General features: G+C 54.5%; 2 protein-coding genes across 3 annotated transcripts; both read left to right on the top strand.

Annotated features, from left to right (window-relative positions):
- Nucleotides 1-12,874: 12,874 nt before the first annotated feature.
- Nucleotides 12,875-52,497, top strand: MAN2B2 (mannosidase alpha class 2B member 2). Its single transcript, XM_075992945.1, has 19 exons — nucleotides 12,875-13,071; nucleotides 16,220-16,366; nucleotides 17,518-17,623; nucleotides 26,192-26,364; nucleotides 27,331-27,446; nucleotides 29,739-29,916; nucleotides 30,794-30,992; nucleotides 33,191-33,381; nucleotides 34,408-34,573; nucleotides 36,006-36,139; nucleotides 39,424-39,698; nucleotides 42,984-43,175; nucleotides 43,667-43,919; nucleotides 44,429-44,539; nucleotides 44,635-44,827; nucleotides 47,026-47,163; nucleotides 49,322-49,434; nucleotides 51,065-51,182; nucleotides 52,204-52,497. Exons 1-19 carry the CDS (start codon nucleotides 12,934-12,936, stop codon nucleotides 52,299-52,301), a joined length of 3,039 nt encoding a protein of 1,012 aa, XP_075849060.1. The 5' UTR covers nucleotides 12,875-12,933; the 3' UTR covers nucleotides 52,302-52,497.
- Nucleotides 52,498-54,024: 1,527 nt separating this feature from the next.
- Nucleotides 54,025-56,176, top strand: MRFAP1 (Morf4 family associated protein 1). 2 transcript variants are annotated; one of them, XM_012747697.3, is made up of 3 exons: nucleotides 54,025-54,138; nucleotides 54,254-54,686; nucleotides 55,160-56,176. In XM_012747697.3, the coding sequence occupies exon 2, from the start codon at nucleotides 54,290-54,292 to the stop codon at nucleotides 54,671-54,673; it is 384 nt and encodes a 127-aa protein (XP_012603151.1). In that variant the 5' UTR covers nucleotides 54,025-54,138; nucleotides 54,254-54,289; the 3' UTR covers nucleotides 54,674-54,686; nucleotides 55,160-56,176. The 2 variants fall into 2 exon arrangements, with proteins under 2 accessions (XP_012603151.1, XP_075849059.1); XM_075992944.1 differs by having other exon boundaries at nucleotides 54,089-54,138; nucleotides 54,257-54,686.
- Nucleotides 56,177-69,683: the final 13,507 nt, after the last annotated feature.

The raw sequence follows: 69,683 nt of genomic DNA, 5'->3' as shown, positions 1-69,683 counted from the left end.
TCCCTGACCAGTTCTCAGTTGCCTGGCCCTTGGCCCCGGTCCCCTGGCCCCCACCCTTCCTCCTCTTTGCCCCTTGTCCCCATGTCCCTGCCACCCTCTGCCCCTGGGGAGGGTCCGGGGTGGGTCCTGGCAGGGACCACAGTGCTCTGGGCTGGCGACACCCCCTCGGGTTCAGTGCACAGCTCAGCAGGGAGACGCAGGCACCACGCGTGTCTCAGCACAGACGCTGAGATTAAATAGCAAATAATGATGGCAGGGGGAGGGTAAGAGCACAGAAGAAAGTGAGTACTTCTAACTGCATTTTCCCTACTTTTTGAAGAAAGGGCCCTGAATTTGACTTTTGCGCTGAGTCCCACAAATGATGTAGCTGGCCCTGGGATGGAGGCAGCTGGGAAAGGACTAGCCTCTTTTACGCCAATTGTTTCCATGTTGGTTAGTGTTTTTCCAAGAAGCATGTGATCATGTATCCATTTTATAATTTTTTAATCCCAAAAAGAGTTTAATGGCCATGCAAGCACACACAGAGGCACAAACACTTACACAGACACACCCATACAGATACACAGACACACTTGGATACACACACAGGTATAGAGGTACACACACACACACACTGGGGCTTGGAATGCAGGGTCTGACTCCCAGGCCGATGATCTTCCATGACCTCTCGCTGGAGCAGGGCAGGCTCCGGGGAGCTCTAAGCATGTGGTGGACAAGGGCCTAAAGCTAGCCTGTCTACACCTTTATTGGAAAGCAGAGAAAGACCATGTGGCATTCATTCATTCATTCACTCACTCATGTACCCATTTATCAATATTCAGTCAACAATTCCATACTGAGGCGTCACCGTGCTCGAAACAGTGGCCGGGTCCTGTAGACATGACTGGACAGTCCCTGCCCTCGAGAGGAGCATCAAGGAGGATTCTGAGGGGTGAGGACAACCGAGGCAGAGAAGGTGTCCCAAGCGGGAGGAAACCCACAGGCCACAACAGAGAGCGAGGAAAAGGACAGACACTTTCAGGGCCCTGGAGGCCATTCAACGTGGGTAGGTGATGAGGGCATGGGGCATCTGTGGGGACAACGGGGAGGGGAAGGAGGCTGCAGGGGATCGAGGGGCTGAGAGCCAGCCCAAGGAGCTCGCCCATGGGCATGGGCGCCCCGCCCTGCCACCACCTCTGCCCTCTGCTTTGCTGTCAGTGCAGCACAGGCAGGCGGGACCACCCTGGGTGGAGAACAGACTCTGGAGCTCTGCCACGTCCAGCTGTGTGGCCTTGGGCAAGTTCCTTAACTTCTCTGTGCCTGGGTGTCCTTATCCATATAATAGGGGTGATGTGGCAAAGCTTCAACGGGTGTGTTTGAAAGCACTTCAAACCCAGCACATTTGTTACATGAAGTGATGGAGGCCACAACTCTGTCCATGTCCACTAGCCCTCAACTTTAGGTGACCCACCCCACCTGACCCTCTGAAGGGAGGAAGAAAGAGAAAAGCAAAAACTAAGATTCCAGGCACTTACCATGTGCCTGGCAGGTGTCTCCTTCCTCTGCCACAACGCTGCTAGTGAGGCAATACCATCCCCATTTTACAGAAGGGAAACCGAGGCCCTGAGAGAATAAATGACTTGCTCGAGGCCACCAGGCCAGAGTGAAGCCAGGAGTCAATGCAGGCAGGGCCCGCCCAGGCCACGTGCCGCCCCTGTTCCAGCCAGAAAGAAACCCCTCAGCCTCTCAGGCCGCAGAGTGGCCCCTGGCCCAGACGACTTCAGCAGAAAAACCAGCCGTGCACCGCCTGCCCTGATCACCTGCCAGGAGGTGCGAGTCCAGGTGTCCATCCCCCTGACGCCCGCCCAGCCCCTCTGGGCACAGGCCTGCCAAGAGGCTGTCACTGCCAGCAAAAGCTCCTCCGAACAGCGGCAGCAGCGCAGGCCTGACTCAGCACCCCCGGCAGCGCTGGCCGAGGACGGGGTAGCCCCGCAGGACTAATAAACTCGTCCGCAGGTCTTACCCCTGACTCGGGCCAGACCCCGCCCGCATGTCCAGCCTCGCGCGCAGCGAGGTGGGCGCGATCGTCCGTTCTCAGAACTGGAGCATTTGCCCAGGTGCGCACAGCGGGCAAGGGCTGGAGACGGTGTTCCAATCCGGCTCTGTCGGGCCCCCTCGCGCCCTCGAGAGTGCAGGCTCTGGAGTGGCCCGGACACTCTGACCCCAGCAGAGCCGGCCCTGCCGTGTGGCTGCGCTGGGTCAGTGTCGGAGCTCTCAAGTCCCGCTCCGGCCGGCGTAGACGCGCGCTCTCTCGCGGTCGCGGGATCCCTACACCGAGGGCAGCGTCCGGGGCAGGGAGGGGCGGACCAGGGCGGCCCCGAGGGCGTGGGGCCCCGGGGCTGGGCGGGGTGGGGATGGCGGAGGCTCCAGGGGCGGCCGGGGCGGGCGCGCCCTCGAGCCCGCGCTTACCTTCGGAAACGTCGAGGTCGGCGGCCCCATTGAGCTGGCACAGGCACCAGGAGCCCTGGTCGGCGGCGGGCGCGGCGGGGGCGCGGCCAGCTGGCAAAACAGCAAGGGCGCGGGTGAGCGCGGGCCGGGCCCGGGGGCGGGGGGCGGGGGCGCGTGGCGAGGCTAACCCGGCTGCTGCGACATCAGGCGGCGGCTCCGCGGGCTGCGACCGCTCGGGCGTCCTCGGGGGGCTGCGGGGGGCCGGGCGTGGCAGCCGCTCCTCCTCCGCCTCCTCGGGCTCAGCTCCCTGCGCGGCCGGGCGGGCGGGCGGCGCACCCAGAGGCTCCGCCCGAGCGCGGGGTGCGGGGCGCGGGATGCGGGGCGCGGGGCGAAGAGTGCGGCCGCCGAGTGTGCGCAGGGTGTTGCGGGGAGAAGGCTGCGGGCGCGGGGCGTGGGGCATGGGGCGCGGGGCGCGGGCTGGGCGCGGAGCGGGGCGAGCGGAGCGGAGCGCTGGGGCTGGAGCTGCGGCCGCAGCGCCCCTTGCTGCCCCGCCCACCGGCCCCCGGCGGCCGCCCCTGCGAGCAGTCACGGCGCTAGGGCGCCTGCCTTAAGGCGATGCTCATTTTACCGAGGAGAAACTGAGGTAGGGAGAGGGGCCGGGACTCAGCCAGAGCGAGCGGCTGGGGCGGAACTCAGACTCCAGACCGGCCGATTCTGGGCTGGACTCTGTGCGTCCCGCCATTCCCCAAGCGGGCCCTCCTGGGGCCCAGGGTCTCTGTTGGCCCGCTCAGCCCCCACCCCAATGTCCAGGAGTGTGGGTGTCCCGCAGGGACGCGCAGGGTGCAGAGAAGCCAGTGCCAAGGCGGAAGGAGAGAGCGCTCCCAGGAGGGATGCTGAGGCACAGTGGCAGGCTGCCCCTCTTGGCACCCAGCTGCCGCATCCTAATGAGCACAGTACCCCACCAGGCAACAGCAATAAACATTCATTCCTCTCCCCAACACACGCCTCCCTCCCCTCCCCCCAAGGAAGGGAAGGAAGAGGGGACCACTAGGGAAGCCTAGCCAGGGAGTGTGGGAAGCGAAGAGGGGGAGGGCAGAGGGAAAGGGGCCGCTCCAGACTTCGAGGGCAGGCCGCCCACCTTGCCCCCAGCTCTAGGCCCCACACTGCACCCTGAGCTGCACCCTGGCCCGTTCACACACCACCTAGCACCCTGGATCACTCAATAGCGTGATTCTCTCCCTCTAAGCCCCTGCCCCTCCTGGCCTTGGAGGCCCAGCGTCTTCACCCTGTCCTCCAGAAGGCCTCCCAGGTCCTCCCGGGAGACTTCAAAGCCCCAGAGCCGCTTCTCCTCTGGGCGGGGGCGTCCTCCACCACAAGGCCGTCCGGGGGCCGCACCCTCTCCTGTGTTCGCAGCTCCCACCACCGAGCTGACGCTGGATCGGTCCTCAGTGGGTATTTCCTGATAAATGTGGGTCCCAGAGGCAAACTTATAGCCTGGGGTGGGGTAGAGGTGGGCCTGGCACTGGATGATCACTTGACATCGCCCAAACAGTTTCGTATTTACAACAACTCCTATACATAGACAGAAATAGCCCTATTTTAAGAATCAGGACCCCAGGCTCTGGCTCAGGCTGCCAGGAGTCGCACAGCACATTGGCCTGCTCCTGGGTTGAGAGACTTGCTCACACAGCAGGTGAAAGGTAGAGTTGGGATGACCACCTTGCCTAAGCTTTGCACACTGCACATGGGCAAGGCCCACTTCCCTGAGTGTGTAGAAGGGGAGATAGGCATGTATGTAACAATTATGTTATTATACTTTTTTAAATTTTACTTATTTATTTTTTTAGAGACAAGGTCTCACTCTGTTGCCCAGGCTAGAATGCAGTGGCACGATCACAGTGCGCCACAACCTTGAATTCCTGGGCTCAGGTGATCTCCCACATCAGCCTCTCGAGCAGCTAGGACTACAAGTGTGAGCCATCACACTCAGCTAATTCATTTTTTGTAGAGATGGAGTCTCACTATGTTGCCCAGGCTAGTCTTGAACCCCAGGGGTCAAGCAATCCTCCTGCCTGGGCTCACAAAGTGCTGAGATTACAGGTGTGCGCCACCGCACCAGGCCGATATGTGACGATTGAGTTCATTTGCCCTTTCAACAGTGAACGACACCCCTCTGTCCCAGGTGCTGAATACAGTGGTGAACAAAACAAAGCCTCGTGGAGCGTATATTCTGGTGGGTGAGGAAGATGTTACCCACACATGCAAATGCGTATTGAATTCTACACAGCAACAGATGCTAAGGAGGAGGTGGTGGGAAGTTCGTGGAAGGTCTCTCTGGCCCTCCATGTGCAAGACATGAAAGGAACAGCGATCAGCCACACAGAGGGGAGCATGGTGCAAAGGGCCTGAGGCAGAAAGGGCTTGCAGGATTGACCATACGGGGTGGTGGCAGGCTTATTTGGAACAGAGGAGACGCATAGCTGAGGGAAAGGGTGGTGAGGGTGGGGAGCAATGGGGCCTGGCTGCAGCCACTGGAAGGAATATAGTAGAAGGGCGTGGGAGGTAGGCGAGGAAGGCAAGTTGGGGTCAAATCCTGAATTGACTGAGATGTAGGCTGAGGATTGGGCTTCCTGAGCGGACACTGGGTAGCTCTACAAGGTTTGGGGACAAGAGCCTATTGGGGTCCACACTGCTGGTCAGGGAGACCATTCAGCATGGGGCATAGTCCCAGGTGGTTTGTCCTTCAAGGCAGGAGTGAGCCAGCAGACCGTCCCGCCTGCTCAAGAGGACGGGGAATGCTGGCGTTGAGAGGCCCAGACTGGACGGGAGGCAGCAGCGGGCCCACACTGCAGACTCACAGCCCAGGGAGAGGGCCGCTGGCGCTCCCTCTGTGTCACCAAGAGCAGGTCTGTTGAATAGGCAGCGAGCATGCTCTGCACTTTTCAGGTGTGGCCATGGCCCCCTTCAAGGAGTGGTCACAAGCCAGGGCACCATGTGGGCCTCTGGGCAGGCGTTTTCTTTGATCGCAATGGCAAGCGCACACACTGGGGAGGGAGAACACATTTGGCACCAGCTTTTTTTCTGACAACAATTTGCTACTAGTAACCAAAGTAACAGAACCCAAAACCTAAAATAGCCTCTTCGGGCTGGGCATACCAGAGCCTGTTCTTAGAAAGAAGCATTTCCGGGCTGTAGACTCTCCCTGCACCGACAAGCCGCCCCTGCCCCGCCCCAGGTGGAGAGAAGCTGAACTTTCATCTGACGCTGTCACAGAAGCTGCCAGATGCTTTTCCCCACCTGGGGACCGCCCCAGCCCCACCCTCAGCCACAGGGTGTGTCTGGAGCCCAAGACGGGCACTCCCTCACTCCCGTGCAGCCCAGGAAGCAGCTGAGGGGAGGGAAAACAAGCCAACCAACCTGGAACCAGCCATTAAGGGATGACAAAGGGGAGAAGAAATAAACACCGTGCGGCGACACCAGACCGCGCGCATTGTGTGCAGACCACACTGCCGTCCTCGACCCCGCCCCAGCAGCACGCACAGTCACTAGCAGGTTCCGCCTGCTCTTCCCTCTTCCCTCAAACACAGTCAAGTCTGACCGGGTGTCACCACCTCCACTGCTGTTCCCAGGTCCAAGCTGCCGTTGTCTCTCCAGACCATTGCAAGAGACTCCCACCTGGGTTCTCGACCCTCATCTCCTGTTGCTCCTCCCTGGCCCCCTCCATTCCAGCCACAGGGCAGCTCGAGCTGCCAGGCCCAGCCCTGCCTCAGGCCCTTTGCACTTGCCGTGTCTGCTGCCTGGAAGGCTCTCTCCAGATACCAAGACGGCTTCCTCCTGCACCTCCTCAAGCTCAGATGGCACTTTCTCAATGAGGCATTCTCTATTTAAAACTGCACCCTTTTGAATTGCTCCCAATTTAAAATCGTACCCCCTACCCTACCCTCCCTATCTTTTAAAGTTTTTAGCACTTACCATTACCCAACATAGTACATATATTTTGCTTATTTATGTTGCTTATTGTCTATCTCCCCAACCTGAATGTAAGCTCTACCTGAGAAGAGGCACTTTGTTTGCCTCTAGTACCTAGAACAGTCTTTAGCACATAGTAGGTGATCAGTAAATATTCTTCCTTTCTTGTCTGACAAATCAAGGCAGGCAACCCTGGAACACTGGGATGACTTTTCCCCTAAAACACCTGGTCAGACTTGACTGTGTTTGAGGGAAGAGCAGGTGGAACCTGCTGGTGACTGTGCGTGCTGCTCGGGGCGGGGGTCGAGGACCGCAGTGTGGTCTGCACACAATGTGCACAGTCTGGTGTCGATGTTTAGGTTTAATTCACCCTAACCCCAGAGATTACTGCCTTAGCCTTCTAAAACTCACTAAAATAATCAGATCTTTGTATAGTTTATTTATTATTGTTTGCTATTTTAATGTTATTGTGGGTATTTGTTATTTTTTCTTGCTAGAAAAGCATCTCCCCCTTACGGGGAAGCCTCCCCTTTCCCACTTTAACCGTGGGAGTGCCACCAATCCAAGTAAACCCTCCCCATAGTGCAGACATGAGAACCACAGGAATGAAATCCTCATTCCTCAGTGGCTGGGAGGTGTGGCAGCAGGCAGTGTGCCTCTGAGCCCTCTCCAGGACCCGTCCTCACCCAAAGCTACACCTGTACTTAGAAGAAATGTTTCCCTGGGACAGCCCACATCCAATGACTGCTCTTTGCAGGGGAATAAAAGCCAGGCTTATTTGCAACTGGGACAGTCCAGAAGCGCCATCCGAGAGCTCTCCTCGGGGTCAGCTGAGACTTGCGTTGTGACTGTCTTAAGAGTGCCACCTCCCCCACCCAACCCTGCCTCCCTCACTACCCAGCCCCAGGTACACCCAAGAGCCTCCCCACTAAACTCCCCACGGTCAAACACCCAGCCCACAGCCATGGCAGCTGGCCCAGGGTGCTCTGGAAGAGCCAGCTCTGGAGTGGGTTTGGAGTTGGACCATCCGCTGGTGGACTGGCCTCAAGGTCCCTCGAAGGTGGGAGGAGGAACACAGGCAGTCCTGGGACACAGAAGCGGTACGATTGCTGACTCTTCACCAGCGGGAAACTGGGATGCTGTGCTAGTGGAAGGGAACGTGCTGGCAGAAGCACTGTGTCTCTGGCTTTTGCAACAGAGGCAGAAGTATGACTTCAGAAGTCTATGGCTCTGGCTTGGAGCTGTCAGTGCTTCAGAGGAAGACAGGGAAACGCTGAGCGTGATCATCACCACGCCAGATATTCTGGCATGGAAGTCAGAATAATGGATCCCTTATATTCTTGGCAGCACATAAACTTTCATCTTCTGCAGCTAGAGGCAGAAAAAAGTGAGAAGTGGCCCAGGACTTAGTTATGAGGAGCAGAGCTGCAGGGAAGGCTGAGTCCTCAACCCAGGCAGGTCTACAAGGCCAAGCTTGGGGCTCTGAGAAAAGAGAGGTGAGATGTCTGGGTCAAGACACAATCACCAAATTGTGGTTCTCCAGGTGTCCCTGAACCCACAGGGCCTGTGATGTGCCCTGCTTCTCTCTTTAAATGACAGTATTCTCTTCTTGCCTGAAGATGACACCATGGCCTTCAACTTGGAGACCATATAGGCTGCCCTCAGAATCCACTCCACAAATCACGGGGACTACCAGATTAATCACTTGGGTTAAGTCACAACAATGCCCAGCTGGGGACATGCTGGGTCAGCAAGGGAGGACCAGGACCATACCCTGAAGGAGCTGTGGGCCTAGCCAGCACATAACAGCAGGATGCAGGAGCTCTTCCAACCACATCCAGTGTGGGATCCAGGTTGGATCAGCAATGGTTTACTGAAATGGGAGCCCTCTTCAGCTGTGCACTGAATTGTATCCCCCTAAAATTCATATATTGAAGCCTTAACCCCCAATGTGACCATATTTGGAGATAAGGCCTGTAAGGAAGTAATTAAAGTTAAATGAGGTTGGGCATGATGGTTCATGCCTATAGTTCCAGCACTTTGGGAGGCTGAGGCAGGAGAATCGTTTGAGGCCAGGAATTCAAGGCTGCAGTGAGATATGATCGCTCCACTGCACTCCAGCCTGGGCAACACAGCAAGACCCTGTCTCTAAAAAAATAATTATTTTTTTTAAAAAGGTTAAATGAGGTCATCCTAATCTGATAGGACTGAGGTCCTTATAAGAAGAGGAATAAACAACAGAGATTGATATCGCTCTCTCTGTCCACAGAGGAAAAGCCACGTGCCATGTGAGGACACAGGGAGGGACAGTCAACTACAAACCAAGGAGAGAGGCCTCACCAGAAACCAACCTGCTGGTACCTTGATCTTGAACTTCCAGCCTCCAGAACTGTGAGAAAGTCTGTTGTTGAGGCCACTCACTCCATGGTTTCTTATTACCGCAGCCCAAGCTAAGACATTAGTCATGCAGGATTTAACACCAGGAGACGGTGCTAACACTCTACTGAGACAGCTCTTGAAGCCTGGAGACACTGCTGACACACGCTAAGCAAAGAAGAGATGTCAGAAACCATGGCACATGGCAGAAGGGATCAAAACATTCAGAGATGCCTGGCGCAGTGGCTCATGCCTGTAATCCCAGAACTTTGGGAGGCCAGGAGTTCGAGACCAGCCTGAGCAAGAGCAAGACCCAGTCTCTACAAAAACTTAGCTGGTTATGATAGGGCATGCCTGGAGTCCCAGCTACTCAGGAGGCTGAGGCAGGAGGCTCCCTTGAGCCCAGGAGTTTGAGGCTGCAGTGAGCTATGATGATGCCACTGCACAGAGCAAGACTTCACCTCAAAAAAAAAAAAAATTCAGAGAAGTGGCCATGGGCTAGAGTGGCCAGAAAACCCACAACATGACAATGTTCCACAAGGGAGCCCAGAGAACATTGCACTGAACAAGCACCAACATCAGTGAGTAGCCCAGAGACGGAGCTGCCATCTGTAGGCAGGGCGGGTGGTGGGAGGTGCCATCACAGAGCTGGACTTCCTGACCACACTGGGAATCAGAGGAGTCAGAAATGAGGCCGGGAGCGTGCGCGTAGCCATCAGAAGCCAGGTCAGTGCAATCATCATAATGGGCTTCAAGACCGCAAGGGCAGCATGCTCCATGGTGAGGCACGGAGAGACATATTTTATCCCTACGGGCAAAATAGACAGATAGCTGACATGGGTGATACTCAGAAGAAACCAAGGATGGGGATGGGTTAGGAGGCTGAGGCAGCCACCCCACCAGGAAAGTCCTGGTCCCTTGCCCAGTCTCCAGACCTGAGCCAGTTTTCGAATCCAAAACCCATCACTTGAAGGAGAGACCATGCTCCTGGGAAGATGTTCTCTGCCCATGGTGAGGTCATGCGGCAATTCCCCCAGTGCTTCCCCAGCGTGACCCAGGATCATTTACTCAGGTCACAGACACTGGGGAAAGAATACCCAAGTATTGAGGAGTGTGGCTGAAAACAACAATAAACACATATTATCCTCATGGTGTCCACAGGGGAAGAATTCTCGAGAGGCTTAGCTGTGCGCTTGTGGCTCACGGTCCCTCATGAGGTTGCAGTCAAGATAGCTGCCCTGACGGCCGGGGCTGGGCTGGGGTATGTTTCCAGGGCGCTCAGTCCTGTGGCTAGCAAGGCAGTGCTGGCTGTTGGCTGGAGGCCTCAGTTCCTCTCTGTGTGGGCCCCTCCACAGACTGCTGGAGCATCCTTGTGACATAGCTGCTGGCTTCCTCCAGGGGGAGAGCCCCAAGAGAGGGTGTGACACCACATCCGGCCAAGGGATCCACTTCACGTCAAAGGATGAGCAACGGCAGGCACAGGACCATGGTGTCTACTGGTCGTGTTCTGTGCCATGCCACCCAGAGGCCACTGGCCCAAGGAGGAATGGGATGGCTGTTGAAGTCTCAGCTACAGAACCAGCTTGGAGGTGCCACCTGTGAGGCTGCAGCAATGCCCTCCAGGGTGCATATATACCCCAAGTCAACGACCAGTAGACGGTGCCCCCAGTGGGTAAAATGCATGGGTCTAAGAGCCAAGGGAGGGAAGCAGGAATAGCCTAATTTAGTACCACTTCCAGTGACTGACCTGGGGAATCTGTGCTTCCTGTCCACACAACTGCAGGCTCTGAAGGTTCAGAGGTTCTGGTTTCCAAAGGGGAAATGTGTCCACCAAGCAGCACCAGTCACATTGGGCTGCTCATGTCCAGACATCAGCAAGCAAGAAGAAGCGTCACCAATCTAGCAGGGGTAATTGGCTGGACCATCAGAAGAGGTAGGGCTGCTGTCACCCAATGGAAGCAGAGAAGACTCTGTTTGGCACCCACATGGGTGCCTCTCAGTACTCTTTGGCCTGATCTGGACTGTAAATAGTGAAGTGAGCAGCCATAGCTCAAGAACAGCATGGTAACCAGGGGCTCAGACCCACTGAGGATCTGAGGGTTCCCCACCAGGTGAGCTATCTAGTCCATCACAGGTACGAGCTGCGAGTGAAAGCTACTTGATCAGGTAATAGTGCTGGGGCTTATTAGTACCAGCTCCATCTCTGAGGCCAGCTCCAGCAAGAAGAGCTAGTGCAAAGGGCTTGAGGAAGGTACAAAGTGAAATATACATGGCCAGGATCTAGTGGGCTGGAGGGGAAATGCTGAGGTCTCACGCGTGGCTGTAGTCAGGTGGGGACTGGAGCTGCAACAGCCAGGGCTGTGTCTCTTCCTGTGCACTCACACTTCTCCATGTAGTCTGTCCCACGTGGGCTGCCTGGGCCTCCTCGCAGTGTGGCGGCCTCAGGCAGCCGAGCTGCTGACCTGGCGACTCAGAGATCCATAGATGAGTGCTCCAGTGGTGGCGAAAGCTGCCTCGCCCTTTCTGACTTAGCCTCCGAGTCATGGAAGTCATACAGTGCCACTTTCACCACATTCTCTGGCGACAAGTGAGTCACAAGCCCACCTAGTTTTAATCAGAGGAGATACAGACCCCATCTCTCAACGGGAGGAATGCCAAGATCACATCCTACGAGGAGCTTGTGGGGTGGGTGATGTGAAGGCCATCTTTGGCAGCTACAGTGTGTCTGCGGTCCCCAAGCCTCGGGCTGTGGGCCAGCACTGCGCAGCGGCCCGCCAGGAACCAGGCTGGACAGCAGGAGGCCAGTGGCCAGTGAGCCAGCGAAGCCCCACCTGCACCCATAGCCACTCCCCATTGCTCGCATCGCTGCCCGAGCTCGCCCCCCGGATCAGCAAGGGCCTCAGACCCGCCTAGGAGCACGACCCCACTGTGAGCTGCACATGCTAGGGACGCAGGCTGCGCGCTCCTTGCGAGAATCTCATGCCTGACAATCTGCGGTGGGGCCGCGGCAGCAACAGGCCCCGCGCCACTGTCGGTGGAAAAACTGTCTTCCACAAAACCCGTCCCTGGTGTAAAAAAGGTTGGAGGTCGCTGCAGTGTGACACTGCCCAGTCAAATAACACAGTGGCCTAACAGAGTGTCAGCTTATTTCTCATGTGGAGAAAATATTAACAAATCTGTGGAGCTCCTCCTGGTTCCATGTGGTCCTTCAGGGCCTCCATCGTGGCTCTGGCCTCTGTGAGGTCCTCAGCGTGCCCTCCACCGGGCGAGGAAGAGAGAGGAGTGCACCGTGGGAGGCTGCTCTGGCCAGCCTGGAGGCGGCAGCCCTGCCACGCCCACTGGCCAACACTGCAGGATGCAGCAGGGCTGGGGTTCTGGCTGTGACTCTGGAAGGCGGCGAGGACACAGGTGCTGGTGAGCGCTGTGCACGTCTGAGCCAGGGGCCTGCCGAGGGTGGGTAGACAGAGAACGTGTTCTCGCGTTCTGGGGCCCTGTGTGCGGAGTGAGTGGGTGAGGTGGCCGGCAAGGTAACCAGCTCAGAGCCACAGCTCCGCCCGCGAGCAACTGCCAGTCAGTGGCCCAGCCATTTGGTTCTCGGGCAGTAAACCCCAAACCAGGGACCTGGCCCTCTGGGGGAAGGGAGGTGACGGAACGCCCCAGGCCACACTCCCGCCCCACCAGGAGGCACCAATGTGACCGCCCCCAGCAGAGCCCGAGACCCCGTGCTCGTCCCCACTTTCCGTGCATTCGCTCAGCTAATTCACAGCTCCCTGCGTCCTGCCCATTTGGCGTGGGCTGAGTGAACGATCGTGCCCCGGGCACCGCCGGTGCCCAGAAAGCCCCGTCTCTTCCGCCAGCTGTGCGCCCCGTGGCGACACTGTCTCCGCCGGTCGGGCTCCTCCGCAGGGCGGCCGGCGGGCAGGGCGCGGAGCCCCGGAGGCGGAGCCCAGGCCGAGCGCGCCCCCCGGCCGGCGGCTCGGACCGGGCGCGCGGGCTCACGGGGCGGGGCGGGGCGCCGAGCGGCGGGCAGAACCCGCCCCGCCCCGCGCCGAGCCCGCGGCCAATGGGCGCGTCCGGCCCCGCCCCGCCCTGGGACCCGGAAGTCGCCCGGACGCGGCGTCGCCGTCGCACGCCCGGGGCGCAGTCCCGCCGGCCGCTGGGATGGGGCCGCCGCGCTGGCTGCCGCTGCTGCTGCGTGTGCTGCTGCTGCGACCGCCCGGGGCCCAGCCCGCGGGCCCCATTCGAGCCTTCGTGGTGCCCCATAGCCACATGGACGTGGGCTGGGTCTACACGGTGCAGGTGGGTGGCCGGCGACGCTCCACGCGCGCCCTCGGAGGCCGCAGCTTCCTTCTCCCCGCGGATCCGAGTGCGGCTTTGCCTCCCGGGCGGACCCAGCACAGAGGAGGGAGGGTCAGCCTGGATGGAAGACCGGACTCTGTTGAGGACTGGTTGAGCCTCTGACTTTGGGCTGCTCACTTCCTGACTCTGAACCTCAGTTTCCTCTTCGGTAGCAGTGCACTGATTGGATGGACCCCTGCATTCCAGGCTGGGGAGAAGTGGGGACTCCAGTGTGGGGGTTGACATTGCCAGGGTAAACCTGGAGCAAGAGGGGGACATCACGTGCCAGATGGGAGGCAGGCTGGTGTGGTCCCCTGTGTGGCAGGATATTGGAGGCCACTTCAGGGTCCTTCATAACCCTGAGGACAGGCTTTGGGGTTGGGCCTGTGGTCGCCTTGTGGTTCTGCTCAGGACCTTGGGCAGGAGCTTCGTTCCCTGAGCCTCAGTTTCCCCATCTGTAAAGTGAGGACAGTGATCCCTACCATATATCCAGGGTGCCTGGCACTCCCGAGTGGTAGATGTCAGAGTCCTAGCACAGCCTGGGGCTGCTGGGGTCCCGAGAACTGGTCTGATCTGGGCGCTGTTGCTGCCCAACCAGGTTCATTTGCCCACTGCCCCAAGAGGAAGCCATACGCCGAGACAGCAGGGTTTATGGTAGAGAACGTTTATTCTGCATAGTGCTAAGTGGGGAGACAGGAGACATTTCTCAAATTCGCCTCTCTGAGAATTTGGGAGACAGAGTTTTTAAAGACAGTTTGTTGTAGGCAGTTGAGTTTGCTAATTGGCTGGGTTCTGCGTGGAACTGTAGGGCTGTGGAAATTGTCTTCTTTGTTGACCAGGCTCTTAGGCCAGGGTCTCAAGACCAGTTCAGTCAGTTCCTTGGTATGGGCGGCTGGTCTGGGCGGGTCAGCCGTTCCATGGACTCCGGGGCCTAGCAGATGTCTGGGAAACCATCCTAGGTTTCAAAAGGTGATGTTATCTATGGAGAAAGCTAAGGAACTTTGCGGCCACCAGCTCTGCGGCTCCAGAGTGGCAGTTACAGAGAAGCAAATGGGGACAGTGGCTGATTATTATCTTATTTTTAGCTGGGCCTGGGCCTTATTTTTAGCCAGGCCCTCACCACAGTTCTCGCCTTGCACCCCATTATTGATTTGCGTAAAGGGTGAGTTCAGTGGTGGGCCGGGCCTCAGGGCAGTCCTGGAGTTCCCCAGGTGGCCAGAAGGTGGGCTCCAAGGCTGCATTCTGAGCCCTCTTCTGCCCTTTGAACGTGAGGGAAGGGAGGGACTCAAATTATTGTCATCTCTGTAAATGCTCAGTTGCCATCAGGCATGTGCGCTACACTGGCCAAGGCACATGGTGGGCAGTCAATCCCTACAGCTCAGAAGGATGCAGCATTACCCCCACCTAGCCTCATCCCTGCCAAGCCACGCAGGTCTCCCTGCTTTTCCACCAACACCTCCAAGACCACTCCTGCCTCAGGGCCTTTGCACTGGCTGTGCCCTGCCCAAAATGCTTTCCTCCTAGATATCTGCAGGGCTCAGTTTCTCCTTTCCTTCAGTTGTTACTTCAAAGTCACTTTCTTGGCGAGGCCTTCTCCCCATTACCTCCCCTCCCTTTAGGGTTTTATCCACAGCACTTGTCATCATCTAAGGGGCCCAATATTTTACTTGTTGGCTTGTTGATTGTGTCTTCCCACCAGAAGGTGAGCTCCACAGGGCTGGGGTTTCATCCATGTTGTTCACTGACCTGTCCTCGCCATGCCTGGCGAGTAAGTGTCCCTGGATGTTTACTGAGTGAATGGTAAGGGTGCAAAACGGAAAATGAGGGGAAAGCCTCGATTTCCTCTGGTTTCTGGAGCAGAAACAGCCTCCTTGAGCTCTTTTTTGGAATGAGGAAGGAAATACCTAAATAAATGAGCAAAAACCCCTCTGCGAGTATGGATGTAATGACTTTACAAAGGACATTACTGAATGAGTAGTGACATTTTAAAGAAGAGAGAGAGGCAGGAAGAGGGTTGATGGCGAGTGCTAAACCCAGTCCTGGGGTGCCTCTGGCAGGCTGGGGCAGGGTGTGGGGGAACGCCCTGCGGATGAAGACAGAGCAAGGGCATGGGAAAGGATGCCAGCCACAACCAGTCTCCAGAAAAGGAAACTGAGGCACAGAAAGGGTCAGTGCCCTGCCCACGGTCACTGAGGAATAACCCCCACACCTCCTGACTCCCTGCCCAGTGCTCTTGACCATACACTTAATGAGCACTGTCTGGGCACCACTGGGTGCTGGGCCTGAGTCTGCGGTGGAGGCTGCTGCACTCCAGCCCGCAGAGCGAGAGCCCAGAGAGCTGCTCCTCTCAGTGTCCGCTGCCCGTTCTTTCAGCCCAAGCAGGCCCCTTTGGGGGCCTGGAACACACCGACTTGCACCCCTGGAGCTTTCCTGTGCTGCCCCGCGTTGCGCCCTCAGGGCCGGGCCTGCTCACCCGCTCTGGAAGCTGTCCCTGACCCCTGGCCTGGCACATCCCTCTGCCCACACAGGGTGTCCTTGTCTGAAAGCACGATCTCATCCAAGCAGGGAGAGCCCACGCTGTCCTCTTAGTCCCAGCCCTCACCGTGCATCGGGTGCAGAGGGGCACCCTGTAGCCATTGTGCAGGTGAGCAGTGGGGTGCTGAGGGAAGGGCCCTCCGCCCCGTGCACATGCGCTCAGCCAGTGGCGGGGCCCCAGGGACACCTGGTCTCCCTAGAGTCTTCTCCTTGGGACCAAGCCCTGAGGCAGGCTGAGGCAGCAGGATCGCTTGAGCCCAGGAGTTTGAGGTTGCTGTGAGCTAGGCTGATGCCACAGCACTCACTCTAGCCTGGGCAACAAAGTGAGACCCTGTCTCAAAATAAAAAAAAAGTAAACCAAAAGTACAGTCTATAAAGAGCTGTTTGTATATACATACTGAAATTTATAGTCAGGGTACAATATGGCTAACTTATTTTAAGTGGTTTAGAAAAAATATAGTAAGTGCATAGAAAAAAGGAAAAGGTTAAGGCAAATAGGTCAAACATGTTAATGATGAGCGAATCCGTGGAAAGGAGCCGCACTGGGGCTGGCGTGATGGTGTCCCCTCCCCAGGAAAGCATGCGGGCATACGCAGCCAATGTCTACACCTCCGTGGTGGAGGAGCTTTCCCGCGGGCAGCAGCGCCGGTTCATCGCAGTGGAGCAGGAGTTTTTCCGCCTGTGGTGGGACGGCGTGGCCTCAGACCAGCAGAAACACCAGGTAACGTGGTCACCGGGTGACACAGCTGGCCAGGGTGGCCCAGTGAAGATCCTGGCAGGAAACTCAAGTGGGCAGTCTGGCCAGGGCCATGCCAGGATACTCCATGAGGCCCAGCCCCACTGGGCTGTTCACAGCACTAGTTTAGATCAGGGTTTGTGATCAACTTAGTTCCCTGGACACAGGGTTTTTGTCTTTGTTCACTGCTGAATTCCCAGTGCCCAGACATTGCCCAGCGTGTAATAGGTGCTCATTTAACGCTGGTGAGTGAATAACCTACGAATACAGTACCTTTAAAATTAAACCAAAAGGGCCGGGCGCGGTGGCTCACGCCTGTAATCCTAGCACTCTGGAAGGCCGAGGCGGGCGGATTGCTCGAGGTCAGGAGTTCGAAACCAGCCTGAGCAAGAGCAAGACCCCGTCTCTACTAAAAATAGAAAGAAATTTATTGGCCAACTAATATATATAGAAAAAATTAGCCGGGCATGGTGGTGCATGCCTGTAGTCCCAGCTACTCGGGAGGCTGAGGCAGGAGGATTGCTTGAGCCCAGGAGTTTGAGGTTGCTGTGAGCTGTGAGGTTGCTGTGAGGTTGCTGTGAGCTAGGCTGATGCCACAGCACTCACTCTAGCCTGGGCAACAAAGTGAGACCCTGTCTCAAAAAAAAAAAGTAAACCAAAAGTACAGTCTATAAAGAGCTGTTTGTATATACATACTGAAATTATAGTCAAGGTACAATATTGTTAACTTATTCTAAGTGGTTTAGAAAAAATATGGTAATTGCATAAAAAAAAGGAAAATGTTAAGGCAAATAGGTCAAAAATGTTAATGATGAGCGAATCCGTGGAAAGGAGCTCTTTGTGCTATTTCCTGCAACTTTTTTATAAGTTTTAAATTATTTCAAAAGCAAATAAATACACAGACAGTGTCCTGCTGTCTGTGTATGCATTTATAAAATATAATATATATTTTTTTATTTCACATGTCAGCTGTGGGCCACATGCGTTCTAGGTGGTGGGTACACAATGTGGACCAGAACAGACAGTGTCCTGCCTTTGCAAAGTAAACAGGGTGAGGAGTTTTAGTGGAGAGCATGTGAGGCACAGTAGGCTTGGCTTGCAACCTGGCTCTTTTCTCTCTGCCCACCTGTGCCAAGGTCCACCAGCTCCTGGACGAAGGACGCCTGGAGTTCGTCATTGGAGGTCAGGTCATGCATGACGAGGCTGTGACCCACTTTGATGACCAGATCCTACAGCTCACAGGTTTGGCCACCCTGCTGTGCACTCAGGGTCCCTTGGGACCTCCAATGGGCCTGGGACTGGGTGTCTGAGCCCTCGGGGTCTGAGCTCTGGCTGCCCCCCTAGCAGACCTGTTAGTCCATTTTGTGTTGCTGTAAAAAACAGAAACAAAAAATTAGCTAGGCGTGATGGCGAGCTCCTGTGGTCCAGCTACTCAGGAGGCTGAGGCAGGAGGATTGCTTGAGCTGAGGAGTCTGAGGTTGCTGTGAGCTAGGCTGACGCCACGGCACTCACTCTAGCCTGGGCAACAAAGTGAGAAGCCAGACTCTGTCTCAAAAAAAAAAGAGACCATTTTGTGCGGCTATAAAGGAATGCCTGAGACTGGGTGATTAATAAAGAAAAGAGGGATTTGGCTCACAGTTCCGCCACAGACTGTACAAGAACCATGACGCCAGCATCTGCTTCTTGCGAGGGCGTCTGGGAGCTTCCAGTCAAGGCCGAGGGCCAAGGGGAGCAGGTGTGTCACGTGGTGAGAGGAGCGGCCAGGCGGGAGGTGGTGCGAGGCTTGTTTGAACCAGCTCTGCGTGAACCCACAAAGCAAGAACTCAGTGCTGTGGGGGGCGCCCGCCATTCATGAGGGACCTGCCCGTGTGACCCAACACCTCCCACCAGGCCCCGCCTCCAACCCTGGGGATGGAATTTCAACCTGAGATTTTGGGGGGACAAGTATCCAGACTATCAGCAGGGACCTGGGCCAGTGAAAACAGTGACATGCTGGTACCATCTGCACGCCTGGCCAAGGAAGTGAACATAGGGGTTGGGAGCACGGACTCTAGAGTCAGATGGCCTGGGCACAGCCTGACTGCCAGTTCCCACCCCTGTGTCCCTGGGTGAGGAGCGTAACCTCAGTTTCCTCATCAATAAAATGGGTCTGATTGTAATGCCTATTGCAGGGGTTATTGTGAGGATTCAATTGAGATAATTTGGATAATCCCTTTAGTAGGGTGTGTGGTTCTCTAGTAAATGCTCAGTAAAAATGTTAGCTGCCTTCACCACTGCCGCCACCACCTCCAGCACTGCAGTGACCATTGTCACCAGCACGATCTCACAGTCACCACCATCATCACCATCACCACCTCCACCTCCACCACCGTAATCACCACCGTCTCCACCTCCAGCACTGCAGTGACCATCACCATTGTCACCAGCACGATCTCACAGTCACCTCCATCATCACCACCTCCACCTCCACCTCCGTAATCACCACCGTCTCCACCACCAGCACTGCAGTGACCATCACCATTGTCACCAGCACGATCTCACAGTCACCACCATCATCACCACCTCCACCTCCACCTCCACCACCGTAATCACCACTGCCGCCACCACCTCCAGCACTGCAGTGACCATTGTCACCAGCACGATCTCACAGTCACCACCATCATCACCATCACCACCTCCACCTCCACCACCGTAATCACCACTGCCGCCACCACCTCCAGCACTGCAGTGACCATCACCATTGTCACCAGCACAATCTCACAGTCACCACCATCACCACCTCCACCTCCACCACCGTAATCACCACCGTCTCCACCACCAGCACTGCAGTGACCATCACCATTGTCACCAGCACGATCTCACAGTCACCACCATCACCACCTCCACCTCCACCACCGTAATCACCACCGTCTCCACCTCCAGCACTGCAGTGACCAGCACCATTGTCACCAGCACGATCTCACAGTCACCTCCATCATCACCATCACCACCTCCACCTCCACCTCCGTAATCACCACCGTCTCCACCTCCAGCACTGCAGTGACCATCACCATTGTCACCAGCACGATCTCACAGTCACCACCATCACCACCTCCACCTCCACCACCGTAATCACCACTGCCGCCACCACCAGCACTGCAGTGACCATCACCATTGTCACCAGCACAATCTCACAGTCACCACCATCACCACCTCCACCTCCGTAATCACCACTGCCGCCACCACCAGCACTGCAGTGACCATCACCATTGTCACCAGCACGATCTCACAGTCACCACCATCACCACCTCCACCTCCACCACCGTAATCACCACTGCCGCCACCACCTCCAGCACTGCAGTGACCATCACCATTGTCACCAGCACGATCTCACAGTCACCACCATCATCACCATCACCACCTCCACCACCGTAATCACCACCGTCTCCACCACCACCACCGTCTTCCTCTCCAGCATCTCCACCATCCTCACCGCCACCGCGCCCAGAGGCAGTGGGCGCTCTACTTGCTATTTACCAAATGCTCTCCATGCACCACACCCCACCCCACCCTAATGCCAGACTGATGAGGAGGCACTGTGATTCTCAGTTCTATTGTGCAGATGTAGAAACTGAGACCCAAAGAAATGAAGTGACTCTCTCAAGGACAAATAACCACAACTTGAGTCCAGGCCTGGTGACTGAAGCTCCAAGTCATTTCTCGACAGCGTGGGCCTCAGTTTCCCTATGTGTAAACCATTGAGGCAGGGTGTGATGATGCTGTCTAAGGGTGTTTCTGGCACTCTTCTCTCCTTGTCTGTGGTCTGGAGTCTCCCCATCTCCATTGCTCGCTGCTCTGTGCTCACTCATCCCTGCTCAGTCCCTGCGCTTTGCCCCTCCATGCCGAGGCAGCTTTCAGACACGCCCCTTTCTGCCTGGCCCTGGCAACCTCATCTTCCACGGCCCTCCCTGTCCTGTGCCCTCCCTGCAGCCCCACACCCCAGGTGGCTCTTGTTGCCCCAGGTGACAGGTGAGGGAAGCAAAGCTTGGACAGGAGCGGCTTTGCCCACAGCCACCGTGCTGGGGTTCCCGGGCTCCAAAGCCCGGCTCTTCGTCACATTTCCGCCCTGAGCGCAGCATTCCCACAGGCCTCAGGGCCTGGCGCCCCTGGCGGCCCCGCCCTGCCCCATTCCTCACGCTGTGCTTTCCTTCGTTTGTGGTGTCGTCCCCCCCTCGCCACCACCCTACCCCCGCCCGCATCCTCAAGCTGCGGCTGAGTGCCTCCTCCGGGAAATGTCCTTTGGGGTCCCCACAGTACCTCATGGCCTCCCCACTTTGCACCTACAGGGACCCCTGTCCCCAGGGCTTGGCACAGGGCCTGGCCAGACAAGGCCCTGGGTGGGCAAGGCAGGGCTCGGGGAGGGCGCTGAGCTGCCCTGCCTCTGGGGTGCCCACAGCTGGGGCACCTCGCCTCTGCCCTCAGCCCGCCGTGCCCCTGCCCTGAACGCCCAAGTGCTGACCCCGCAGCCTGGCCTACAGCACGGCAGCAGGAAGCCCCAGCGAGTCAGGGTTTTGTTGCTCTGAGGCAGGAGGAGCCCTGGAGACACCGTAGAGCAAGTGGATTCTGTGAGGCTCCATTTCCAAAACTGCCAAACGCGTGGGGCCCTCGAGGACAGACCTTGGGTTTCTTGTGTGATGACCACCTTGCTCTAGGTACAAGACGTGCACTGATTTTTTTCAGCCCCCAGGGCAATCCTGTGGATGGATGACCTTCCAAATGCCCATTTGCAGAGGAGAAATTTGAGGTTCAAATGCTGTCAAAATGTGCCCGAGTCACACCACCTGCTACGTGATGGGTCCCAGATGTGACCTGAGCTGGACCTGGTCAGCAAGTTCCTTGTTAGCTAAGCCCCTTTCCCTGCTGTTGCCTCCTGGTTGCTGGGGACAGCCTGGTAGCAGGGTTACCGTTAACTGCCTGACTTTATAGGTGAGGAAACTAAAGCACAGAGGTGCGCAAGGATTTGGGTGCAGTAAGTAGGAGAGCTGGAGCTCAAAGCTAGGTCCGTCTGGCCCCTGCTCTCTCTCCCGTCCAAGTACTAACCAGGCCTGACCCTGCTTAGCTTCAAGATCAGACGAGATCAGGGTTCTCTCTCTAACTTATAGTCCCTCAGGCAGGGGAAGAGGGCACACGTCAGACTCGCCGGGTGGCCTTTTCAAACCACACATCCAAGGTGTCCCCAGGGATTCTATCTGTGAACTGTGCCCAGGGGCTGGGGTTTCTCAGGTGAGAGGCGCTAGAGCCCTTGCTGTGTCTGGAGCCCTTTGTCCTCCGGCTGGCCTCTGCGGAGCCCTGCGGCAAGGCAGGCCCTGGGCAGCAGAGGAGGAAGCTGCAGTCGGGCACGGCCTCTGGGCTCAGCCCAAGGCGGCTTCCCAGGCGAGGTCTTTGGGTTGGAGCCACTAGACCTCTGACCTTGTCCCAGGGTGGCTGGGTCCTGGGGCACCTCCTCTAGCAAGACCCCGCTGGCTTCCCCGGAGGCCCGGGGAGCACTGAGCCTGTCAGGGAGCTCACTGCTCCTCTCTTTCCCTCCTCCAGCTCCCGTTCCTGGCAGTCACGCCAACACCCGCCTTAATTTTAGACGTGACATTTCCAGTGGGGGGAAAAGCCTTTGTTCCCAGCACTTCAGTGACGGGCAAAAGCTGAGTGTGGGCAGCAGCCCAGGGGTGGCAGGTTCCCCACTGGGACTCTCAGCAGAGGCCTGGAAGAGTGGCAGGGGGAAGGGCCAGAGGGAACGACCCCTCACCCCCTTCCCTAGGGGGAGAGAGCCAGCCAGGGGCACTGGGGCTCTACTGGCCCGAGTGGAGGAGGGGAGGTCCAGGCAGAGCGAAGGAGACACCTGGGCCTGTCCTGAGTGGCCACTGCTGTCCAGGCTATTCAAACCCAAGCTCTGGGCCATGCCCCCAGCCCCTCCCCTCCCACTCTGCCAGTGACCCCTCCCGCCTGTGTCGTCAGACTCTCTTCAACCTTCCTCCGTGTCCCCGACCCCTGCCCGGCAGTGTCTAAAGCACACTCAACATCACCCTAAAAGGAGAACAGCAGGTCTCTCCAGCCCGCTGTAGCCGCACATGCTTCCCAGCTTCCTCTGCCTGCCCTCGGCCCCTGCCGCCCGGCCTCTGCCCGCACGCACTGGCCAGCTGGTCTTGGCCTGGTCACTGCACTGGTTAGGACGCCGGCCCAACAGCTTTCACAGAGACGTGACAGTGGCTCCCACAGAGGGAAGGTTTCTTCTCTCTTGTGGAAATCTGCAGTTGCAGCCACTCTGGCGCCTGGGTGGCTCCACTCCACACGGTGATCCAGGGATCCAAGTTGCTTCCGTCTGATGCTCTGCCATCCCCCACAGTGTTTTCTGTCCCCGTTGCTGGCTCACCCCGCTGAGATGTCATTCTGGCAGGGTAGGGGAGAGGGGATGGAAGAGAGGGCAGGCAGCCTCCTTGTGAAGGGTGACCCAGAACCTGCCCACATCACTTCTGCTCACATTCCCACTGGCCAGAACTCAGTCACATGGGCCCCTCTAACTGCTGGGAGGCTGGGGAATGTAGTCCAATATTTGCTCACAGCCCATTGGCCAAGATAGAGTCATGTGCCCTGTACTAGTTGCAAAGGAAGCTGGGGAATGTAGTGTCTGGCAGGGAGTTCATGCGCCCTGCTAAAACCAAGAGGGAGGGTGTGGTTCTGTTACTATAATAAAATGAAGGAGAGGATATCTACTGGGGGCCAATTAGCAGTTTCATTCATTAGTCACCTGTAACTCTAAAGAGAGCTTTTTGCAGGAGGGCCAGAACACCTGAGTGAAGCGACTTGAGTCTTGAGGACATTTACTGCTTACTTAACAAGCTGGGGATAGTTTGGGGACTGATTTGGCAGCACCTTGATGTCTATGATGCTATGGCCTTACCCTCGTGGTCACAATGTGGCTGCTATAGCTCCAGGCATTGTATTGCCATACAGCCACATTCAAGGCAGGAGAAAAGGGGAAAAGGGCTTTCTTCCTATTTCTCTCTTTAATTAAGGTGGGAAATCTCTCCCTGAAACTGGCAGGCTTAACCCACACGTGTTATTTATTGGCTATATCCATAGTCCATTCTGTTAACAGATAAACTTAGGCACACTAAAATTTGAAAGAGTTTATTTGAGCAAACTGATTCATGAATCAGAAAGCACTAGAACTGAACCAAGGGACGTGTGGGGGAAACTTGTATCTGGTACTCACGAAGCAAGATGAAGAAAGTGTTTTGTTGGTCACAGTGAAAAGTCCCTAGTTAGTGGTTGGCTGACGGTTTCTGATTGGTTGAGCTTGCGTGTTGTCTTCCTGTTTGCTGAGCTGGATTCCAGTTTGCTGTCTCGGCCCAGTGGTCGCCCAGCTAATTAGCTAACACCGCCTCTAGCTGCCAGGCAGACACAACAGACATCTGGCAGAAGGGAGTGAGCCTGCCAGGTGTGGCTTGCTTAGGTGGGCCGTGATTGATCCCTCGGGGCGGGCACGCCCCACAAAGCGAGTGAGGACGGTCTGTGCGCCACGCTGGGGTGGCAGCGAGGGCCTGCCCCCGCGGCCGCCCCATCGGGTGAGAGGCGGCGCCCTCGGAGCCCACCGCCCCTCTCAGCGCGCGTCAGCCTCTCCGCCCTCACCTGTCACAGTCCTGTCCACGGCTGGACCCGGCCACGCCTGCGGGCTCCAAAGTGTTGCCCCCGTTCTTGGGATCCGGGCTTGGAGGAATCGCCAGCCTTGGCCGTGTGGCGGACAGAGGAGGCAGACACCGCCCGCGCGCGGGGATGCGTTGTTCGGGAGTCCGCCTGCTGAGGGGAAGCCGGTCTGTCTCTCAGTGGAGGAGACGCTGTCTGCTTCTAGGGTTCTCTTCTTACGTGCTTCATGTCTGGGTAAAGGTTGGTCATGGTTATTCGCAGCCCTACCTCACTGCTGTGGGGACTGAGTCCTTTCCTGCATGGACGTGACTTGAAGGGCGTGTTTCAGCCATTCTCTCTGACCCGTGTGAGGCGGGGACGGGCGAAGCCGTTCGTGGTGAGCTTCCGTTCTCCGACTGGTGGTCGGCGTTCCATGCCGATTGCTCCACTCTCTGAAACTGAAATCACTCTTCCCTCTTTGTATTTTTCTGCAACATTTACTCCCTATTGTTTTTCTAGAAACCCCTTACTGTTTTTCTAGTTTCCATTACCTCTCGCTTGTTTCTCTGTCCCTAACACACTCTGGGCCTGCTCGCCCCTGTCCTCCCCCAGACTCAGTCTGCTCCTGCGCACCCCTCGGCCTGCGGCGCCGTGTTCCTGAGGACTCAGGTGCCACCCGGCCAGGCTCCCTGGAGGACCATCCGTGGCCTCCTCTGTGTGTCTGACCCCCGATCCTCCTCGCCCCACCTGCGCCTCCCTGCAGCTCCCTGCTCCCTGTCTTGCCCTTGCTTTGGGTCTGATGGCTGTCCTGTCCCAGAATGCCAGTGTTGTCCAGGCCTCAGCCAGGGTCTGCAGGATGGGGGAGTTCATCAACGAAGGCAGTTTGCCTCTAGACCAGTCACTAGAGTTCCCTGAGTCTTGTTTTCCATCCTTAAAATGCAGATTACAACACCTGTCACTTAGCATGTTAAGAAGGTAATATTTGCGGAAGGGCTTGCGGAGCGTCAATCAAGGACCTGTGTAAGTCTGGGATTTCATTTCTCCCTGCAACACTGAGCACAAGGTCTGTCTTGTTGTGGTGGCTCTTAACTCATACCTGGCCGGGTGATTTTGGCGTGAAGCCCTTTGTATTGGTTGTCTACTGCCATGTAACAGGTTGCCCAGGAATCTAGTGGCTTGCAGCAACCAACAGTTCACATCCGCAGTCTCTGGGTGGGCTTAGGAAGGGCTCAGCTGGGTGGTTCTGCCATAGAGCCTCTCGGGAAGTTGCCATCAGGGTGTCGGGTGGGGCCGTGCCACCCCAAGGCTGGACCAGGGCTAGAGGCTCTGCTCCCCACTCGCCACTGGCCCTGAGAGGAGGCTCGGGTCCTCGCCGCGCGGTGGGGCGGGCAGCTTCCCCAGGCGCGTGGCCCGGGCCGAAGCCGTGGTGCCCTTTGTGGCCTCGTCCCAGAGGCACACGCTGGCGCCTGGGCCCTGCCGCGTTTGTCAGAAGTGAGTCCCTGCGTCTAGCCACCCTCCCGGCCCTACGCCTCACCTCTTGAAGATGCAGCAGTAGTTTCTGGATGCATTTCTCAACCACCATACCCTCGGATTTGAAGTTCACACTTAGCCTTTAATATCGTGATGCCTGAGAGCTCTGCTGCAGCATCAGAATCTGCATCTTTTCCAAGTTCATTCCAAGTTCACACCTCTGCATGGGCTGTGCTTGGGGAAATCAGCCAGACACGAAAGGGCGCGGCTGCGCTTATGTGGGTCCCTAGAGGAGTCAACTCCATAGCGACAGAGAGGAGCAAGGTGGGCGCCAGGGCCGGGGAGGGGATGGGAGTTCGTGTTTCACAGGGACAGAGCTTCAGTTTGGGAAGGTGAGAAGGTTCTGGAGATGGGTGGTGGTGATGGCTGCACAACAGTGTGACTGTGTTAACGCTGCTGTATCAATATGTGACCTGCATACTTAGAAATGATTAAGATAGTAAATTGTGTGGGGGGAGGGGGAATGGGCATTTATTGAAACCTTAAAATCTGTACCCTTATAATATGCCGAAATAAAAAAAAAAGATAGTAAATTGTGTATTATATGTACTTTTCCCCACAATTAAACATTAAAAATTGAAACCCTCGCCTCTGCCAACCCATGTGGCCCTGCTATCTTTGCAGAAGGACACGGCTTTCTCTATGAAACATTTGGGATCCGGCCACAGTTCTCCTGGCACGTCGACCCGTTTGGTGCATCTGCCACGACCCCCACCCTCTTTGCGCTGGCGGGCTTCAACGCCCACCTCATCTCCCGGATCGACTACAACCTGAAGGAGGCCAGGCAGGCGGCCCAGGTGAGTCGGCACTGCGCTTGCCCCCGCTTACCGCTGCGGCCCCTCCTTGCTCCGGCGCGTCTCAGGAGGCCACTGCTCTGCGCCGGGCGTTGGGGAGTCCTGCCCGGCGTTGGGGAGTCCTGGACAGCTCCCTGGCCCACTGGGCTGCACCCCAGCCTTTGTTCCTGCTGCTCCCTCCCCCGGGAGTGCCTGTGCCCTGCGCCTCGCTTCCCACAGAGCTGCAGGCCCAGCTGGACGCCTCAGCTTCCAGGCCTTTCCTTCTGCTGCCAGGCCCGGCTGGACTGCTAGATCCTGACCAGCGGGCGGGCGGGCAGAGGCTGACCCACAGGCAGCCAGCAGGGCGGGTGCAGTGGGAGGATGGTTAGCAGAGACGTAATGACTCTTCAGGTGTGTGGGCAGCTATTTCCAGGTCTGCCAGGCACTGCCCATCCCTCGTTCCGCTTGCTGCCGCCCTGCTAAACACTGAGCTCACTTGCTGTGCCAGCTCCATCTCGCCTGCAGATGGACCTGTGAGCTTGGCAAGGCTGCCCCTCCCCGTTTCTCATGCAGAAACCAAGTCACAGAAGCTTTAGGCACTTGTGTATGGTCCCAGAGCCAGTACTTTATGAACTAGGATTCTGTGCCTGCTTTGTAACCCTGAGCACTTTCCAAACATCAGAATAATTTTTTAAAAATAGACTGCACACTTGGTGGGAGGTGATGAGTTCCCTGTGCCTGGGGGTATTCAAGCAGAGTTAGAATGAGCTTCTCTCAGAGGCCCTGGCAGAGAGAAGCCTGCGCTGAGAAACCGGGAGGGTGGATCAGCAGCTCCTTCTGGAGGGCAGATCCCACACGTGTGGCTTTGGGTGCACGAGAGGAAGCCGCAGAGGGAGAGCCTGTCCTCGAAGCACTGAGAAGGGGCCAGGTGGGGCTGGGGGAGGCAGACCCACATCGCCTCAGCCCTCACTCTGCTCCCTCCGTTCGCAGGAGCTGCAGTTCGTGTGGCAGGGGTCCCCGTCCCTGTCTGCGCAGCAGCAGATCTTCACGCACATCATGGACCAGTACAGCTACTGCACCCCATCCCACCTCCCCTTCTCCAACAGGTGCGCCGCCTGCCGCTGCGGCCCTCACCCCCGGGGGCTCTGAGCACAGGTTGCCCAGCCCACGAGGCTATTATGCAGCTTTTTGACAATAGCTCATTAAGAATTTCCACATAGGGCTTCACATTTTTAAGCCTCCCTGACAGAGTGGCTGGGGTTATTAACCCGATTTTATAGATGAGGAATCTGAGGCTCAGAGAGGATAAATGATCAGCTCAAGGCTGCCCAGCCGTGAGTAGGGGAGGCAGGATTTAACCCTAGTTCTCCGTGACAGCAAATCTCTCCTTGTCACGGGTCCCTGTCCCGAGGCAGGAGCAGTTAGAGGATGAGGTCTTTAGTCAGCATTCCCAAGAACACCCCACCCTGGCCCTGGCAGGTCCCTTTCTGCTCTGTCCCTTCTGCCCCGGCCAGCAGCGAGGAAAGCGAGCCCGCTGATTTCCCGGAGCCCCGCAGCCACACGCCCGCCCCATCGGCCATGGCGTCCCGGGACACTGTCAGCTTCTCTCTGACACCCTCCAACTCTTCTAGTTTGATGTCCCCTCAACCTCAGTGACCACCTGGCTCCCCGCCTCCGTGCCCCCACCGGCCAGGTCTGGGGTGCTGTGGCTGAGGGCGAAGGCCGCCTACACGAATGCTGCCCCACCTGCTCCTGGTGTGGCCTGGCTTTGTTGGGGGCTGGCACAAGGCTGTCCATCCCCCGTCCTCTCTGGGTCCTTGTCCTTGTCAGGGCTCACAGTGAAGGCAGGAGGAGTGGGGCAGGGGTTAGGGATGAATCTGCTCCTCCTCGTCTTGTGGAATCACCTACCCCGACTGGGGGGGGGGGCGGTCCTTGCCCTGAACAGCGCGAGGCAGGTGAACACCCACCACCTGACACGGGACAGGTGAGACCAACAGCGTCTGTGCCTAATGTACACGCAGCCTGGAGGAGGATGGTGCCCCGTGTCACCACGGGGGCTGCCAGGACCAGGGTGGGCAGGCAGGGCAGGCTGTGCAGTGATGAGGGGGCAGGGCCTTCTGGCTCCTGTGGAAGGATGTGACCGGCCTGTTGGAATGATGTCACCGGCCTGTTGGAATGATGTCACCGGCCGGCAGGAGGCAAAGGCCGCCAGGCAGAGGGCCAGGTGGGGCTGGCCCGGCTGTGCGGAGCACACGAGGCAGTGAGCCTCGCAGCTCCTTCGCCGGGGGGGGGGGTTGGTGCAGACACGGAGGGACTAGGAGAGCCCCCGGGACAGGATGAGAGTCGAGCCCAAGTGCACATGCCCAGCGGCTTTTCATAGCACGGTGGCCAGCTCCGACCACCTCAGAAACCCCAACAGCAGCCCCATGAGGGAGACACTCTGAGTGCCCCGCCTTACAGGAGGAGAAACTGAGGCACAGCAACCCACCCCAATCCCACGCTGGCAAACATGGCAGAGCCAGAATCTGGTTCGGGTCTCTGGCTCCAAAGCCTCCATGTCCTGGCAACAGCCACCCGCAGCCTCTCTGCAGCCAGATAGCTCTGGGTTCAAATCCCGGCTCTGCCCTTCGTGCCTGTGGGGCCTTGGGCAGGGTGCTCGGCCCTCCTGGGTGGGAAAGGAAGCAGCAGGGACCACTGACAGTCACGGCCTCTGTCGGGCCCTGCCCTCGCGGGCCCTGTCCGGCTTCTGCCCACGCAGTTCCATCCCATCCTCGTAAGAACCACCACACGTCTTCCCAGTGAGGGCGCCAAGGCCAGTGTGCCAGCAGTGGCAGAGCCAGGCGCTGCCCAGGACTGCGGGCTCCAGGTGACGTTCCCGTGGGGGTCACCGAGGCTGCAGAGTGTGAGCACAGACAGCATTTCACTGGGGCTCTGGGCCCCGTGGCTCGTCGCTGGGGTGAGAGCCCTGCCAGGCCATGCCGGCCCCACGGCAAAGGGAGCAGTCCATTCGTGTTGGTCCTGTCTTTGTTAGAACTCTGACGTTTTGTTCATCATCAGTTTTCTGTGTTAACTTTGACTTTTTAAAGTATTGCACTAAAATATCATATATCTTGACTACTGAGATTTTGGGCACTGCCTTAAATTCTGTGCCCTAGGCCAGGGCCCCACTTACCTCACCCTGTCCCCGGCCTGCCTGGGGTCCTGAGACCCTGGGTCTGATAGACACAGAGGCGGCCTGCATGAACGAGCGAATGAATCTCATCTGGCCCACTGGGAGGTGGGGAGTCCAGGCTCGGGGTCAGATGATGTGCGAGGCCCCGGCCAGTAAGTGGTGCGGTCTGAGCCTGCCTGTCCGCAAAGCTCCTGTCTTCTCCCAGTAACCTTCTGCCCGCCCTCAGGTCAGGGTTCTACTGGAATGGCGTTGCTGTCTTCCCAGAGCCACCTGCGGATGGGGTATACCCCAACATGAGTGAGCCCGTCACCCCAGCCAACATTGGCCTCTATGCCGAGGCCCTGGTGGCAAATGTGAAGCAGCGGGCAGCCTGGTTCCGGACACCCCACGTGCTCTGGCCCTGGGTAAGGCGGGACCCCAGCCCGGTGCCCTCAGCACAGCCCAGGGACCACTGTGCAGTCAGCCCCTGCACCCAGGACCACCCTGGCCAGGCCAGGCCAGGCAGCTCTGTCCTCCCTTCCTGCAGAGCCCCGGCCCCCCCACTCGGCCTCTCCCCACCCGAGACCACCGGCCCCTCCTGCCGAGCGAGCGCTGCCCCAGCCGCCTCTCTCCCGTCACAGCCTTGGGGCCGAGGCCTGGCCAGAGCCTGGCCCCACTGTCAGCCAGCACCTTAGAGCCCTCCGAGCTCCAGCTCCCCAGCTGTGCGGCCGGGCGATGACAGCACCTGCCTCACAGGCTTGCTGAGAAGTTCAGTGCGGGACGGTGTTCCCAGAGGCCAGTCCTGACGTGTCATTGTCACAGCTATACTTTAGCGAGTACTGGCTGCATGCCGGGCACTGTTGATGGGATATGTTTGTCTCAGCCATCTAATTTGCACCTCAGGGCCCAGGGGACAGGAATTGCTGGTGTCTCATTTTGCAGTTGAGGGAATTGGGGCCCAGAGAGGTTAAGGAATTTTCCTGAGACCACACAGCTACTAAGCAAGATGGCTAGGAAGGGGTGAAAGTTGTGTCCGACCTGGTCAGGTGGGCCTCACAGCTGTCTTCTTAACCCATAACTGCCTTCTTTGAAGGTGAGTCCTGGCTGTTAGCATGGTTAGTGACAAGTACATTATTATGGTTTGGATAAGCAGCAGCACGATGGGCTTTAAGAGGCGCCAGGGGCTTCAGCTGTAGGCGCCAGTGTGGGGCCCTTGTTGGCCACCCTGGAGGGGGGAGCGTGGCTGGTGGGAGGCCACGCTCTGCTCCGGGAGTACAGGCACTGCTCCATGTCTGGCCGCAGGGGTGTGACAAGCAGTTCTTCAACGCGTCGGTGCAGTTCGCCAACATGGACCGGCTGCTGGACCACGTCAACAGCCACGCTGCCTCGCTCGGCGTCTCTGTGCAGTACGCCACGCTGGGCGACTACTTCCGTGCCCTGCACGCTCTCAATGTCACCTGGCGCATCCGAGACCACCATGACTTCCTGCCCTATTCCACAGGTACAAGCCTCTGGGGCCTGGGGGTGCCAGGGAGGGTGCTGACCTGCCCACCTCAGTGCCACTCAGCACTGCTCGCTGAGCCCGAGGGGTGCCAGGCTTGCCCCACCTGGATGTCCTGGCTGCCACGGCACAGCCTCTTCCCAGCGCCCATGCGCTCGGGGTCGCCACCACGCCCTCGCCCCTCTGGGAGGGCCTGCCCCCCGCCCCCCGCCCTCCTTCTCTTCCTGCACAAGTTGCACACGCACCTCCCCCAGGAAGCCCTTCCCGACAGCGCTAAGGCTGGGCCGGGTGCCTCCCTGTGCCCTGCCGGCCTGCCCGGCTCCCTCTACTGCACCGTCATTACCGGGGAGTGCCCACGTCCTCGGAGGGGCTGGGCCGCTGCGCTGCCTGAGGGTTAAGGGGCCACCATGCCGGAGGCTCTGTGCCCTGGCAGCGTGTAGGCAGCCAAACTGCCCTGCCTCAAATGGGGACATCATGGGGCTTCGTCCACGGGGCTGCCGTACGGATGAGACAGCCGGGAAAGCTCTCAGCTAAGCCCAGCACAGAGGTCTGCAGATGCAGCGCGTGTCTTAATCCTCTTTGTGCTGCCACAGCAGAACCCCACGGGCTGGGTCGTTTATAACGAAAGAAGTGTATTTGGCTCACAGCTATGGAGGCTGGGAAGTCCAAGGTCCGAGGCCCACATCTGGTGAGGTTTTCGCTGAGGGCGGAAGTGCAGAAAAACAAGCGAACAAGAGGGGGCCGAACGCGTTGCCATAACGTGCACTTGCAGAAACACCTGCTCCGCGACAGCGGCACTGATCCGTTTGTGAGGCTACAGCCCTCACGACTTAACCACCTCTTTTTTTTTTTTTTTTTTTTTTTTTTTTTTTTTTTTGAGACAGAGTCTCGCTTTGTTACCCAGGCTAGAGTGAGTGCCGTGGCGTCAGCCTAGCTCACAGCAACCTCAATCTCCTGGGCTCAAGCAATCCTCCCGCCTCAGCCTCCCGAGTAGCTGGGACTACAGGCATGTGCCACCATGCCCGGCTAATTTTTTCTATATATTTTTAGTTGTCTAATTAATTTCTATTTTTAGTAGAGATGGGATCTCACTCTTGCTCAGTCCGGTTTCGAACTTCTGACCTTGAGCAATCCGCCCGCCTCGGCCTCCCAGAGTGCTAGGATTACAGGCGTGAGCCACCATGCCCAGACCCTAATCACCTCTTAACTACCCCACCCCTCAGTCCCGTTACAATGGCAATTAAGTCTGAACATGAATCTTGGAGGGGACATGCAGTCCACAGCACTCCCCTTCCAGCCCAGCACGCCTGGACCTGGGTTAGTCCTGCCCCTCTGGGGTCTCCCCATCTGTGTGGCAATGAGTGGGGCTGCGTAGCTCTCAGGACCCTGCCCCGTAGGGGGGGTGGGGCAGACATCGTGTGGGCATGGTTGTGGCTGAGGTGGGAGAGGGTGCACCCGTGTGGGCGTGGCCACACTCCGTGGGGGCAATGTGATTTCAGCGCAGGCGTGGGATCCCCCTGCCTGGCTACTCAGCTTGGCTGTGCAGCCATGGAGGACCCCGTCGCTCTGACCCCACAGCCTGTGCCCTTTCCCCTGGGCCACGGGACCACCCCTCCTGGTCTGGCCCAGGTCCTGTGGGGAAAGAACAGGGAATCGAGGTAAATCGAGGCACAGCCCAGACCCGAGAAGAGCAGGAACAGTAGGAAAAGGTGAAGCACCTTCTGAGCCACGGGCAGCCCCCCCTGGGGCGCCCTGGTCCCATCCTCATCCTCTGTGTCTTGGATCAGGACAGCGGCTACCTGGGGCTTTCTGCCTCCTGCCCCTCTCGCAGCCACCCTCGCTGGGCTGCCGGGGGGAGAGACCCTCTGAAGCACGTGCACATCCCGAGCCTTCTCAGCCCTCCCGCTCGGGGCCTGATCATACTCGCGTCCCTCCTGGGTCTCCCAGGGCCCTCGCTCACACGCTGGGCCAGTTTCCCGGGCGTACCGTGGGCTAGTCTGGGGTCGCAGTCCTTCAGCACCACCCCGCCTGCCCCAGGCCCTGTCCAGGGCCTTCTGGGAAGTCTGCCTCCTGCCCAGCTGCCTCCCTAACGACCAGGCAGAGGCTGCCTCTGTGGCCCTAGATTCTCCGCTCTCCCAGGGCTGGGCTTAGGGCTCTGAAGGGGACTCTCAAGCTCTCCCTCTGCCCTTGTCTCCCAGAACCGTTCCAGGCCTGGACGGGCTTCTACACGTCTCGCAGCGCACTCAAAGGGCTGGCACGGCGAGCCAGCGCCTTGTTGTATGCCGGGGAGTCCATGTTCGCGCGCTACATGTGGCCAGCCCCCCTCGGGCCTCTGGACCCGGCCTGGGCCCTGCAGCAGCTCCGGCAGCTCCGCTGGGCGGTCTCTGAGGTGACCACGCTTCTCGCCACGGCAGCAGGGTTGGGCCCTTCCCAGCAGGGCACTTCTCCACCCTGTCCTAGCAAATCCTCCCAGCCCAGGACACTAGAAGCCCCGCTTTACAGAGGGGAAGACGAGGTCCTCTTTGGTCACAAGGCCAACGCATGGTGAAGCTGGGCCACGGCCAAGGCATGGTGGCCTCCAGCTGGTGGCCTCGTTAGGCTCTGGAGCAGATTTTACCAAGAGGGATGAAGGATAAAGTGGAGTGGCAGTCACTCTGGCAGGTCTGCCGGGATGCACAGCCCAGTGCAGCTGTGTGACCTCAGACACATGACCTTCCCTCTCTGAACATTCCCTCCCCAGACAATGAGAATGACACCCCCACAATGAAACGTGATAATAACCTGCTTGGCACGGCGGCTGCCACAAAGCAAGTCTCCATCTCCACTTGCCCCCACTGCACTGACCAGGAAACTGAGGCCCAAGAAGTCCTATAACGTGTCCTCAGTCACCCATCCAAAACAGGGCCTTGCTGGCTGTGACATCTTCAGTTATCTGAAGGGAATTGCTGGCAGAACATGTGATTGTGTAAGAGGTGAAATGGGTGACTTTAAATTCCATTGGAGCAAGACGGGCCAAGTGGCTTCACCTGTGGAGCCTCAGTTTCCCCTTCTGTGGAGATGAGACAGCCCTACCTGTGCCTCAGCGCAGAGTGTAAGCGTCAGGGGTGGCGTGGAGCGTGCCTGGCCGTGCCAGCAGCACCTGTGGAAGAGCCGGTCCCGGAGATGCAGCTGGGCCTTCCCAGGAGTCTGCTTTCTGCCCAGCAGGGAGGACAAGGGCAGGCTTCCACAAGGTCAGGAGGAGCTGGGCCCGTCCATCAGCCTCTCTGAGCTTCAGAAGCTGAGAGAGGGCCCACCTTCTCCCCTGGCGCCAGGTGACAGGGACCAAGAGCCAGCGCACAGCAGGTACAGGCACCTCGCAGCTGCCTCACGGGGTCGGGTCCTGATTCTGTTCTTCCTCGACTCCGGGGGGCCACAGGTCCAGCACCACGACGCTGTCACCGGGACCGAGTCCCCCAAGGTGAGAGACATGTATGAGGAGCACCTGGCCTCGGGGATGCTGGGCGTGCGCAAGCTCATGGCCTCCATCGTCCTGGACGGGCCCCAGCCAGGGGCGGGGCGGGCAGCCCCAGCGGCTGACCCGGGTAAGCCAGGCCCCTGCGGGGAGGCTGAGGGTCCTTTCTGAGACAGGGGTCAGGGGCGGGGGCCTCAACAACCTGAGCTTCAGGGGATGGCAAGACCTCAGGCTAGTGGCCTCTGAGCCTCTGTCCCCTCGGCCGTGAAATGAAGAAGGGTCGTCAGAGCAGAAATAACTGCCAGCACGTTTTGAACGTTCACTGAGCACAGAGCACCGCCGTCATGCGGCGCTCCATGCAGGGCCTCACAGATCTCTGCCAGGCAGGAACTGTCACTCTCCTCACCACGCAGCTAAGGACACGGACGGAGAGGCTGCAGACTAGCCCAGGGTCACACAGGTAGGAAGACGCGGAGCAGGGCTTGAACCCGGGACCCTGCGCTGCCCCGCCTTGCAGGGCGGGCGCAGGTGTCCTCAGGGGCCCGGCCCCACCCTGGCTTCCTGCACTTCCTCCTGAACTCCGCTTGGCCGCAGTTCACGTCAGGGCAGCTGTGGGCACGGTCTCTGATGTGAGGTCTCACGTATGTAGTGTGACCAATTGTACCAGTGTGCCTAGGACTGAAGGGTTTCAAAATCAGGAAAATCCTGGGCAAATGGAGACAATTTGGTCTCCCCACACATGCTTGAGATTTTCCTGTGCACGGGGCCCGCAGGTCCCCAACTTCTGGATGTCCCCACTCTGGCCTGCCTCCTGCCCTGACAGTGTCTGGACTGTGCTTTCCACCTGGCCTGCCGTCCCCTCCCCCCGTCTGTGTGTGATCCCATCCGACCTGCAGACTCTGGAAGGGTCCCTGGGGACCTGCCCTCCGTGGGAGAGACAGCTGCAGAAGGAGCTGCAACTTCACTGCCAAGCGGGGCAGGCGAAGATGTGTCACTCCCGAGAGATGTGTGTGTCATTTTGATGAGACACTCACCCAGCCAGTGTGTCTTCCAGTGCGCACACAAGGGCGGCCACCCTGAGCAGGGTGTAGGTAAAGAAGGCGAGGAAAGGCGTCCCAGCAGAGGGAACAGCCTGCGCAGAGGCAGGGAGGCTGGAAGCGTGTGCTGTGTTGAGGGATACAGGAGTTGTCAGGCATGGCCAGGTCCACGTTGCTGGGGCCTTGAATGCCGGGCCAGGAATTGGACTTTGCCCTACAGGTTCCAGAGAATTCTGGTTCCAGAGAATTCTGGTGGCTCATGGTGCCAAGTTCTCAAAGCTTTGGAGGCAGGCCTTAGAAGCTGGGTCACCTTGGGCGGATGACTACTTTTCTGGACCTCAGCTTCCTCATCAGTGAAGTGGGCTGGTAGGGAGAGGTGTGTGAGGGACTGTTGCAAGCTTGGCTTTCCAGAGAGAGTTCTGGAAGGCTGGGTCTTGCCTGCCTCAGTTCTCCTTGTACCGAGGGGCACCCAGGGGTGTTGAGTGAGCCCAGTGGCAGGGAGCAAAGCCTGTTCTCTGTGTGCAGGTGCAGGCCCTGCAGGACACTTTGTCACAGCCTACAACCCGCTGGCCTGGACAGTTACCACCATCATCACCCTGACCGTTGCCTTCCCCGGAGTCAGCGTCACAGACGAGTTGGGCCACTCCGTGCCTGCACAGGTATGGACGCCAAGTCCAGCTAGAGGGGCATTTGTTGTTTGCTGACACCTGCTCCAGGCTGGGCACTGTATGCACGTGGTCTCTCCTGGCCCTGCAAGGGAAGCCTTGTCACCTCCATTCTACAGGTGAGGAAACCGAGGCTCAGAGAGGCAAAGCGGTTTTTTTTCCAAATGCCAACCAATTCTCCACTTCTCTGGCACCAACTGGGTGTCCCAAAGTCTAATTCAATTCTACCTGGATTGAGCACAGACCACAGGTTAGGGGCTCAGTCCCATAAGACCTCACACTTCAGATGCCAGCCACAAATGGGGTTCCCAGGCTATCAAACTGTGTCTGGCTGACCACACATTCAAGGGTTCCCACAATCCCCTCAGATTTGATAATTTACCAGAATGACTCACAGAACTGAGAGAAGCACTGTACTTACAGTGACAGTTTTCTGGTAAAGGGGACGACTCAGGAACAGCCACATGGAAGCACCCCAACTCTCTAATCCCTGCTGGGTCGCTCTGGGGCCCAGCCCCACCCTGAAGACACCTAGAGCCCACCAGGAGTCGCCTCATTATAAACTCCGGTGGGCTTGACAGGGGCTCCCTGTGCGTAGGAGAGGCTCCTGTCACTCGGAGTTCCTGTGGTCTTAGGAGGTCTGTGCCAGGCACCGGAGACAAAGACCAAGTATGTATTTTCTTGGGGTCCCACACAAAATCCCTGAGGTCCCACAGCTGGGAGGGAGCAAATTCCCACCTTCCCAGCCACCATTGATCTGTTGAGGCCATAGTTAGGATGAGAGTGTGACGACACCTTGCTAGGGAGACCTCTCCGAGGGACATGTGTCCACTGAGGGCCAGTCGGTCCACCTGGGGGACTGACGCCAGCTTGGGCATCCAGTGTGACCAGAAGCAGGGAGGCACCTCTGTCATCCTTCCTGCCACACCTTGAGGATGTGGAGGCCTGCCGAGACTAAGGGACTGGGCTGAAGTCCCCAGCAAGCGAGAGGCCGCCCTGACCGTGACCTGGCGCTTCCCCGCCACACACAGGCAGGCGCCTTGCCAGGCACGGATGTGCTGACACTGGGCCCTAAGGTCCTCACCTGCCTTCTCCGTTTGGGCTGCTGTAACAAAGCACCAGGCTAGGGGCTGAGACAACAGACATGTATTTCTCCCAGTTCCGGAGGCTGGAAGTCCAGGATCACGGCGCCAGCGTGGTTGGGTTCCAGTGAGGGCCTGTTGCGGTGGCTGTCGTCCCGTTGTGCCCTTAGGGTGGAAAGAGGGTGAGAGAGCTCTCTGAGGTCCCTTTTATAAGGGCACTAATCCCATTCCTGAGGACTCCACCCTCATGACCTGATCACCTCCCAAAGCCCCACCTCCTAAGCGATGACACTTGGGATTAGGATTTCAGCATTTTGAGTGGGGACACAGACATTGAGTCCACTGCATTGCTGAAGCCAAATGGAGTTAGGAAAGTGGCATCACACCCCTGCTCCCTGCTCCTGGGGCCTCCTGCTGCTGTCACATCCCTGCAAGGTCTCCTGCAGGGGAAGCGTTCCTTACGCCCCTTCCTCTGGGAATGTTTATGGTCTAACACAGATCTCCACGTTCGCATGTGGCAAGGCCTTCAAGCGCCTTAAAGGAGTGCTTTGATGGAGGTGCCGATGTCAGGGGGTGGTGTCCAGCTGGTGTGTGCACCACCCAGACATCCCTGGAGCGAGCACCGGCACCAGAAGGCACCCTACGTGTCACCCAACCGACCCTTCCTTGGGGTGGTGGAGGGTGGGCTGACATCACTCAGTCATTCAGCAAACATTCCCAAATGTCCAATCTGGCCCAGCCCTGGGTTCCTAGACATGAGAGGCTCAGGCCCCATCCCAGGACACAGGTGTGGATAGCTATGGTATGTACTAATGACTCAGGAGCCAGGGCAGGGCCCCTTCGGGGAGAATGAGGAGGAGCTTGTGTGCAAGGGTGGGGAGTGGGTTTGGGCAGACCTGGCACGTACCGCCTTCCCACCTAGATGCAATGCGCCTGCTCTGGGGCTTCCACTGTGTCCCTCCCCGTGCTGGGCACTGGGGACAGAATCCCTGCCATCAGGGGCTTGTCCTCGGGGGTGAGGCAGACCATAAACAAAATGAGAACAGCAGACTGGTAGACAGTGTGACCATGATGCAGGGGCATCATAGAGCAGAGACTCTCTAAACAGGTGGGCCGGTGGCATTGGTGCAGGGTTGGGCAGGTGGAGGGCAAGTGTCTGCTGTATTCGGGGACGGCCTAGGTTGGGGGAGCAGGTGCAGCAGTCATGGGCTTGCTACTAGGGCCCCCAAAAGGCCTCCTGCAGGGCACAGAAGTGCTCACTGAGCATACCTGGTGGCCCCTTCCAACCTCTCCTCCCCAAATCAGATACCATGGAGGTGGGCAGGGCCAGGAGGGCTAACCTGAGAAAGTCCTTCATTGGGCACTAGAGGATTAGGGACTGCCCCTCCCTGGAGAAGGCACTCCAGGTGGCGGGACAGCGTGCGCAATCTCGGAGGCAGGAAGGCAGGAGAGTGGGGAGGGAGGCGGCGGTGATGCTGGAGCCCAGGCAGCTGAAGCAGTGGCGGCGCGAGGGGGCTGGGTCCTCATGGCCCACGTCACCAGCTGGAGCAGATGAGACTCTTGGAAAGCTCGCTCTGGCTGCTTCGGGGGAGGGATGGGTGCAGACGGGGGTGGGTACAGGGACGCCAGTGAGGACGCTGGGCAGTTGTCCAAGGAGGGGCCCCCACAGGAGGCCTTAGGGAGGGGAGAATAAGAGGCTCAGAGAGTCCTCGAGATGACCACGGGTGGCCTTGGTGGGCTGGGGTGGCTGCAGGGGAGCAGGTGCAGGTGGGAGGGTAGCTGGTGAGGTCAGCTATGGACATCCAGGTGGCGGTATCGAGCAGGGAGCTGGATTCGTGGGTCCCAGGTTCCAGAAGAGGTCAGAGGACTTGGGACTGGGAATTGGGAGGCATTACTTTTGGCTGCGGAGGTGTGACTGAAGGAGCTGGGGGTGTTCCATCTGGGTGAGAGGAGCCTTGGGCCACTAGGGCCAGCCATCTTCAAGAGGCCAAAGGTTTCTCCTAGGATCCATGCGTTTTGTGGGGGTCCCAGAGGGCAAAGCCACAGCTGGGGTAAGGATGCAGAGAGTAGAACTTGGCTGCCTCAGGGAGTAGTGAGCACCCCGTCCCAGGAGGTGTGCGAGCCAGGGCACTGAGCAGACGGAGAGGTCACCCAGCCGTGAAACCCACCCTTGGCTCCACCCTGCTGACCTTGCAGATCCAGAGCTCGACCGAGACCCCATCGGTGTACATCCTACACATCCTAGCCACAATCCCGGGCCTCAGTTACCGGCACTACGGCATCAGGCCCACGGCAGGGACCCGGCAGGGCACCCAGGAGGCGGCTGCCACCATGGCCAGCACCCTGCGATTTGGCCGCAGGCTGAGGAGACATGCCAGCCTTGGGGGCAGGCGCCTGGTGCCCGTGTTGAACGACTGCTACACCGTGCTGCTCGACCAGGACACCAACCTGATGCACAGCGTCCGGGAGAGGTGAGTCACAGCCTGGCACACAGGCCCCAGGGACTCAGTTGCTCACCTGCCCCAGGGAAGGACCAGAGGGTGGTGAAGCCACCGTGATCTTCCTGCCATCATGATCTTTAATTCTCGGAGTGTGAGTGTAGCCCGTGCAGGAAAGGCTGCCTGCTTTTCCACTCCAGGGCTGCTGATCCCTGGAAAGGGGGCATTGAGGGGCTCACCCTGGGAACAAATTCTGTGTTATCTACTTTTTTAATTTAAACAAACATAAAATCTCTATTTGGTAAATAGTCATTCTGTCTTTAGAATAGACAGGGACCCTCGAAATCATCTCGGCCTACCCTCCCACCTTTCCATGCAGCCACCCCCACGCAGCCAGCAAGTCATCCTTCATTCATGTATTCATCCGGCAGCTGTTTGTGCAGAGGGCAGCTGGCCTCCCAGGAAGGTCCCCCAGCTCGTGTGGGGCCAACCCTGTCCTTCCTCAGGCCACATCCAGGGCCGTTTCCATCAACCCCAGCTGCCTGTGCCAGAGTTCCCACTTTGACGTCCAGCCCGAGAGGAGCATGTGGCAGAAATGGAGAGGACAGGAGCAGAACAAGAGGAGAGAGGGGGAAGGGGATGCAGGGGCGTTCATGTGGCTTGGAGTGTCCGCGGTGCTCAGCCCAAGGCCATGGGCAGCAGCTCTGCCACACAGCCCCAGGACTTCCCTCCAGATGGGACCCCGGTTGGGTCTGTCCTCACCATCCCGCCAATGGCTCCTGCGAGAGAGTGGGGACGGGGGCTGGGCTGCCAAGGGGGAGTTGGGCAGGGGAGCAGCAGGGAGGGGTGAGGCCACGGCATGGCTGGTGTGCATGGACACCAACCCCAGGGCATTTCACGTTGAGGGGAGTTCAGTTTTCCTTCTGTGACAGCTTTATTGAGATATAATTCCCATACTACATAATGCACCCATTTAAAGTGTGCAGTTCAGCGGTTCTTAGTGTAGTCACAGAGTTACATGACCATCACCCTAATCAATCTCAGAACATTTTCATTACTCCCTAAAGAAACTTCATTTTCCCCTCCCCCACAGCCCCTGGCATTCCTAATCTATTTCTGCCTCCATGGATTTGCCTATTCCTGGACGTTTCGTATAAACAAAACCACATGCCACGCAGTCCCCTGGGGCCTCACTTCTTTCACTTAGCACAAATCTGTATTGTGGCCGGGGTCAGACTTCGTGCCTTTTCGTGGCTGGGCAATACTCCACCGTGTGGCTGTGCCACTGTCTGTTCATGCATCCTTTAGCGGTGGGTGCTGGGAGCTGCTGTCAACGATGCCGGCATGAACACGCATGCAAGTGTCTGTGCAAACACTCATTTTCATTTCTTTTGGGCATACAGCCAGGAGTGGGCTTTCACTAGGCCGCAGGTTAGCTCTGTTTAACTGTTTGAGGAACTGGCTGCAGCGTTTCACGTCCCCACCAGTAGGCTACGCGGTCCCGATGTCCTCACATCCTCACCCGCACGGGTCGCTCTCTGTCTTTCTGTGGTAGCCATTCTCGTGGGTGTGAATGGCGCCTCGCGGCGGCTTTGGTTGCGTTTCTCTGCTAACTAGTGACGTTGAGCATCTCTTCATGCAGCCCCTGGCCATCTGTGCATCTTTGGTGGAATGTGTATTCTGATCCTTGGCCTGTTTTTAAATTGGGTTGTCTTTTTATGATTGAATCGTAAGAGTTCTTTATGCACATTCCAGATACACGTCCCGTATCACATATGCGATTTGCAAGTCCTTCTTCCCATTCTGTGGCTTTCTTTCCACTCTCTTCGTGCCCCTGGCAAAGCTGTTTAACAGGAAGCTGGGGGCAGGGAGTCCGAAGCCAGAGGTGAAGGCTTTTCCTGCCCGATTAATGAAAGTGACCCTTTTCTCTGAGAGCAGGGCACTTCCTTCCCTGCACCGGCCCTAGTCCCATGGAACTTCCAAAAGTGGGTGCAGAGCCCGTCCACTCCATCTTCTGCCACAGCAAGGCCAGGCCCAGATACCAATACATCACTTGTGGCCAGGTGCTGTGGCTCATGCCTATAATCCCAGCCCTTTGGGAGGTGGGAGGACTGAATGAAGCCAGAAGTTTTTTTTTGTTTTTTTTTTTATTTTTTTTATTTTTTTTTTTATTTTGGCATATTATGGGGGTACAGATTTTAAGGTTTCAATAAATGCCCATTTCCCCCCCGAAGCCAGAAGTTTGAGACCAGCCAGGGTGACATGTCGAGACCCCATCTCTACAAAAAATTTAAAAATTAGCTGTTGTGGTGGTATACACCTGCAGTCCCAGCTACTGGAGAGGCTGAGGCTGGAAGATCACTTGAGCCCAGGAGTTGCAGGCTACAGTGAACTATGATCAAGCCACTGTACTCCAGCCTGGGCAACAGAGTGAGATCCTGTCCCCAAAATAAATAATTTATCACTGTGCACTTGCTTGGGCCCAAAATGCATATCCACAATTAAAATACTCATCTATCTACAAGACTCTGACCCTTCTCACTCTTCCCCCATCCTCTGTCGTAACTCAAACATCCTAATATAAGGGCATGGACAGAGTTTGGAGTAGGGGCTGGATCTGAGTGTTGACTCGCACACTTCCTGGGTGTGTGATCCTGGGCCAGTGACATCACTTCTCCCAGCCTGTTGTGCCTCAGCCATGGGCTGGGTTAATAGTCCCCACCCGTGGGGTTCAGAGAATTTTTTTTCCGAGACAAGTTCTCGTTCTGTCACTCAGGGTAGAGGGCAGTGGCATCATCATAGTTCACTGCAGCCTTGAACTCCTGGGCTCAAGCGATCCTCCTGCCTCCTGAGTAGCAGGGACTGCAGGCACTTGCCACCATGTCCGGCTAATTTTTAAGTGTTTTTGTAGAGATGCTGTGTTGCTCAGACTGGGGGGCCAGAGAATTTAACAGGGTGCACAGGGACAGGAAATTTTGGTTTCCTGCTGGACAGTTCAGGTCAGTATGACAAAAACCCATTCTTGGGCTGGTTTTCCTGGCAGACCAGGCTGACCGCCAGGGTGAGTGGGCATTACCTGTGCTGGCCACACGAGGTGCCTGGTGCAGCGGCTGTCCCCACCCCCTCACATTTGTAATCCTCGGGCGCAGGATGGGCTCTGAGCCACACTGGCTGTAGGTGGGGCCTCAAGCTTGTCCATGAGCCTGGTTGCGCAGACTCGTGATGCTGCTCAGGCTCTGCAGAGGTTGCTAGCCCGGTCCCAGATCACCAGACGCTGTCTGTGACGACAATGACATGTGCTCTTTCCTGCCTCTGCAGACAGAGTAACCGAACAGTGCACATGACCCAGGAGTTCCTAGAGTACCATGTCAACGGCGATGTGAAACAGGGCCCCATTTCCGATAACTACATGTTCACACCCAAGGATGGCGCGGCACCCGCGTGGGAGGCCGTGGAAATGGAGATCGTGGCGGGAAAGCTGGTGACTGAGATCCGGCAGTACTTCTACAGGTGCCTCCGTCTCGGGTGACCCTGACAGCCGGGCACAGCCAGTGCGCACGGGCAGGAGAATGCAGGAATGAAAGCCCTTCATCGCTCCTGAGCCGTGCTCGGCACGTGCTCGATGTGCAAGGGGAGTGTGATGAAAGGACGAGTCGCTCCAGTGTCTGCATGTGCTGCTGCATTTGCCTGTGCCGTGCGGGTCTGCCAGGAGCCCATCAGAGCGGGGGCAGAGACCCAGAGTTTGACCTGCACGAGAGGAGTCCTTGTTCTTCCACCAGCAGAGCAGTCATGAGCCATCCGGCCTGGCATGGCAGCTCTGTGCCATCAGGGAACCAGGCCACCCCCAATGTACCCCTCAGTGTCCCCAGGGGGGCCACTGTCCACATGGCCCTAGAAGGCTTCCCGCCTGCCCACCCTGCATTCAGGAAGGAAGGACAGAGGGAAAGAAGCATCTAGAAGGCTCGCAGAGCTTTACTTACTGGTGCCCTCTTCTCCTCCAGGAATGTGACCACCCGGGATTACACGTACGCAATCTACTCCCGGCTCGCCCACGTGCCACCGGGCGGAGACGCGGAGCTGCTGTGCCGTCGGATAGAGCAGCAGTACCACGTGGGCCCCTTGGAGCTGAACCGAGAGGCTGTCCTGAGGACCAGCACTGATCTGAACAGCCGGCAGGTCCTCTACTCGGACAACAATGGCTACCAGATGCAGCGGAGGCCGTACCTGGCCTACGAGAACAACAGCATTGCTCGGGTATGCCCTGCAGCGACCACGGGCACACCCCTGATGGGCTCTGCCCACCCCTTTGAGCACCAGTGTGCAGTGGTAGAGGCCTCTAGAGGGAATTCTCATAAAGCTGCTTTGCCCATGTGCCTGCCCTTCCAGGGGTCGAGCTCAGGCTCTGGGTCAGTCTAGTGTCTGAATTCTGGTGCTGCCACACATGAGGGACCTTGGTTTGTGCCTCAGTTTCCTCATCAATAAAATGACTGCCTCATCAAAGGGTCAGACTGAGGGATCATGAGATGAAGGATGTCAAGAGCTTCGCTGGGGCCTAGCCCCGTGGCAGCTGGGTTACACGGCAGGGAAGCAGTGAGGCTGAATGTGAGCCCCAGCTGGTTTCCGAAGTCTAGGTCCCCACCCCATGCTGTAGCTGTGCCTGTGGGAAGGGCTGGCTGGGGGGACAGAGGATGACCCCTGACCAAGTGGCCTGCCTACTTCACCCTTCACCCCAACCACCAGCATGGTCACGCTTATGTCTGCAGAATTACTACCCCATGGTCCAGTCGGCCTTCGTGGAGGATGGCAGAAGCAGGCTTGTGCTGCTGTCCGAGCGGGCACACGGCGTCTCCAGCCAGGGGAACGGGCAGGTGGAGGTAGGAGAAGGCACAGTCTGTCCTGCCACAGCCCCCTGTGGCCACCCACACTCGTGCTCAGGTGGGACGGGCCTCTCAGGAGTACTTTCCTGCAGGTCATGCTCCATCGGCGGCTGTGGAACAACTTGGACTGGGATCTGGGATACAACCTCACGCTGAACGACACCTCGGTTGTCCACCCAGTACTCTGGCTTCTGCTGGGGCCCTGGTCGGCCACCACTGCTCTGCGCCAGAGGAGCGGGCTGGCACTGCAGCACAGGCCCGTGGTGCTGTTCGGAGAGCTGGCTGGTAAAGGAGCACCCTTTCAGAATACTCGTCACCACTGCCCCAGAACAAGCCAGCCTGGCCCGCGTGGGTCTTAGGAAGGGCTTGTGCCCTCAGGAATCTGGGCAGCTTTAGGGCAGGAAGGGACCTCAGAGCTCTCTGGTCCAACCCCCTCATTTAATAGATGGGAAAACAGTGGCTCTCTCAAGGTTATACAGCAGTCCAAGCACAGAGCTGGTACTCACACCCACTTCACCTCACTCCTCTTCCCTGCGTCTTCTCCATTTTCTTCCTTGATCTATCTTTTACTTTCTTAATATGACATTATGTCACTATGTTACCTCAGGTCTGAAGGCTCAGCATTTAAAAGACTGGTTTTGTCTGAATCTAGGTATGCTGTCACGAGGTGAGGGTGCTTCTAGTCCATAGTCTAGTCTGCAAGGTTAATGCTTTGCCTCCACTGAGGTTTCTATAGATGAACAACCATGTAGTCCTAATCTTTATTCAAATAGTGGGACATGAGAAACCTTAAACAGTGATTACATTTAAAGGTGATATTTTGGAGCAGCCTTTAAAGAATTAAAGATCTAGGTAAAATTTGGTGCCATTCTTACTAATCCATGAACTCTTCTTTTTCTACTCACTTGCAGAGATTTTGATTAGAATGTGTTTTAAGGTTCTCCCTGCTTTGGTTTTAGAGCCAGGACCTTCCCAGGTCGTCAGCAAGTAGGCAGGCTGTCATTCACTCATGCAGCACACATTTTCTGAGCACCTGCAGTGCACCACAGCTGTAGCGCATGAGAGGCAGCCCCTGCCCTACAGGAGCTCTCATGGGCTGCCGGATGGGGAGGACACAGTCACAGAGCCAGGATTCAGGGTAGAGAGGGAGCCGTGCCACGGCGATGGCCTGGTGCTTTGTGGGTTTGGAGGAGTGTGAGACCACAAGCCAGGAGGAGTGCAGTGAGCAGGGCCGGGTGTCAGTGAAGGCTCTTTGTGTGGAAGTAGCAGAAATGGAGGGACTGCTAGTCGGGCAGAGCCTGGGGAAGCTCTGAAATCTAAGGAGGAACAGGACAAGAGGCCTGGGCGGGCGGGAGGCAGGCAGCTCCAGTATCTTGGGGACAGACATTCACGGCCATCTCTCCCAGGACTACCACTAAGCTACCTGCCCGGCACCTCAGTTTCCCTGCCTCAGATTCCCGGGAGGGGCGATCTGATTGGCTTGGCAGGGTCGGGGTCTGCTCCTAACTCGGTCAGTGGTTTCTTCCTAGCAACTGGGCGCCTTTCCTGCAGAGCGAGATGTCAGCATGTCTGAGCAAGCGCCATGGCTGTTGTCAGCGCCGTCCCACCTGCCCTCACTCTGGTCTCTGTTGGTTGCAAGTGAGAGAAACCAGCTCAAACTCGCTGCTCCCCAAGGAGAGTGTACCATGAGGCCCACAGCACTGAGCAGAGGGCAGGGGTGTAATTTAGCCTCAAAGACAAGAACCCTCTTGAGGCTGTCCCTCTCCATCCCTCACCTGTGCTGCCATCCTTCTCCCCTACCTGGCATGTGGCTGTGAGCAGCTCTGGGGCTGGTCTCATAGAACAGTTCTGTCTCCCCCACCCAAAAGAAACTGATAACTCGGACTTTCAGTCTTGAGTGCAAAAGTCCCAGGGAAGGATTCTGATTTGTCACACTGGGGTCAGGTGGCCCGTGCCTGGACAGATCGGTGTGACCTGAGATATTATGAGAAGATATTAGCTCCCACTGAAAATCCAGAGTTAGAAAGAGAGGGCACCGAGGTGCCGTCTGAGCAAAGAGACTGGTAGATCACAACACAAGGGGGACTGGCCCCCAGGCCTCAAGTAGAGATGGAGCTCTGCATCATGGACTTGCTGTGACCTTGAGCAAGCTGTGCCCCTCCCTGGGCCTTATTCTCCTGGTCACTAGTTTGAAGTGGCTGGAGGAGCTTCAGGGTCCTTGCAGCCCTCAAACACCATGATTTGCAGTTGGACACTCAGGAGGAAAGGCCTTCAGGTGAAGCAGTGCACGAGCAGAGGCAAGGAGGTGGCAGCCTGAGGCACTGGCACCAGTAGGTGCTTCAGGCTGATGTGGTGTAGGCTATGCTCGGGGGTGGGTGGGGGAGACTGGAAGGGGCAGGGGCACATGATGTGTAAGCTCTGAGTGCCAGGAGGAGGAGCTGAGCCCCAAAACCCTGTCCTCACTCTGTCCATCTGCCTTGCAGGGACTACCCTGAACCACCCAGGACCCCAGAAGCACGAGGCCGTGACACTGCCCCCGAATGTTCACCTGCAGATCCTGAGCATCCCGGGCTGGAACTACAGCTCAAACCACACTGAGCACGTGCAGAATCTTCAGAAAGGTGAGGCAGGTGTGCAAGGGGCCCAGATTCACTCCTCCTCCCTGAGTCAGCCAGGCCTCCAGCCCACCACCAAAGGGGGCTCACCTTAGAGTTGTCATGGCTGTGCAAGGTCACCCAGACCCCATCTGGCAAAAGGAGACAGCGAGGCCCACAGAGAGTCAGTGAGTGACCAGAGTCACTCCGCAAGCCAGGGACAGGGCGGGCCTGGACCCCAGCCCAGGACCAGCCCACACCGGTCTCTGAATGGATCCACCTCACCCCCAACTCCAGACTGCTGTCCACATCCTGCCCAACCCTCAGGGCTGCACTCCCATCCTGCCTCCTGCAGGGACACCTCCTGGAGCCCCGAGTCCCCCTCGCTCGTCCTCCAGGTCAGGCAGCCTGTCTGCTGGGAGCTCCCAGTCACTTGTGTGACCAGTGTGTCCTGTGCTGGGCGCTGGGGAGTGAGCAGTGACCAGGGTGGGCAAGGTCCCTGGTCTCTGTGAGCTCTCGGTAGAGCGGGAACAGCCAAATCACCAGACGGTGGTGACTGTGATAAAACAAAGCCTGCAGGGCATCAGAGAGGGCTTCCGGAGGAGGCAACACCTGCCAGAGCCAACTTGTCCTGTGGCCACAGCCACAGCTGCACCTTACTGCCCCTTTACACTGTGAGCAGCTCAAAGCAGGGTCCGACTGTGCCTCGACCATCCTCCTGTCCCCAGGGCCTGGCACACCTGAAAGACGGCTTAGTAAGAGTCCGCAGAGTTAAGAGCAAGGAGGAGAAGGAGAAGGAGGCATTAACCTCCAAGTCCTGGGCCAGTGTCGAAGCAAGACATGGGATCAGCCCAAAAGGCCAAGCAACACCCTTGTCCTGACAAAGCTCACCTTGGAGGCTGCGGCCGAGTCCTGGAGCCAGGCTGGCTTCCCAGGGCTGAACCCCAGCATTGCCACCTCCCCATCCCAGAGACACAGAGCGGGGCAGTCCCCCAGCAGCTGCAGAGCCTTTCCTTCCAGCGTGTGGGCGTGGCCCAGCGCCGGTGAGGATGCCAGTGAGGACGTGTTTCCTGCAGGCGGCCTGCTTCCACATGGGGGCAGGAAGAGAGGGGCTGGCCGAGCAGGCTGCCCAGACGCCCTGGTGGGAGAATCAGGAGCCGGCTTCCCTGGACACTCGCAGCCGCCTAGGGAAGCCAGAGCCCTCGTCACCCTGCCATACAGGCCAGGAGATGGGGCATTCCCTGCCTCTGGAACTCGAACCCGGGACCATGCACTAGGAGCATGGAGAAGCCACTTTACAAACCTCTTAGCTTTTGTGGTCTTGGGCAGCCATTCCTGTGTGCCATTCTGAAAACCAGCAACCTCATAGCCCCGTGATGAGCTCTTTAAAAATACTGATGCTTCAGTTCTACCCCCTAGACAGTCTGTTTCACTTGGCCTTGGGGCATAGCTGCAGAGCTGGGGTTTGGGAAACACTGATGTCAGCCGGGCCTTGCCCTTTCCGGGACCTTAAACTCAGTACTTTCCTCTGAGCTTTGGTCTTCTCATCTGTGAAATGGGAGCACAGCAATGAGCCTTTCTGTGCAGGAGGGTCAGACGGACACGAGGTCGTGTACATCACGTGGTGAACGAGACGATTGTATCCATTAGGGCTTATGCCGCAGTGACAAGAGCCCTAAGCCTCCCTGTCCTTACACAGTATGAATTCGTTTTCCCCCACCAGTGTCCTGTGGGGGTCGTCAGGAAGGCTTTTTATCACCGTGGCTGCCAGGTGCCCCCGACGGAGGCTGCATTGCAACACGTGCTTCCTCGGTCACCAGAGCGGGGAAAAAGCTTCTGGCGGGAAGTGACACATGACTTCTGCTCGCTTTGCGTTGGCCACAGTGGCCACGCTGCTCACGCGACTTAAGAGGGGCAGGGAAGGAGAGACCTGGAGTATTTTGGGACAGGTTCACTCATGCCCGAGACTTGATGGCGTCATGGTGGGGGCCCTTAAAGTCCACTGGACCTGGGTGGGGAGCCTCCCTCTGCAGCGCCCCAGCCGTGTGGCCTTGGACAGGTGACTGCCCTTCTCTGAGCCTTGGTTTCCTTGTCTGTCATGAGATAGAGGAGTCAAGTGGTAAGTCACCAGGTGTAGACTGGGGTCAATAGGGTTGGTAATGCCACCTTCCTTCTGCCCCCAAAGGCCATGGAGGGGAGGCCCAGGCTGACCTCCACCGTGTCCTGCTGCGGCTCCACCACCTGTATGAGGCTGGCGAGGACCCAGTCCTGTCTCAGCCGGTAACAGTGGATCTGGAGGTAAACTGCCCCACCCCCGTACCAGTGCTGCCCCCCCACCAGATCAGGCCTCCCTGGCAGGGCCCTGCCTGAGAAATGGCCTCGGCAAAGAGGGCCCTCAGAGCGTGTTCGCAGACGGATGCCGGGTGGGCTCTGGTGGGCTCACCTGCCTCACCGCCCACCCTGCCTCTTCATGTCTGCTGCGTTTGTTGAGTGTTACAAGCCTGTGTTTATTTATTATTTATTCTTGTTGTAAAACTTTTTAAACAACACAGATATCATCTGTGTAATGACAAAACAAACGCCTTTGAGGGGTGACTTAGAGTAGGACAATCCAGGTCTGCCTCCAGCAGCCTCCATGGGCGTCTCAAGTGCCCCATGCCTCTGGGCCTCAGTTTCCTCACCTGTACAATGGGGGAGGTGAGAGTTCTTTGCCCCAAGGGCTGTTGAGGCCCCGTGCAAGGGTGCCTGGGAGCTCATCAGGTGTCAGTGCCCCATGTAGTCCTCAGAGCCCCTCACCCCGCCACATGCGCTCCCCGCGCCTCGAGACACCTCGTTTCTTCCTGAATTCACCTTCTTTCTGGGTGCTAGGAGCTCTTTGTTTCATTTCCTGCTCACACACAATGTCTGTAAGTCTCTGCGTGTCTGCCTTGGGTCTTTTTCAACGTGTCCTCAGAGGATCAAGAGAGGCGCTGCAACCTCCCGCCGCACCAAGGTGCCTGCCTCCTTCACGGCCAGCCATGGAGGGGCTGCCTCTCTCCCCACCGGTCCCCAGCCCCGGCGAGCCAGCAGGAGCAGAGAAGGCAGTGTGGAATCCGGAATTGCTCATGGGTGCTGCCTGTTTCATAGGAAGAAGCGCTGCGGCCGCGAGCGGAGGGGATGGCCAGGGTGGACGCCACGGGTTCTCTCCCATGGGGGGGTGGAGACGCACTGACAGCTGGGAGTGTGTTTGGCTGCAAGTCATGAAACACCTAACAGAGTGCTTTTGTTTTCTCGCCTGACGAGAGTGTGGACCGGAGACCACGTTCCCATCCAGCTGTCATCAGCACGCTGGCTCTTTGTCCCGTGTCCTTGTTTGTGGTCACTAGATGGCACAGGCCTCCCACAGGAACAAATTTAAAGGCAGAAGGGGGCTGGGTGGCAGCAGCAGAAGAGCCTTGCCCTAGAGTGGCTCTCTGCTCCTTTCAGTGCACAGAAGCTTCTCCAAGAACCATCCCCACCCTCGCACTCTGCAGACTTTTCCAGAACTGTGTGGGCCTCTGCCTCCCCTAGCTGCAGGGGAGACTGGGACAAAGCTTACTGGGAAATGGGGGGATGGGATGACTCTGACCGGCTTCATCCTGGGTGGGGCACAGTACCACTCGTGCATCGTCGGAGAGGGACACAGCGTGTGCCAGCAGCTCAAAGGCCTCCTGGGCCTGCTGGCAAAGCACATGCTTCCCCAGCCTCAGTTTTCTCATCTGCAAAATGAGCAGCCAGTCCTGTTCTTGCTGCCGTGCTGTGAGAAGTAGGTGAAGGAGGTGTGCAGGGCACCAGGGCAGGGCCTGGAGCCCTGAGGACACACAGTCCACGGCGTGGCTGCTGCTCTGGTTCTCTGCTCAGATCTGGGGCTTCCCGGTGCAGCTTCTCACCTCTGCTCCTGTTCCTGCAGGCAGTTCTGCGGGGGCTGGGGCCCATCGCGGCGGTGGAGGAGCGCTCGCTCACAGGGACCTGGGACGTGAGCACACTGCGCCGCTGGAGCTGGGGAACGGAGACTGTCCACTGCAGAGGTTTGGGAGCCCCCGCTTTAGCCCCCTGCCTGGGATCCCAGCCAGGCTTAGGACCCGGACAGACTGGTTCAAATCCAGCCATCTGCCCCGTACACCTGTACTACCTGAGTGGCTGCCTTCCCTCTCCAAATCTGCAGCCCTCCCAACTCTACCAGTGGGCTAAGAAAGGCTCAGTCTTCACTTGCCAGAGCTCCACACATCCTCCACACACATGCGCACACGGGCCACACGCCCTGCCAATGCCCTGGGTGAGAGCCCCATGCTCCTGAGGGGGCCCCGAGGGTCTCTGCCTGCTGGGTCCTGCTAACATCAGCCATTCCAGGGCTCACGCTGCACACACCACTGTTAGCTCCTGCGCACCACAGGCAGCCTCATGCCTCCCAGTCCTTGCCTGTGCTGTCACCTCTGCTGGAACACCCTTGTCCTGTTCATTCTGGCCAGCTCCTGCCCACACTTCCCCGGAGGCTTCCCCTGAGTCCCTGGCCAGGTCAAGTGCCTCCTCTGCTGCCCTGCCCAAGTGTTTCCTCTGTCCCGTGTACCTCCTCTTTGCCCACGACACATGGCGTAGTGCCCAGTACATGGTGGATGTTCAGTCTGTGATGGATGGATGGGTGGATGGAAGGAAGGAAGGAGGCAGGAAAGAAGGGGAAAGGAAGGAAGGACGATGGATGGTGAGGGATGGGTGAACAGGCTTCCCTCTCAAGAATGGAGCCCAACCCCAGGGCGTGACCTCAGTGGAGCCCAGTGAGGCAAAGGGCAAGGTTCACCAGGCACCTCAGTGAGAAAGCTCTTAGACCTTGAGTCCAAAATCCCATTAGAAAATGAGGCCAGTGGGGCTGGGCTGGGGGTAAAGCAGAAACCCAAAGGCCCACTTGCAGCTGGAGTCCTAGCAGGTGGGGACAGCCAAGGGCCATGGTCACGGTGGAAGCCACAGCAGACTGTAGACAGGCAAGGTGTTGTGATGGGGAGGCTGGGAGGAAACTCCGAGGGACAGTGCTGGACAGACCACCTCTGCCCCCAGGCCGCTCCACCTTTCCCTCGAGGTCGTCACAAGGCCCCACCATCACCATCCACCCGAAGGAAATTCGGACATTCTTCATTCACTTCCAACAGCAGTGAGCCCTCAGCAGAGGCTGCTGGCCCTAAGGCTGCCCCAGGGACTCTGTGGAACAGAAAAGTACCAGGACATGGAAGAGCTATGCGGAGGGACCCGGGGTGGGGAGTAAACTGCTAATCCAGCAGGCTAATGGCAGGAAATGATCACATTTGGGGCTTTCTTATTTTTTAAAAATAAAATTATACATTTTAAGATCCAGATTCTTCCCCTCCTTCATTCGAGCCAGCCCTTTCCTCTTCTCTCACATAAATGATTTGTTTTCAGTTCATTTGGGTAAATACCAAGGAGTGTGATTGCTGGATCATGTTGTAAGAGTATGATTTAGTTTTATAAGAAACTACCAAACCATCCGGGCGCGGTGGCTCACGCCTGTAATCCTAGCTCTCTGAGAGGCCGAGGCGGGCAGATTGCTCGAGGTCAGGAGTTCGAAACCAGCCTGAGCAAGAGTGAGACCCCGTCTCTACTATAAATAGAAAGAAATTAATTGGCCAACTAATATATACAAAAAATTAGACGGGCATGGTGGTGCATGCCTGTAGTCCCAGCTACTTGGGAGGCTGAGGCAGGAGGATTGCTTGAGCCAGGAGTTTGAGGTTGCTGTGAGCTAGGCTGACCCCACGGCACTCACTCTAGCCTGGGCAACAAAGCGAGACTCTGTCTCAAAAAAAAAAAAAAAGAAAAGAAAAGAAAAGAAACTACCAAACAGTCTTCTGAATGGCTGTATAATTTTGCATTGCCCTTAGCAAGGAATGTGAGTCCCTGTTGATCCGCCACCTCACCAGCATTTGGTGTTTGCAGTGTTCTGGATTTTGACTATTCCAATAGGTGTTTAATGGTGTCTTGTTGTTTGAGCCATGTATTTTTATTCATACCAAAAAAATGATGAGCTAGCTGCCTCTGATATGTCAAGAAAGCCCAAAAATTGCATTTTTTTATAAGAGCAAACGATGTAAAGAACTTGAGAAGTCTTCAAAAAAGATATGCTTTTGTTTCTTTTAATCTATAACTCTGCCAAATTCAAAGCTGTGATGTATATCCATTTGACTGGAAACCCAAAGCCAATCTTTGGCACTTAGGCAGACTGGATTCCTGAAATGTTTAATGCTGTTTCAGGACTGATCGATAGGCTAGGAAATTAATTTTTCCTTAAACTGTGTGTTGAGTGAATGTTAAAGCAAATTTACTAATGCGTCCCAAGCGCTGCCCAGGGCGTTAGGAACACGGAGCTAAATGCAAGCACTCTCGGTAGACAGGTGCAAGGTTGACAATGTCTTTTCCACAAACTGAACTGTGGATCCGCCGGGGCCTCAGGGTGAATCCGACCAGGCTTTGACCCTTGGGAGGTGGGTTGGTGAAGAGACACCCAGACACTTCTGACTGTAATCCAAGGAAGAGCGAACATTACACTTCAGGACGGCGAGAGGGGTCGGACGGCCCCACGTGACAGGAAAGGGCTGGAAGTCACCCCAGGGATGTCACCGCCTTTGCGACACCATTACTTAGGACCCTCCTGTCGTGGTGTAGGAGGACCTTGTTAACAATGTCAACTCCCGCGCTCGAGAAGCCCTCGATGTGGAGGCCACCCAGAAGAGATCACCCTGCAGAACCGGGGTAGAACAGGGGATGCCCCCCGTACGGGGAGAGCCGGAATGGGACAGAGCGTGCGCGCTCGTGCTCGTGAGTGCCTGCGTGAGCGCGCCGCACCGCCCTTTACCGTCGTGCGCGCACCCGCGCCTCGCAGCCCGACCGTAAAGACGCTCGGCTGTCGTGAAAGCAGCCGCAACGCGCAGAGCGCTGGTTGACGGCCGAGACTCCATTTTGTTCGCCGCTTCTCAGCTCGTAAGTCGCTTTCCGTGGCTTCTCTGAGGAGAAAAGTTTAAAAAGGGTAAAAGTTTTAAAGAATATTCTGGAGTTGTGTTGCTAAACGTAGCGAGTGTCCGTTTTGTCTCTGCAGCAGACGTCGCGCGCGCTTGCGAAGCAGCAGGAGGAGATGCGGCCCCTGGACGTCGTCGAGCTGGCGGAGCCCGAGGAGGTGGAGGTGCTGGAGCCCGAGGAGGACTTCGAGCAGTTCCTGCTGCCCGTCATCAACGAGATGCGCGAGGACATCGCGTCGCTCACCCGCGAGCGCGGGCGGGCGTACCTGCGGAACCGCAGCAAGCTGTGGGAGATGGACAATATGCTCATCCAGATAAAGACGCAGGTGGAGGCCTCGGAGGAGAGCGCCCTGAATCATCTGCAGAGCCCCAGCGATGGAGTCGAGGGCAGGGTGGCCAAGAGGTGCGAGAAGGCCGAGGAGAAGGCGAAGGAGATCGCGAAGATGGCAGAGATGCTGGTCGAGCTGGTCCGGCGGATAGAGAAGAGCGAGTCGTCTTGAAGCGGCGTCGGCGGTAAGGGGCGGCCGCGCGAGCCGGCTGGGAGTCTCGGTCGCTGGCCGTGAACGTGACCGTTGAGGAAAATGGTTTAATAAAAATCCACATGGGGTCGAAGGTATCAGTGGATACCATTGAAATGGTTTTTTATGTTGGTAATTTGGAAAAATAAGGTGGTTTTGGTTTTTGCTTGATGACGTGTTTGGTTGTAACCTAAGGGTTACAATCTATAGAACAATTACAGGACATTAAGTCTAAAAGTCTCTAAGGGAACAAAAACAGACAATCCAGGCCGTCCAGCAAGGGGGTATAGAAATAGAGAGTTTCCAGAGAGAAGGCCAGTGGACAGTTCTGGATTTTGCTGGAAGACTGAATTGAGTCTGATGGCATCTAGAGGAGGTGGCATCCTGCATGGTTGAGTTGGTGAGGGTTCTGGGTTGTTCTCTCAGTATTAACCTCTGGATGATGAAATTCTCCCAATTGTGCTTTAGGTTTACAGCCAATGGATTTTGGTCGACTGATGGCGATTGGCTGACACCCTGGAGAAGCTGAAACCAGAGAGCCTTTTGTTTTCTCTTTTTTTCCTCTGTCTATACCCTGTCCTCACTTACACTACGTTTCTGCTATGGTCTGTGGTTTGATGACCTCAATATGAGTTTTGATTGTTAAATGTTTTCGTTTGGAGAAATAATGTTTGTTTGAATAATGCTCTCACATACAGGAATTAGAGCCTAGATTGTAAGCTCTTGTAGCAGTCACATTTGTTCTTGGGCTTTTGTTATTTCTAAATTTTGAGGTGCTTTGCTCTTTCTTGTGTGACCTGATAGCTCCCTGGAACTTTGGTCTCTGTGTGACACGAGAGACTCAAGAGTTGGAGTTCTCTAGCTCTGGAGGTACTGAAGGAGCTGTATTGATTCTAGAAGACAACTCCATGCAGCAGCTGCTGAAGAAAGGACCAGACTTCAACTGGAAATGTGGATGGGGCTGATTTGGCGAGGCCTAATGAATCTGGAAGACTGAGTGGAGGATAGTATTGTCTGTATTTGGGGATTTTAATTTCTGTGTGAGACCAAAGGAGGAGAGATGTATTTTGTTCAAAATTTAAATTCTATGTGGTACACTATCTGATGTAACCTGTCTGGTGAGTTTATTTGGACAACCTAATTCATCTTTATTTGACATGGAGCCTAGAATAGGGGATGAGATCTTGATATTCTGTACAAGTTGATGTAATACCCTGATGTATTTCAAGGGATTCTGGGCATAAAATGGAAGAGATGTTTGCAAAAACCCTTGAGGGGATAGGGGAGGAAAGAAAGCATGGAATCGTCTGCATTGGACCCTAAAGTGGACTGGGAAGAGGCATCTTCAAGGTTCATATGTTGTCCAGCTGTAAGTTCATTTGAGTAGCAGACCTAACAAGTATTTGAGGTCAAAACCCTACCATGTTTAAAAAAAAAAAAACTTACCATGTTAATAAAGGTATTCATTTGCTTGAAAAGACAAAAGATCTGGAAAATTATTAAGAAATGTTATTTAAGAATGAAATCTGCTTTCTACTAGGTTGTTCTCATTGCCAAATGGGGAGTGAACAACTTATGGTTTCTCAGGCTCTCAGCCTTTAATCAAAGGGGAGCTTTATTTCTGTATGCTACTTTGGGAACCAGGTGAGGAAGAACGTACTTGGTTCTTAGTGTAGGAAGGAACTGCATGTGATCCAGGCCCTTACCCTCAAAGAGCCAGAGTACCTTCAGTCTTTCAAGTTAGAATGTTATATTCTAGTCCTTGCATTGGAAATATAGCGATAAAATAAAATTTTAGTGGGGTGAGGAACCACTGCCCTTCCAGTAATGAAGCACTTAAGTACCCCTAGCTGATACAAGTGTGGCTGACCAGTGACTCGGTCGGCCCTTTTTGGTAAGTGCCTCTGCTAAAGAGAGCTGCCTTAGCCAAAGTCATGCCCCCTTTCTTTAATGGCCCATATCCAGTGACTTGTAGACTGGAGGTCTAAGGTCCCTATCTCTCTTACTATAATTTGGAACACCTTCAAAGGGCATCTCTGCTTCAGAGCTCCCTCCGGGATCTGAAGCTTTTGTTAGGACTGCATCACTGCCCTACTGCTTTTGTCTGATCTTGCTTGCCTTCCCTTCTACAGGTGTTAATCCCTAAAATTTACGTGCATCTATTTTTAACCTTAGAGTCTGCATCCTGGGGAATCCATTTGGTAGACAGAAATCTAAAACAAAACCATGTGTCAGCTGGGCTGATGGTTCATGCCTGTAATCCTAGCACTTTGGGGGACTGAGGCAGGAGGATCGCTTGAGGTCAGGACTTCAAGACCAGCCTGAACAAGAGTGAGACCCCCTCTACAAAAAACAGAAAAGTTAGCTGGGTGTGCTGGTTTGCACCTGTAATCCCAGCTATTTGGGAAGCTGAGGCAGGAGGATTACTCGAGCCCAGGAGTTTGAGGTTGCAGTGAGCTATGATGATTTCACTGCACTCTAGTTCAGGTGGCAGAGCAAGACCCTGTCTCCAAAAAAAAAAATCACGAGTCATAAGCTCATAGAATAGATACCATGTCTTAGAAGAGCACTGAGGGTGAGGTGGTCTAGGAAAGTTTCCAGAGCAAGTAAGTGGTGAACTTGTCCTTGAAGAGTGAGTATAGCTTCCAAAGTCAATAAGAGAATGAGAGGCACAGGAAACAGTGTAGAAAATGCTAGAGGGTCAGAGTTTTCTGTGTGAGTTTCATACAGAGTGGGGAAAAATTGGTAGAATGGAATTAAGAGCCAGGAAACAGCAACCACCAAAAAAGATACGTTTGGTACATTTGTCAAAACTAAGAAATTTAACATTTGTATAGTATTACTAACTGGACTACAGACTTTATTCTGATTTCACCAGTTCTCCACCAATGCCCTTTTTCTGTCACAAGATAACACATGCATTTTATTGGGTAGTTGGTTTTTTAAATGGGTAATACAAATAACAAAATTCAAAAGATACAAAAGTGATCCTTCCTCTCTCCCCAGCTTCTCAGTTCCCCTCCCAGGAGACAACCATTTGCAAGTTTCTTGTATTTCCTTACAAATAATTATGTTTGAACATACATGTAAAATTCTTCCCATCTTTTTCTTTACATAAATGGTGTAGCACACTATGTAATCTGTGTGCTAAACGTCCTTTGCTTGTTTACCTGAAAATAGCCTGGAAGTCTTTCCCTATCTAAACATCTAAATCTACATTCTTTTTTTTTTTTTAAGGCTGCATAGTGTTAATTGTACAGATGATTCTTACATAAAAATTTGAAAACTTGACTTAAATTCTTTCCATTAAATCCTTAGTTCCTCTTTCTTGTGATTCTCATCACAATCACCCCAGCTCCTGAAGTTCTTCCTCCTGGCTTGCCAGCAATTGCAGGAGCAATCAAATCTTGCATCTTCTAAACGAAGAATGTGGTAAGGATCCATTCTGAGAGTCTTACATGGCTACACCCTCATTAGATGGCTGGAGTCTCCACAGTTTTTTATTATTAACGTTCCATATATCTCTGATGAGCCTCAGGCACTCCATCCCTTTCCTGGCTGTCCTCCAGAGGTCACAGAACTGTGCAGTAAGCCCTGGTAGGGTTCTCAGATGGATTCCTGACACTGCAGAGGCCACCTTAAGCTGGGACCTATCTTTGTTCAATATGGTGTTTCAGGTGTGACACGCGTCCTCACCAAAGTGCTATTACACAAGCCAGAGGACTGTAGGAGCTCTGAGGTGTCACTTAACCTAACCGGGAAGGTGAGGAAAGGCATCCAGGAGGAGATACTAAGGTACATAACAGAAGGGCCTATGAGAGGTACAAAGTATGGAGAATGTTCAAAAGCTGCTGGGCCCACGCCAGGTCAGAACCAGGCTGAAGAGACCACAGAGTACTACAGAGGCTTCTGCATCTGAGTGTTTCATCAGCTGAGATGACCCCTTGGAAGAAGGCAAATTTAATTCTCATGGACATCATGGTAGAGCTGGCAACAGCCGAGGACAAAATCAACACTCTGGGGGTGTAAAAAGCATTAACAAATGTCTGACCCCAGGTGAGGAAGGACACTCCAAAGTTCCTAATCCTGGGGAAGACAAACCTCAGAGCAGTGCCAGGCTGCCATGGAGCTCAGGGGCAGAGGGACAGGAGACAGTGTCCAGTCATCCTGCTGCTGTTCTCGATGACCTGAGCCTACACTGGCTTGTCTCTGAGGTTTTTTCCAGCCCTGGAATTCTGTATGACTTCTGAAAATATCCTTTTCAGGATAAAATGCTGTGAGGGTCATTAGTGCTGTTCACCAAGTAGATTCCAATTCTCTGCCTTCTAGGCACATGGTAGGGTTGCCTTCCTGGCCCCTTGTGGTTGGGTGGGCCATGAGACTAATTCTGGCCAATGAGTTTCAAAGAAGAGCAATACCTGTCACATCCATGCCAGAACCTCCAAAGTGACACCCTCTGAGCTCTCTTCCTCTGGTACAGAGACCAGCAACATTCAAGACAGTGGTTGATCAGCCCGTGTTGCTTTGATGATGTGGTTCCCCTGCCAATCCACAATGAGCAAGTGGCAAAAACAAAGAAGAACCTTGGTTGTTTTAAGCCACTGAGATTGAGGATTGTTATGACATAACCCAGACTAAGATGACTGATACAGTGACTTTCATCCTTTCCTGGGGTTTTGATGAAAGGGGTGTCCTGTCTAAGGCCTTTATCCTCATTTGCGATCACATCCCTCCTGATGCCCAGGGGCATTGTCTAGCAGATGATCTCCTGTCTCACTCTTTCACCTGTAGCTTTTCACTTTCCTCTGCCCTCTGATGCCTTCGAGGTGAAAGAAAGCCCACCTTCAAATCCCTGGCCCTGGCTGCCCTCCCCTTCCAGGCAGCAGATAAACATGCAGTGGGTTGAGTTTCCACCATTTCCAGAGATAAATGGGAGTTTGTTACCCTAGCTAACACTGGCCAGATAAATCTAAACCCATCCAGGGCTTGCTTCAGCCACTGCCCAAAATATGTTGGATGCTACCCTTGTCAACTACATTTTCTTCTCCTCCTCTGCTCCCCATGATGCTCTATGGCACCTATTTCCTGATTTAGATCCCCATCCCTTCCTCCTGCCTTCAAACTGTCTACTCCATGGTTCACAAAATCCTCCATTCTATCATTCCCAAACTATGAGGTCATTAAGTATAAAATGTCCGATTTCCTTAAGTGCTAAGTTTGACAGTTGATATCGCTGACATTTTCACTTTGACACTTATTTTATTTTTATTCTGAATGTACATCCTCATTATTTCAAATGCTTGGTTATTGACTTGTGATTATCTTTCAAAAAATTTTTTAGAGCAACTTTTGTGAAACCATGGGTAAGTCAAACATTCATGTCATTTTTTAATGCAAGTTCCATCATGGAACCTATGCTTCGCAGACAGTTCAAAATAACAGTGAAGTGTTTGGGAAGGATGTAGCTAATGGACACACAGTACATCAATGGTTCCAGAAATTCAATTCTGGTGATTTTAATCTTGAAAATGAGCCATGTGGGAGACCAAAGTGGATAATGATGAGCTGAAAGCTGTAGTGGAGGTGAATCCATCTCAACCTACACGTGAATTAGCAGCAGGGTTTGACGTTACAATTCCAACAATATTGGACCATTGGAAACAAATCAGCAAGGTAAAGAAGCTGGACAGATAGGTACATGAATTAAACAAGTGTTAGCAGAGAAATTGTCTCTAATCTTGCCTTTCTTTGCTGTCACAACATAAAGGCAAACCATTTCTATGCTGTATTGTTATGTATGATGAAAAATGGATTCTTTTTGACAATCACAAGTGTTAACAATGGTTGGATAAAGATGAAGTGCCGAAACACAGTTCAAAACCGAATATTCGTCAAAAAAAAAAAAAGCTAATGGTGTCTGTTTGGTGGTCCAGTGCTGGTATTATCTACCACAGCTTCTTAAAACCTGGTCAATTGATTACAGGCGATGTCTACTGCAACTCCTGAAATGATAAGGGTGCCTGCAATTACGCAGCCGAGATTGGTCAATAGGGACAGGCCAATCCTCTTGCAAAACCACGTGTTACAAAAAAACAACTCTGTTTAAACTAGAGAGGCTGGACTTGGAAACTCTGTCATCCACTGTATTCACCAGACATTGCATCAACTGACTACCCCTTCTTCCAGGCTTTGGACCACTTCTTGTAAGGAAAAATATTCAATTCTCAACAGGCTATGGAAAATGCCTTTCGCAATTTTATCACTGCCACTTGCTCTCTCAGCTTCTTCGCTGCTGGCATGAACAAGCTACCATTAAGATGGCAAAACTGTTGATAGTTTAGGCACATACTTTGATTAACTGTATTGCTTCTTGTTAGAGCAAGATAATGAACTAAACTTTTGAATAATGAACTAAACTTTTTTGTTTTTTTATTCTTTTTTTCTTTTTTTTTTAAGACAACGTGTTGTGTCCCATGAACTAAACTTTTGATTTGGAATCGGACATTTCATATTTAATGACCTAGTAAATGCATATTACTCTTTGCTAACTCTTAACAGCTGAGACTAGACTCCCCCAAGCCTGGACTTTTCTGCAGTGTTGTTGGTAATGGTCCCTCACAACACTAAACTGCTGCAGACACAGATGAACGGGACGACTGGGTTCATCAGGGCTGCCATTTTGCCAGGAAAAAAGAAGTGGGGTTAGGGTTTTGACAAAGACATTATTGCAACAATGGACTGTGTACTCTGAACAGATGAGTGGGGAGCAGGATGGCAACAGGAGAAAGTAGCTGGTAAAGTGAATTGAGGCCCCAGTGAAGTTAAAAAAATATGTGTTATTAGCTGTACTGGAAGTGTCACCTGCAAGGATTGGGATGTGGCAGAAAATAGGAGGGCTTGCCAGTATTGTGATGGTAGGGCAGTTTCGAGGTGACAACAAGCCCCGAGTCACCCTGGAATGAATGGCCAGAGGTGTGGGGGAGGTCCTTGGACAGGAGGAGGCCCAGGAGTGGGACTGGTGGCTGTGTAAGCATGGAACTCGCCCAGGATGACGGCAGGACATGGGGTGCAGGGGAAAGCCAGGTGCCAACATCTGCAGTGAACAATGGGAGAGTCCCCTGGAGGATGACAAAGGTGAACAGGGGGAGCAGGCAGATGGCCAGTGAGCACTCCAAAGGAGTGCCACTTTGGATGAGAGGGAGGGCAAGGAATGATGTAGCGTGGCCAGGGGAGAACACTGAATCAACTCCTTTTTCTTTTCTTTTTTTTTTTTTTTTTTTTTGTTGCCCAGGCTAGAGTGAGTGCCATGGCGTCAGCCTAGCTCACAGCAACCTCAAACTCCTGGGCTCAAGCAATCCTGCAGCCTCAGCCTCCCGAGTAGCTGGGACTACAGGCACGCGCCACTATGCCCAGCTAATTTTTTCTATATAATTAGTTGGCCAATTAATTTGTTTCTATTTATAGTAGAGACAGGGTCTCGCTCTTGCTCAGGCTGGTTTCGAACTCCTGACCTTGAGCAATCCCCCGCTTCAGCCTCCCAGAGAGCTAGGATTACAGGCATAAGCCACCGCGCCCAGCTGAACCAACTCCTGATACACGAGTGGCTTTCCTTTCACAGGCCTGAGGACAAAATGACACTATTCTCTGGGACCATCAGCAAGGGATGAGGTTGGGGAGGATGAGGCTTCTCCAAGAAGTCAGGCACATTCAGGCAGTGGTTCACCAGATCCTACAGGCCTAGCCAGGAATGGGTGTGGGGTTGGAGAGGCCTGGACAGCATTACTGGAAACTAGTAAGAACAGCACCCTAGGCTGAACTTGACTTGGTTCATCAATGGGAGAAACAGCAGTGACAGGCTTGGTAAATTTAGTTCTGAATTTAGTCTGAGGGGGGATGGACATGGCCTTGGTATGACCACCATGAAGAGCTGAAGATGGGGCAGCTGGAGGTTGTCACTCCACTATGCTTCCTACAGTGGCTTTTTTGAAATGGATCTGAGAAGCCACCACTACTGGTCATTTGGGGCCTCACAGGGTTGCAAACAGCAAGGGTTCTGCATCCCAAACTGAAACAGTTAAAAGAGATGGCTCCAAAAGAAGTCATCTGAGAGGGAGCCAGGACTGAGGCCCGAGCCTTTCTCAAGCATTTCCATTAAAGGTTTTTCTCCAGATAGTGGGCGCTAACCAAGTGGGCAAAGACCAGATTACAACTGTAACCTTCCTTCAAAGCCACCTGTTCCACATGGATGAGTAGGCAGAGGGCAGAGCACCAAGTCCAGTAAATAAAAAACTAGAGACTTCACAAGATTTTTGGCTGTGATCACCTGCACTTGGGGACTGACTAAAAGTAAAGAGACAGGTAGCATCCTCAGGTTCTCAAGAAATTATATTGCCAAAGAGATTCCAAGCAGGGTCTGCTAAAACCCGGGGTTGTTCAGCCCCTGAGGAGAGTCCTGAGCTGGGTCACCTGCCCCAGCAAGAAGCAGGCTTTAGGAGCTGCAAGGCCCCCAGCAGGGGGCACTTTCCAAGCTTGTTTCATACTTGGTCTGGAAGATGATAAGGAAGAGCCTCCCTGAGGCAAAAGCCAGGGACCCAGAGGAAAGGAGCAAAGTAGTTCCTTCTAGAGAGAAAAACAGATGCTAAATGGGCTCACCTGGGAGTTTTTTCCACTTTTACTTTCTGCCTGGTGGCCTTTCTTTCTCTCTCTCTCTCTTTTTTTTTTTTTAGGCAGGGTCTCACTTTGTCACCCAGGCTGGAGTGAGGTGGCAAGATTACAGTTCACTGCAGCCTTGAAATCCTGGGCTCAAGCAACCTTCCCACCTCAGGTTCCTGAGTAGCTAGAACTATAGACAGGAGCCACCACTCTGGCTGATTTTCTTTTTAATTTTCTGTAGAGATGGGATCTTGGTATGTTGCCCAGTCTGGTCTGCCTGGTAACTTTTGATAATACTCATAGCCTAGAGATACCAAGTGTTTCCCATTCTTTCCTTTTCTAAATAGAAGTTGTGTTGGGTTTTTTCAGTTTCGTAGAGATAGAGTCTCACTCTGTTGCTCAGGCTGGAGAGCAGTAGCATCATCATAGCTCACTGCAGCCTCCAACTCCTGGGCTCAAGCGATCCTCCTGCCTCAGCCTCCCAAGTAGCTGGGACTACAGGCACATGTTACTACACCCAGCTCATTTGTTAAGTTTTTGTAGAGACAGAGTCTCCTTATGTTGCCCAGGCTAGTCTTAAACTCCTGGCCTTAAGCAATCCTCCTGCCTTGGCCTCCCAAAGCTCTGGGATTACAGGCCTGAGCCACAGCGCCCAGCCTGAATGGAAGTTTTACACCGTTGTCCAACACAAACTCCTTGCTGTGTGGACTTCTCCTTAGGGAAGCTCACAACATGGCAACTGCTTCCTTCAGAAGTCATGATCCCAGAGAGGGAAGGCCCACGTGAAAGCCGCAGTCTTTTCATAACTTATTACACCCTCACTTCTGCTATATTCTAATTGTTAGGAGCAAATCCAGCCCTCACTCTAGGAGGGGGGATTAAGCTCCACCACCTATGGACGAAAGGAGTAGCAAAGAATTTGTAGTCATATTTTTTTAAAAACCACCACAACTATTGTCATTACATTCCAATAATATGATGTTTTTGAGACATCACAGATTCAAAGGAACCTAAATTGCTAGCATTAAAGAGAATTTCTATCCTAACATCTGAATTCTAGAGATTTTAAAAAGTACAAAAATAAAAATAATTTTTAAAATAGAGTTTCTAGAGTTTCAAGGTTTCTACACAAAAAATCAATTCATAAAAGTCAGTAGTGTTTCTCTTTACCAGGAACAAAGAGGAAATATATTTTCTAAAAGGTACCATTTACGATAAAATAAAATAAAAATGTGACAGTGTGTTTGTTTCCTAGGAATGCTGTAAAAAACTGCTACAAACTAAGTGGCTTAAAACAACAGAAATTTACTCTGAAGTCCAGTTCTGGAGTCCAGAAGTGTGAAGTCAAGATGTTGGCAGGGCCATACCCTCTGAGAGATCAAGGGAAGAATATTTTCTGGCCTCTTCCTAGCTCCTAGTGATTGCTGGCAATCCGTGGCATTCCTTGGCTTGTGGCTGCGTCAGTCCAATCCTCCTCCACTGTCACATGGCTTTCTTCCCTGTCCCGGTGTCTTCATATGGCCTTCACATGAGGACACCAGTCATTGCATTTAGGCCTTGCTCTAACCCAGTATAACTTCATCTTCACTGATTACATCTGCAAAGACCCTATTTTCAATCAGGTCACATCGTGACCTTCTGGGTGGACAGGAATTTTGGAGGGATGGTAGTCAATCCGATACAAATGGTGACTTGGAAAATTTTAACATGTGTTCAAAATTTTAATATATGTAAAAGCTTTATGCATAAAATTATAAAACTAGACTGAAATTCATTAAAGTACACCTAAATAGATTGACAGAATTAGTATGTTACTTCTCCAAAGTGGTCCAGTGAGTCAATGCACTCCCAATAAAAATCTCATCAGGTGGGCTGGGCGCGGTGGCTCACGCCTGTAATCCTAGCACTCTGGGAGGCCAAGGCAGGAGGATCGCTCAAGGTCAGGAGTTCGAGACCAGCCTGAGCAAGAGCAAGATCCCGTCCCTACTAAAAATAAAAAGAAATTAGCGGGACAACTAAAAATATATAGAAAAAATCAGCCAGGCATGGTGGCACATTCCTGTAGTCCCACCTACCCAGAAGGCTGAGGCAGGAGGATCGCTTGAGCCCAGGAGCTTGAGGTTGCTGTGAGCTAGGCTGATGCCACAGCACTCTAGCCTGGGCAACACAGTGAGACTCTGTCTCAAAAAAAAAAAAAAAAAAAAAAAATCTCATTAGGTGTGTCTGTTTTAATTGTTTTGGTTGAACTTAAAGAAAAAAAAAACGAATTCAAAATTTAGATAGACAAGAAGAAGAGCAAGGACATTCCTGAAGGACCAGGTGGGGAGACTTGCCATTGTTTACCAAATTATAAAGCCAGTAGTAATTAGTTCAATGTAGTCATGGCCCAGAGATACACAGAGACCAACGGAACAGTAGACAGCCCAGATCCAGACACAAGCAAATACAGACTCAACATGACATGACAGACATTACACTGCAGACCAGAAGGAATGGATAAAATACTCAGTATGTAGGGCTAGGACAACTGGCTATGTATGAGGGGAAACTGCAGCTAGATACCTGCCTCAAACATCACAAAGATCATTTCCAGATGGATTAACCCACAAATATGAAAAACTGAACACTAAATATTTTAGAGGCTATAAAGGAAAATATTCATAACCTCAGGGTAGAAAAGGATTTCTTAAAACAAGATAAAACAGAAACAAAGCATAAAAGAAAACTTGATATTTGTCTTCATCAAAACTAAAATCTTAACATGAATTTTTTTTTTTTTTTTTTTTTGAGACAGAGTCTCACTCTTGTTGCCCCAGCTAGAGTGCCATGGTGTGAGCCTAGCTCACAGCAACCTCAAACTCCTGGGCTCAAGCAATCCTTCTGCCTCAGCCTCCCGAGTAGCTGGGACTACAGGCATATACCACCATGTCCGGCTAATTTTTTTCCTATAGATTTTTAGTTGGCCAATTAATTTCTTTCTATTTTTAGTAGAGACGGGGTCTTGCTCTCGCTCAGGCTGGTTTCGAAATCCTGATCTTGAGCAATCCACCTGCCTCGGCCTCCCAGAGTGCTAGGATTACAGGAGTGAGGCACCAAGGCCAGCCTTAACATGAATGTTTATGGCAGCTCTATTCACGATATTGAGAAGGTGGAAACAACCCAAATGACAGCTATCAATGGATGAATGGATAACAAATTATGGAATATACATACAATAAAATATTATTCAACCATTTAAAGGAATGAGGTGCTGATACATGGTATAACTTGGATGAACTCCCAAAATATTATGCCAATTAAAACATATTGTATGATTCTTTTTATATAATGTACAGACAGAAATGTATACATCCTAAAATTCCTATGTTGAAGCCCTCACCCCCAATGTGACTGTATTTGTAGACAGAGCCTTTAAAGAGGTAACTGAGGTTAAGTGAGGTCATAAGGGTGGGGTCCCCATCCAATATGACTGGTGTTCTTGTAAGAAGAGGAAGAGACACCAGGGATGTACATGCATAGAGAAAAGGCCATCTTCAAGCCAAGGGGAGAGATCTCAGGAGAAACCAACTCTGCACCTTCATCTCAGACTTCTAGGCTCCATAACTGTAAGAAAATAAATTTTTGTTGTTTAAAACATCCAGTCTGTGGTATTCTGTTATGGCAGCCTACTGGACTAACACATATGATATATCCAGATAGGTAAATGCATAGAAGCAGAAAGTAGATTAGTGGTTGCTGAGGGGTAAGGAAAGATGAGATATGCAGTGATTATTACTAAATGATTTTTTTACTGAAAATTATTGCAAGAACAGTCTTGCTGATGGGCTAACAAGAAAATAAATTTCTAACTGTAGCATAAACCCTGCCTCTAAGGTTACTAACATGAATCTCTCTCCTACAGAGATGTTTACCTAGCAATTAAAAGAAGCTGAGCAAAACTAAAGAAAGTATAAATCCTCATTAATATTTGCCAAGAGCTGGTCAATTCCCACCAGACTGTCATAAAAAATTCACTGCCTGTAAAAGGGTTTTTTGAGTATTGTTTAAACAAACAGCCTTGAAAAAGTTTCTCAGCAGACAGTAGGGACGCAACCTGCCTGCTCCAGCTGCCTCAGTTCGGCCAAAAAAACACAGATCTCAAGGACTCAGATAACCCAGTCTCATAGAAAAAGCAAAATAAATAAACAACTCCCTGACATCTCACAGCCACTTTTGTTATCAGTCTGCTGAAGCAGAGGGGGAAAAAGCTATTTTCGTCCCCTTTAAAAGTACCAAGCAACTTTCCTCTCCAGGTGACATTTCTTTCCTCCTTCTGTGAGTTGTGGCCTCTCTCTCTGCACCCCCTCATCTCTCTCTGGAAAATAAATAAACTTTTACTTCTGCATACCCTAATCACTGCCTGAGAATTCTTTCTCCCCCCACATATAGACTTTTTTATGGGATGACAAAAATGTTTTGAAACTAGAGAGAGCTAGTGGTTGCTCAACATTGCGAATACACTAAATATCACTTAATTGTACACTTTAAAGTGGTTAATTGTATGTTACATGAATTTTACCTACATTTTTATGAAAGCTAGAACGGTCAAATTCATAAAGATAGAAAGTGGAATAGTAGTTGCCAGGGGCTGGGGGAGGGGGAGTAGGGAGTTAGTGTTTAATGGGGACAGAGCTTCAGTCTGGGAAGATGAAAAAATTCTGGAGTTGGAGGGTGGTGATGGCTGCACAACAGTGTGACTGTGCACCGAAATGGACATGTACATGGCTAAAATGGTAAGTTGATGTTATGCATATATTACCACAATAAATTTTTAAGCTAAAATATTGTTTATCAAAGGAACTATAATCAAAATGAAAAACTGAGCCACACAATGTACTATCTTTTCAATATTTCTATAAACCTAAAATTGTTCTAAAAAATAAAGTCCATTTTTTGGTAAACAGTCAAGCCTCAATTGGGAGAAGATATTTGCAACAAACACCCTGGAGGGGAAAAAAATGAGAATCCAAAATGTATAAAAAGGCTGGGCGGGGTGGCTCACGCCTGTAATCCTAGCTCTCTGGGAGGCCGAGGCAGGCGGATTGCTCGAGGTCAGGAGTTCAAAACCAGCCTGAGCAAGAGTGAGACCCTGTCTCTACCATAAATAGAAAGAAATTAATTGGCCAAGTAATATATACAAAAAATTAGCCGGGCATGGTGGCACATGCCTGTAGTCCCAGCTACTCGGGAGGCTGAGGCAGGAGGATCGCTTGAGCCCAGGAGTTTGGGGTTGCTGTGAGCGAGGCTGACGCCACGGCACTCACTCTAGCCTGGGCAACAAAGTGAAACTTTGTCTCAAAAAAAAAAATGTATAAAAAGAAAGCCCTGAGGAGAACAAGGCAGGGGAAGAAAGCTTTGAGGGTCTTGGTCCGCTTTCACTCACCCCAGGGTTCACCATCGACTTTCTCTTAACACTATGTAAATGTTCTGCAGACTAAGCTCCAAGTTTTCTACTGCTGCTGTAACAAGTTACCACAAACTTAGTGGCTCAGCAAATTACAATTCTGAAGATCAGAAGTCCAGGCTGGCTTAGCAGGTTTCTCTGCTCCGGGTCTCACAAGGCCAAAAGCAAGGGGTTAACTGTCTGGCCTTAGCTGGCAGAACCCAGTGCCTTGCGGCTGCAGGACTGAACGCCTGTTGCGCTGCTGGATGCCTGCTGGGATGCACCTTGAGCTCCTACAGGCCTCTCTCTTGTTCTCGCACACAGCCACCTGCTGGTTCTGAGATTTTGTTCTTCACTTTTAAGGGTTCTGTGATTAGACTGAACCCACCTGGATAATCCTGGCTAATCTCTTTACTTTAAGACCTTTAATTACCTCAGCAAAAGTCCCTTTTGCCACATAATGGTGCATTCCTTATTACAAAACATGCTATGTAATTTATAACATAATCATAGGTTCGAGGGATTAGGACGTGGACACCTATGGGGGCCATTCTGCCCACCACACCTCCCAAGAGGTAAGGGCACCCAACACCACTAAGCATAGGTGGTGACACTGAGGCTTAGGGAGCCATCTCAGGCTGTTATCTGATTTGTCCAAAGTCTCCAGGCCAGCAGCTTGTGAAGCTAATGTTCAAATCCCAGATCTGCATCACTCCAACACTTTGCCCTACACCGCCGCACAGGACAGTCTACTGATGATTGTAGCAACACCACTCACACCTGCCCGGGATTTAGCAAGTGCCGAATCCTCTCAGCGACAGTGACAGGTCTTCAGAACCGGACCACCAGCTCCATTTGACCACTGGAAACTGAGTCTTAACCCTGTGGCCTTGCGCAGGCGGGGTCCCCCGAGCTTCA

The sequence above is a fragment of the Microcebus murinus genome, chromosome 16 (genome assembly GCF_040939455.1).
Source record: "Microcebus murinus isolate Inina chromosome 16, M.murinus_Inina_mat1.0, whole genome shotgun sequence".
NCBI lineage: Eukaryota > Metazoa > Chordata > Mammalia > Primates > Cheirogaleidae > Microcebus > Microcebus murinus.
This window is presented reverse-complemented; position numbering and strand designations above follow the sequence as displayed.

Bases quoted from the DNA above. Each gene is read 5' to 3' on its own strand.
- MAN2B2 (XM_075992945.1), top strand. From the start codon at position 12,934: ATGGGGCCGCCGCGCTGGCTGCCGCTGCTGCTGCGTGTGCTGCTGCTG. The intron at 13,072-16,219 runs GTGGGTGGCCGG...TCCCCTCCCCAG, and splicing joins GCTGGGTCTACACGGTGCAG to GAAAGCATGCGGGCATACGC. The intron at 33,382-34,407 runs GTGACCACGCTT...GGGGGGCCACAG, and splicing joins TCCGCTGGGCGGTCTCTGAG to GTCCAGCACCACGACGCTGT.
- MRFAP1 (XM_012747697.3), top strand. From the start codon at position 54,290: ATGCGGCCCCTGGACGTCGTCGAGCTGGCGGAGCCCGAGGAGGTGGAG.